The 72,089-nt window shown below is 36.3% G+C and overlaps 4 protein-coding genes across 5 annotated transcripts in view; 3 read left to right on the top strand and 1 right to left on the bottom strand.

Annotated features, from left to right (window-relative positions):
- Positions 1–13,249: 13,249 nt before the first annotated feature.
- On the bottom strand, positions 13,250–16,008 carry LOC149898136 (uncharacterized). The gene is made up of 2 exons (XM_090115420.1): positions 14,946–16,008; positions 13,250–13,995 (listed from the first exon to the last, which is right to left on the bottom strand). Exons 1-2 carry the CDS (start codon positions 15,166–15,168, stop codon positions 13,289–13,291), a joined length of 930 nt encoding a protein of 309 aa, XP_089971546.1. The 5' UTR covers positions 15,169–16,008; the 3' UTR covers positions 13,250–13,288.
- A 3,801-nt stretch (positions 16,009–19,809) lies between these two features.
- On the top strand, positions 19,810–54,748 carry LOC149898135 (uncharacterized). Of its 2 annotated transcripts, XM_090115358.1 has the most exons (10): positions 19,810–20,022; positions 29,696–29,990; positions 34,872–35,074; positions 36,648–36,775; positions 38,181–38,431; positions 46,106–46,267; positions 46,784–46,916; positions 50,160–50,345; positions 51,212–51,350; positions 54,534–54,748. In XM_090115358.1, the coding sequence occupies exons 2-10, from the start codon at positions 29,731–29,733 to the stop codon at positions 54,662–54,664; spliced, it is 1,593 nt and encodes a 530-aa protein (XP_089971484.1). In that variant the 5' UTR covers positions 19,810–20,022; positions 29,696–29,730; the 3' UTR covers positions 54,665–54,748. The 2 variants fall into 2 exon arrangements, with proteins under 2 accessions (XP_089971484.1, XP_089971483.1); XM_090115357.1 differs by lacking the exon at positions 54,534–54,748 and having other exon boundaries at positions 51,212–53,139.
- Positions 54,749–55,509: 761 nt separating this feature from the next.
- On the top strand, positions 55,510–56,526 carry LOC149898134 (pfs47 receptor-like). The gene has a single exon (XM_090115525.1). It carries the CDS (start codon positions 55,664–55,666, stop codon positions 56,417–56,419), a length of 756 nt encoding a protein of 251 aa, XP_089971651.1. The 5' UTR covers positions 55,510–55,663; the 3' UTR covers positions 56,420–56,526.
- A 4,350-nt stretch (positions 56,527–60,876) lies between these two features.
- The window catches only part of LOC149898133 (uncharacterized), a 12,807-nt gene continuing 1,594 nt past the window's right edge, over positions 60,877–72,089 (top strand). Inside the window, exons 1-4 of the mRNA XM_090115429.1 lie at positions 60,877–61,077; positions 61,645–62,427; positions 66,006–66,141; positions 71,670–71,878. Coding sequence (XP_089971555.1) covers positions 60,964–61,077; positions 61,645–62,427; positions 66,006–66,141; positions 71,670–71,878 — 1,242 coding nt within the window. The 5' untranslated portion in view covers positions 60,877–60,963. The remainder of the gene's footprint in view (positions 61,078–61,644; positions 62,428–66,005; positions 66,142–71,669; positions 71,879–72,089) is intronic.

The raw sequence follows: 72,089 nt of genomic DNA, 5'->3' as shown, positions 1-72,089 counted from the left end.
CCCGCCAAATTGCCGCCAAATTGGATTGTAGTCGGAAAGTCTTGGAAGCCTTGCTAAAGCCTTGCCACAGCTTAGTAATAAAATTATACTATGTATTACCACAGAATATTTAAACTGTACTACCTAAGGGCGTATTCAGAAAGAAAGCTTGAAACTTATAAGCGCTTATCGGCGCTTGTCATGTTCATATATTTTCCTGTCAGTGCTGGTAACCCGCGCAGGAAAATATATGAACATGACAAGCGCCGATAAGCGCTTATAAGTTTCAAGCTTTCTTTCTGAATACGCCCTAAGAGTACTCTGTACTACGTACTAGTAACTAGTACGTTTAATAACGAATAAATCAGGACTATGTCAAAAATATTTATTTGATAATTCCTTTGAGAAAAATAGCCATTAAAATATTATGTACAATAACTAGATTTCCGACCGCGGCTTCGCCCGCGTTCTCAAAGAAAAACTCGCATAGTTCCCGTTCCCGAGGTATTTCCGGGATAAAACCTATCCTATGTGCTTATCCAAGTTACCCTCTAAAATGTGTGCTAAATTTCATTGTAATCGGTATAGTAGTATTTGCGTGAAAGAGTAACAAACAAACACACATGACACAACACACATCCTCACAAACTTTCGCATTTATAATATTAGTAGGAAGCACTTTTAGTTAGAAAATCAATAATAATTAACTATTTTTATTTTAACTACCTACCTACACGCTGCCTGTCACCCTGTGCCTCAGGAATTCGTCTTACTCACAGAGTCACAGATAACTTAAAAATGGTTCCATAATTTCGGAACTTATTTCTCATAAAGAAATAGATAAGATTATGTTTTCGAATTACGTTCTCTTTAAATTATGTAAACGCAATACAAACATGAGCTAGCTAGCTAGCTATTGCCTATCATAATATAATATTACGTAAATACATTGCCATTATATGAGTGGTTACACGTAACTTTGGTAAACTTTGCCAGCCGGTTTGGAGACGCAGAAAGTCTTTAATGTGTTTGTCATACGATTTGTATAGTCAAGTTTATTGATTGGGGAGTGGGTTAATGTATACGCGAAAAGCGTTTAATCTATATCTGTATTTAATGTAGGTACCTATTGTCGCTAATGATATTATAATATTGTAGTAAAATCTATTTAAAAAATATCTAGGTAGTTAAGTATCTAAATTATTATCAGTGTAGGTAAGACTAGGTAAAATATATATATCTATCTAAATAGGCTAAAATCGCTCCGGGAGCGGCATATTTAAATGTAATTAGCCACAATGGACATCTTGTCTATTAGTGTGTTTGCGAATGTTGTAGGTATTGTATATTTTATGGAGGATCGCTGTTAGCCCAGCTTCTACAGGCTACAGCTTTACCGGGCTTACGCGAACGTTGTATCGAACCGATTACACTTTTTTACTTATAATAAATCTCATTTCATTCATCACTTACACCAGACACTCGTTTATAACTGAATAGCTTTCACTGATTAGCGCAGACGGCACGCGTAGCAATACTTATCACTTTCGGCGAAGATCCACCAAATTTATTGTGAGAACTTAATTGTTGAACAATTTTATTGAATGAAAAAGAAAGTTTAGATGACGCAGTTGGGCTGAACGCGTGTTTGTAAGTCGTAACTTTTGTAGGTTTTGGCGGGAAACAAATAAACGATGATGAAATGTGGTTTATTGATTTACACGCACGGAATGATTTGATTTTTGTTTCTAATAAAGATACAGTAACAACTATTGAAGTTAAAGTTGTATTTCAAGTAGGTATATCAGTAAACTGATCCTTTATATCGTCGCTGCGCCTGCCAAATTCCATACGTTTTTTTCACTAAACATATTAAGATATTATCCTGATACCTTTTAAGCTTTTACTGTGCTATAGGTATCATTAAGACAGATTCGTTTAAATTTGAAATTATGCGTAATTTATCTTTCAGAATATAATAATGTTAATTTATTGAACAGTCGTTCGTGGTAGTCTACTTATTCATCAATGAACTTTCAATCTTCCAAACTTAGATTAAGGATTGGTCTCCGCGCGCGCGCTACGACTAGATACCGCCCCACCTAAAAACAATAGCTCTGTGAGTGCGGCAACTCTTTTCTGTAGTGTGTGTTAGGCAATTTGTAAAGACGCTAGTGTGTGTGAAGAATTGGGCTGCCAGCTACATAAATTTTACCTCATAAATGGGAAATCTGGCAACTTGGAAAGAAGTTTGAAAAATATTTTTTTTCATCCTGACCTGGCCGGGAATCGAATCCATGAACATGCGACTTAAATCCACTTGAGACGCTACTATACTATAGTCACAAAGGTCGTTTAAAAGTAAAAAAGCGTAAATAAAAAAAACATATTATATAAGTCAGTTAAACATGGTTAAACAGAAATAAATTATTGTTATTATACTTTTTTATACATGTGTTAGTAATAGTATTGAAAAAAAAAAGTTTAAATTATTGCTAAAAGATTCCCTCAACCACGTGTATTTTTTTGGATATGCAGTACGGCAACACTGAATGGCGTCGTATTTTCGTAGAAAAAATTTTCGAAGTAAAGGAGAAATTTCGAATAATACGATACTTAGTGATGGTACGTGATCCCAGTGTCTTTCTTATTTTTTGTTGTATTATTATTAAATAGTTTTATGACACAAATAGGCATTTTACTTCAGATTTTGTTCAAAATCTTTATAAACTATCAGTTCGCCCTCTCCACACAATGCTTGTGACACGACTGGCTTGGGTACGCCGAATTCGGCGTACTATTAGTTGCCGCATTTTTCAAGTACGCCGGCGGTATCTAGTCGTAGCGCGCGCGCGGAGACCAATCCTTAATCTAAGCTTCCAAAATATGTTTATTTGCATCATTGAATTGCATGCATGTCTTAGTTATTTATTTGCAAATTTTGCGATTGGACCGAATTAATATTTGAGTCAAATGTCAATGTTTTGTTTTTTTTTCAAAAAATCGTTTTTTTTTTTACAAAATTCTTTCACGGTTGGATATGTGCGTGATTCCTTAAGGTGATGAATTAATTTTTCTAACATTTACGGCCCTTTTTAAACCTTCGTAATTTTTATATTATTAAAGTTGTCGTGATGAAAATTCTTGACAAGAAAGTTCAATAATAACACAATACGTCTACCGTTTTAGAAACATGATTCCATGATATTTTCTCGATAGAAAAAAAATACAAAGTTCTCATTGTTATTTTTTTATAATCTCTGGCATCTTCAAAATAACAAACGTAAAGTTACGACTTTTTGGATATTAACTATAAAATATACAACCTATACGTCTACCGATTTAGAATTTTGAAATATGCGATGGTTTTGAAATAAACAAGAAATACTTGAAATTAGCGCGCGACCAGCCAATATAGCGAGAGCCGCCCTGTACCTTCCTACCCCGATCGCTGCACGAGTCATTCCCGCTACGGCCGTCACACGGGGAACTTGTGTCGCTCGCGCAATCGTAAAAAAGGGTGACAACACGATAAGACAAAATGAGACAAATGGGGACAATAAAGAAAATAAGAAGAAGAAACATAAAGGTTGGAGGAAAAAGAATGCTTACAATTGGAACAAATTAATGAAGTAAGTTGGTTTTATTTTAAATTTGATGATAATTGTATTATAGACGATGTTTGATATGTACCCCTGTTTTAAGTACATAACGAATGTGTAAGATTTTTTCATTTATAGCATAGATAATCTTTTCAGAAATCCGGAATCCAGAAGGAAAATAAACCCACTGATTGTTCACAATGTGAACCCACTCCTTCGTAAGTACCTTTATTCAGTCAAAAATGTATGTTATCAACGTTCTACTGGTTTTATCGCATGATTCCATTTTTAGCAAAAAGCAACAAAGTGCAAAGAAATAAAAAATCATGGTGAACTTAGTGGAAGTATGGCGGACATAATATGGAACAGGAGCTCATTGGAGTAGTATTATATTTAAAAAAATACGAAATAATTTCAAGAATTACATTTCTTAGAAGGTGGTAGATAAGTATGTTATATAAAGAATTTGATGTTGATATTTATTTCATTTATACTTACTACACCTGTGCGGGAAATTGCTTAGTAATAAAACAGGTTTATATTCATATTTACATAGTAATGTGAGTTTTCATTTCGAAAAACTTTGTGTAAGTATATTAAATTGAGTTCCTGGGTGATCTGGAAACACAATTGGGCCCGGAAGATGGCGCTGCAGTCACTCCTCCTAATGACATGAACCGATTTGGATGAATATTTGTGTGCACATTTCATTTTTGTGGGATGATTGGTTGATTCGCTTTCACATTAGCTAATATTATGTATTTTTGTTGTTAGAAAGTAAACTTAATTTAATGTTTATAATACATTATTATTGGTATAAATAAGCCAGTGTTCGTCTCACATTGCTGTACCTTTTTTTTTTTTTTTTTTTTTTTTTATAGTGGGGAAATCTTCCAAAGATACCCACGGCCCCCGGGGAAGGAGCCGTGGGTTATGTCGGATTCTTACCGACTAAAACCCCACTGTGTTCCGTCGAGCCGCTTTAATGATGGGGCCGCGGGTATTTGTTAGAATTCTTCCGCGACCCCCTCGGCGGCAGCCCATCTCCAGGCCAGGCGCAAGCCAAGAACAGGAAAGGTGGTTTGCCTGCTCTTCCCTCCCGTTGGCGGCATGAGCGGAACACGTCTCAAGTCGCCTCACCGCACCGGACGATGGATTACATTCCCCGTTCCACCGCCCGGCGCCCTTCGTCAAGGAGGCACGTTGCGACCGTGTAAAGCGGCCGCAACACGGCGACGACGCCCAATAAGACGTCTGCGCCGGATCGGGTCCGCGTGAGGATCCCTCTCGCGCACCCGCTCTGCCTCCTCTTTCTGCGAGATCACGCTCTCTGAGAATGCGATCACCGCACGCCAGGATCTGTCGCCATCCACCATTGCACGAACAACGGAGGGTAGAGAGAGATCCGGCCCGATTATCGCGACTAAGCGAGCACGGGGCTCGGCCCACGCGGGGCACACGGCAAGAGTGTGATCTGCCGTGTCCTCCGGGCAGGCACACCAGTGGCAGACCATGCTGGGCTCCCTCCTCGCGACTTTACACAGGTACCGCCCGAAGCAGCCGTGCCCGGACAGTATCTGCGTAAGGCGGAAGGTTATGGCCCCGTGCCGCCTGTCGCACCACTCTTGGAGGACTGGACGTATGGCCGCAACCGTCCTCTCACCCGCGCTGGGCTCCTCGAGCCGGCGTTCCCACTCTCGGAACCGCCGCTCGACAGCCTCGGCCCTCCACTCCTTTACTTCCTCGTAGGAAGGATTCACCCCATGTGACCTAGACGCCGAGACGCGGCGATACACGTCCGCTAGCATCTCGGCGTCCAGATCCCATGGCGGCGTTCCGGCCATTACGCAGGCAGCCTCAAAAGACACCGTGCGGTATGCCCTAACTACCCTGAGCGCCATGACCCGCTGCGGCCTCCGCAAGAGGGGTCTGGTACGGGCGCTCAGGGTGTCTGCCCAGATGGGGGCCCCGTAGAGGGCCATGGAGCGGATTACGCCAGTGTATAGCCGGCGACACCCACCCCCAGCACCTCTAAGGTTTGGCAGCAAACTTCCCAGTGCTCCGGCCGCCCCTACAAGACGGGGGGCGAGGCGACGGAAGTGCTCCGTGAACCTCCATCGGCTATCCAACACGATGCCTAGGTATCTCATGGTGGTGGTGACCCTGATTGCTACCCCATCCACCCGGATCTCTGCGCCTGCGCTATGTAGCCTCCGGCGACCAGGAAAGAAGATGGCTTCGGATTTCTCCAGCGCCACCCGTAGTCCCAACCGCCGGATGCGGCACACCACCTGCTCAACTCCCGTGGTAGCTAATAAAGCTGCGTCCTCGTATGTGGCCCCACGCGCAGTCACCAGAGTATCGTCGGCGTAACAAGTTACGCCAACACCTGGGAGGTTAGTGGCGCGCAGGACCCAGTCGTACCCGATGTTCCACAGAAGAGGCCCGAGGACCGACCCCTGTGGGACACCGCACGACACTTCCCTCTCACTCCATCCATCGCGGGTTGGATAGGCAACAGTCCTATCTGAAAGGTATGACCGCAGCAGTCGCACCATGTAGCCCGGCACGCGATGATAGTGGAGAGCTTGCAGGATACTGCCCCACGGTAGGGTGTTAAACGCGTTGGCGATGTCCAAAGACACCGCCAGGAGGACTTCTCCACTAGCGGCCGCATCTTCTGCGGTGGCTCTCACGCGAGATATTGCGTCGAGTGTGGACCGACCACGGCGAAAGCCGAACTGGTTCCCGCTGAGGTCTGGTCCCACTCCCTCCAAATGGTTGACGAGGCGAGCTGCGAAAACGCGCTCAAAAAGCTTGCTCACCTCGTCAAGCAATACAATGGGCCTGTACGCTGAGGGCGAATCGCGCGGGCGCCCCTCCTTTCTTAACAGGACCAAATTCCCTGTCTTCCACCTACGGGGAAATTGGCCCCGCTCAAGGCAAGCCGAAAACAACCGCTCCACCCGGGGCCCAAGGGCTTCCAACGCTAGCACCCACGCTCGGCCAGGTACCCCGTCAGGTCCAGGAGCAGTGTTTTTCCCTTTAAGCCGCGTAACTGCCGACTCCAACTCCTCATGGGTAACGGCAGGGATTTCTTCTGCGGGCTCCTCCTGTGACGCAGGTGTCGCCGCCATCGGCGGAGGAGAATATCTTCCCCGGTCCGGGAACAGAGATACCACAACCTGTTCTAACAGACGGGGCTCGAGAGACTGAGACAGGGGCGGAGCCCACGGGCGGAGCTTCTGTCTCACCCGTTTATACGGCCGACCCCACGGCACTCGGTTCAGACCCTCGAGCATCTCTTCCCATGCTCTATCCTTGGCGCTGCTGATTGCCTCCTTCAGAGAGGTAACGCACTCCCTGTAGGAGGCATACAGTTGCGCTTCCTCCACTTCGTCCCGTGCACTCCGGCGCCGGTGCCTGGTGTACGCCCGCCTCGCAGCCACGCAGGATGCGCGCAGCTGGGCAATTTCGGCGGACCACCAATACATCGGTCTTCTGCGCGGATTAGAGCGAACTCTACACATGGCCGCATCACACACCTGCGCCATGGCATCAGCCATCCATGCTGCATCGTCCTCTACTGATTCGATCTGCGGTGCAGGGACCCATGCCTGAACTATGGCAGCCTCAATTAGGAGTTCCTTATCGAGACTACGAATCGACCAACGTGGACGTCCACCATTTAGGGAAGGCTCACCGCGAAACGCGGATGGCGCAGAGACGCTGAAGCGGATGTATCTGTGGTCCGATAGCGTTTCCACATCAGTTACAACCCTCCAGTCGCTAATTCGCCTTGCGAGGGGGGGGCTAGCGAAGGTGATGTCGACGATGGAGCCCCCTCTTTGCCGCACGCATGTTAGCTCACTCCCGCGATTTACGACCGAGAGATCAGCTGCGACCGCCCAGTCCTGCAGCACCGCACCCCGCGCATTTCTCACCGATGATCCCCATGCCATTGATTTGGCATTGAAATCTCCGGCTAGAAGCACGGGCTGCGAAGGAGCGAGGTCAATCAGTTCCCCAAGATCTGCCAGGAACCGCTCGAATTCATCCAGGCTACGGTTGGGAGAGAAGTAGACCCCGATCACTGTGTTACCATTGATCGAGGCCGAGACACAACCCTGCCGCCGGACCACCCTTTCCATTACTGTGCCGCCCTGCGTTACTAGCGTCACCAGTCCATCCAAGTCGGCCGCCCAGTTGTCCCGGGACGGCACGAAATAGGGCTCAGCCACCACCGCCACATCTATCCGCCACTCCGCCAGACTCTGGAGCAAAAGATCCTGAGCTCCGGCGCAGTGGTTGATATTGCCTTGGAGGAAATGGAGGAGAGCCATTACTGCGTTTCCATTTCGCTAACCGTCACATTCGCCTCGACGGGCGCGGGACAAGGACCCGGCGCGGTACCTGGACCATCGCGTCCCCGATTTCCTCTTTTCCGCTTGGGAGCCTTGCAAGCCGGGCCCCCGAGCCGATGACCTGCCGGTAGCTTGGCCTCGGAGCATAGAACGCAGCGAGCGGCGGAGGCAGAACATTCCCCGGCCTTGTGGTCTGTTTCTCCACATCGGAAACAGACGTTACTCCTATCTACGGGCGAATTGCACGCAGCTCTTACGTGCCCCACCTCTAGGCATCGGAAGCACCGCTGCGGCTTCACCCTGCCAAGCGTGACACTTGCAGAGATCCACCCTACTTGGATACGGCCCACCTGTGCCACCTTCTTTGCCGCGGCTATCGGGCAGCTCACCCAGGCTGAAGTCAAGCCGCGAGAGCCCACGCGCAGTCCACTACACTTAACGTGTTCTGTAGGGCATTCTCCTGCCTGAGAAATCGCAGCCACGACATCATCTACAGCCGCCGAGTCGTCCAAGCCGATGATGTGCACTTCAGTGCATTTCACCGGCCTGGAAACCTTGACGGTGCCTTCGTCCCAAATCTCCCGCAGCTTTGCAGCGAGAGCATCTGCCTCCTTCGAGCTTGCGGCACCAGGGATTTCTAAAATCCTTGCTCCAGTCGCGGCACGCTTGAACCGCAGCGCACTTACACCGATTTCCGCCAGATTAATCTTTTGGCGTGATCCAGCCATTATAGAGGCATAAGTGACGCCTCGCTCCTCTGCGCTTGGCTGCAGAGCAATTACGACAGCCGAGGACGAAGGATTGCGCAACCTCTGCGCCCTCGTGCGCACTCGCGCCGGCTCCTTTTTCTTTTTCGCCTTGCCCTTCTTTCCGACGACCGTCCATTCCTGCTCCAGCCGTTGCTGCAACTGGGGAGCAGAAGAAGTGGTGGGCACAGTCTTTTCAGCTGGCTTGGTCTTTTCCGGCTGCCGTGCAGCCTTACCCTTGCCCTTCCCCTTGGCTTTTGCAGCTGGATCCGGTTTTGCAGGCTTCGCAGCATGCTGTTCCGGTTTTCTCGCCTTTGCTGGAGCAGCACCTTTCGCTGGCGCCCTATTAGGGGGCTTTGGCGGCGGAAGAGGAGGAAAGTCCTCAGTTGGGGCTTGCCCAACCGCCATTTCCTCAACCCTGCCATCCCCCGCCAATGGAGGCCTTACACGCCTTTTTGGAGGGAGGCGCTCCTCCAACGCTTCAAACCGGGCGTCCACCATTCCCCCAACCTGCCGCATAATCTCCGCGGTCAGATCAGAGTCCACTCGCGTTTGCGTGGGCTGTGCGGTCCCTATTATGGCCTTCAGCTCTCCCACCTCTTTTCGGAGGCCCGCGATTTCCGCCTGTAACTGAGTGTTCGCAGCTTGCAGCTGCCGCGTCTCCTCTGATGCAGTACGCTGAGCAAGAAGCACCGCCGCTTCTTGAATGGTGTCTGAGGCATCCTTGAGGGAACGTTTGAATGCCACCCTTAGGTTGGTCGATTTTGCACGCACCTGCTCGATGGCATCCAGGCTCTCCTCTATACGGCGTTGGAGGGCCGCGGTAGAATCGTCGGCAAGACGTCCGTCCCCAGTTTCTCCAGCGCGGGAGGTACCGGCTCGAGAGGCTCGGGTGACCTGCGTCTCCTCGCTAGCCTCGAGCTCCGATTCCCTCCGTATGCGCGACAAGGCCTTCCTAGCGGCTGTCATGTCCGCTAGGGTCTTTCTTGCAGAGGCTGTACCTGCACAGAGCCCAGCTGCTGCAGCCCCTCGCCCTTTGCCCCTTTTCGAGGCTTTCTTGGCCTGCCGCGTTCGGCCTTCTTCTGTGGAGGAGCCTGAACAGCTCGCTCCAGAGGACCGCTTTCGCTTGGCCCACAGTCTATCCTCCTCATATGACTGGACCGTCATGAGACTATCTACGGACGTTGCCGTGGACAGCCCACTGGGTCCAGTCTTCCTCCTTCTGGTTTCAACGCGCCCCGTTTGGGTGCGCGCCTCCACCCCACGTTCCGTTTCGCTAAGCTTATCGGTCTCCGTTAATCGTTTGCCAGTGGTCAGTTGCTCAGTAGCATTAGGGCCTGATGCATCACCCGTATGGCGGCCAGTGCCCCCTCCAGAATACGATGGGGCTGACGGTTCTGTCCCGTCGGGACAGTCCCGTGAGGGATTCTCCACACTCGAAGTAAGGTGGTACCCTCCTGGAGTAGTTTTCGTTTTATTGACCTCCATTTTTGCTTTTTTATTAACCAGGGGGCGCTCCCCTGAGACATCTCTATCTGCCGGATTCCCACCGACCATTCATCCTCTCGCCGAGTGTCACTGACTTAGGATTGGGGTAATTTTTATAGGGGTTGTCTTCCCCGCAGTCCCGAAAGACTCCCGGCCCTGTCTGCCATCCTGCGAGCAAAAGCTCCGCTGGCCCCTTTGAGCCACAGACACGCACCAAAGCGCCAATCGCCATGCATCTCCTGTTTACTCTTCTAATAAGAGAAGAACAGAGAGCAACCAGCTCGGTCCATATTCGCTTCACTCAAGGTGCTGGCTTGCACCCCAAGCTACTGAGCCCCTCCGCCGCGACAAGGCTTGGACCACGGGGGGACATTGCTGTACCTGCCTACCTACCCTACCAGGGCCGAACTTTGTTCTGGCTATTTTATTTTGATTATTGTAATGAATACTTACAATTATAATAGAGTGCAAAAAATAAATACATGCGTCAATATATTTTGTGTTTTTTTTTAAACAATTTTTTTAAAAAAAAAAATATCATTCCGACCGCGGCTTTGCCCGCGTGGAATTAGGTTATATCGTGAATCCTGTTTTATCCCACAGAAGTGTTCAGTTCGGATAAAAAGTATCCTATGTGTAAATCCAGGCAATTAGCTATATTTTATCAAAATTGGTAATGTAGTCTTGACGTGATTAAGTAACAACTAAAAAAAAATATACAAATTAACATCCAAAGTTTCGCATCAGTTTTACTGTATTAGTGATATCTTCAACTCTTGACTTTGACTGAGAAGAATTAGGGTTTATAACTTCTTTCAGAAATAGTACCTTTCATTTCTGGGCATGATGTAATATCTACGTCAGCATCAAATTCTATCTAAATCAATTCAGTAGTCCGCGTTATTGAGTACCATTTCATTTTTTCAGAGTAACAATATTTTTTGTTATTTTAAAGATTATTTATAACCTGTATTATTTTGTAATAAAGTAAACATTACGAAATAATAATAATTATTAATAATGTCTAAGTAGTTGTTGGAAAGAAGATTATTTGTTTATAAGCAAGAAAATAAAACCAATAAATCAACAATTGAATAAATGTATAACAATATTATAACTGTATGACGACTCCATACATGTTTGTCCCGAGTCGGCCAGCGGCAGAGCGGCGAGTTTGCAATGAATGACTTCGCGCACACCGGCGTTCGCGATAGCGAGCTATTAGACTCCGCCCGCCAAGCAGTGGATTTTTTTTTGTGTATCGTCTTAAATAAAAACGCTGGCTGAACAAAGTAATATTTTAAGTTTTGAGTGTATGCTTTGCTACAACTGGCCAGTAGGTATGGCGTCTCGATAACGCAAAGTTTCTAACAGTATTATATTATCTGTGATTTCTACATTATGTGGAACGTAAGAAAACAAAGCCGTTTGAATTATAACTGTAATAAAACTCATTAAACCATAATTCACGCTATATTGTTATCTTAAGATGACGATTCAATAAGAGGACAATTATTATAGAAAGTGGGTGACAATCATATAGATACCATTCTTCTAACAAAAACATTAAGTATTGACCTACTGGTGGACGCATTAATATCTTTTATGTTACGTTTAATTTATGCTTTATCTTAACTGGTTTCGACGGATGTTCCTGTATAGATTTGAAATGAATTTCTTAAGACTAATTAATGTCTTCAGTTTGACGTTTAGCTGTAGTCCAATTTAATTTAAATATTTCCTAGTGGTCCACGTTATTATCATTTTATACTCAAGACTTCGAAATATTAAATTACGTTCTTCAATTATAGTAGTTACCTAGTTGTGACTTATTCTTCGGTGATTTCTAATACGGTAAATAAAGGTCTTATCTACTAGAACTAAGCAGTCAACTATCTATGGAATCATCATGCCTTGTATGTAGATGAAATTTAACTGGTCTAGTATGAATAGCATAAAATAGCTGGTTCATTTACTAATTGGTGTGGAAGTATGCCATGTCATATTATAATATCGGAAGATGTCATGTATTGTAATTTGATTGTCCTCGTTATTGTATTTCATTTATTAAAGAGAAACTTTTATTACATCGTCTCAAACTTTTTGGTCTGTGTAGCGCATGTCGCGTGTATCGCGGCTGCCGAGTAGGTATACCTACTCGGCAGCCGACCGTCACGCGACATGCGCTACACAAAGCAGTGTTCGGAACCGTTCGAACAGTTTCACTTTTACCGTGGTTTCATAAAACCACACAACATTTATTTCTTGGTATAGTGTTAAGTGGAAAATAAGTAGTAATAAGAAACATACGAATATTCGAAATAAGTTTTGATTTCGAATATTCGTATGTTTATTTATTTGAAAGTTTACACGTTAGTCACTCTTATATCACAACTTACAACTAATTATAATTATAATCTGATGGTTTTCTTATGTTTAGTGCAGTCTCAAAACGATAAAATACATTATTTACTGTTTGCGTTACACTGTACATCTGCCCCATGCTCTATAAAGCATAATTATGCCAACGTTTGTACCTGGACAGTTGACATCACTACATAGTATAAGAGCCCCCGCAGACCACAGACTTTTTATCGGCCGATAGTTTAGTCGGGTTGGCCTGCTAGTACGCACACCGGTTCAACTAAACAGTTCAGTCGGTTATGAGTGCGCAAACTATCCAACAGTCTGCCGACTATTTGCTAGTTTCTAACCAATCGTTGAAAAGAGTGGTCGCACCGCACAATGAAAATTAATAAAACATTGCATAGAATTGTTATTATTGCTCTCATACACCGGAGGAGGAAAATTAAAAAGAGAGCTCGAGAGTATTGGGTGCATCCTATCTTTAGTGATAGATTATTAAATGGAAAATTTTACACTATGCATTCCAAATTACTCGATTACCCGAAAAAATTTTTCGCCTTTTATCGAATGAGCATAACTAGCTTCAACCAACTTGTCAAATTAATTGGACCAGGAATAGCGAAGGAGGATACAAATTTAAGACTATCTATACCTGTGGAGGAGAGATTGAGCGTTACGATAAGGTAAGATAAACCACAAAACATATTTTTAATTATTTATTATAATAATTCAAATGCCAAGTTTACAAGTCGTATATTTGGGAATCTTCTGAAAAATTTGTATAATATGACTCGGCTGACATGTTGGAATCAGCTGGTGATGAAACATTTTGAATGGTTGTTTGTGGTATAGTGGGGGATGGTGTAGAACCGGATGTATAAGCCTGAGATTGTTGTTGTGGCGGCAAGATGTTAGTCCCTCGTTGGTAAACAGGAAAAGAGTTTATGGGTTGTTGCAGTATGGTGTATGTTGGTTGAGAAAGAGGCTGAACACGCCTACCAAGTCTTATCTGTTTAAATACGTTAAGAATACTAATCTTAGCATCGAGTTTTTCATCTGCGGTTAAATTTTTGAGTGATGGGACAAGAGACAATGCAAAGTTTACATCTTCATCAACATTAGTCTCATTTAATGCTTTTAATATTGCTTCATCCAAATCCGTATTCTTCGAAACACGAGTTTTCTTCTGGCGAGGAGGTGCGGAAGGTGCGGAAGCGGATGGAGCAGTTTCTTCATCATCTTCCGCATTTTCTGAAGTATCCTGGGCCAGGTTCAGGTTACCTTCCGTTTGACGATTTTCCATGCATGGAAGTAAAAATAATAATTGTTCAAAGTATACGTATTTACGCCTCTTGACCGAAGCCTGCCCCGACTTTGTGTTCTTTTGTGCATTTAATTCTCGGCGAAAGCAAGTCCGTAAATTGGCCCATTTTTTTTGTATATCGCGGCCTGAAAAATAATAAAATATAATTAATTCATTACAGGTATCTGGCTACTGGAGCAAGTTTCAATTCATTGTCTTTTGATTATCTGATGGGAGCTTCTACAATACGAGATATTACAAAAAGTACATGTGAGCAAATATGGAATATGCTTCAACCGTTATATATGCCAACCAAACTAGAAGATGACTGGATTGAAATAGCAGACGAATTCTACAGTCGCACAAATTTTCCAAACATCATTGGAGCGATCGATGGCAAACATATACGGATGATACAGCCAGAACATTCCGGTTCATCATATTTTAACTACAAAAAGTTCTTCTCCTGCGTTTTGATGGCTTGGACAGATGCCGATTATAAATTTGTGTACATTGATGTTGGTTCTTATGGAACAGCTAGTGATTCGGAAATATTTAAAACATCAGAAATGGGTAAACGGCTTTCCGAGAATCGACTAAATATTCCTTTTGGAAGGCAATTGCCTAATGATGATGTCGGAGATGTTATTCCATTCTCAGTCGTAGGCGATGAAGCGTTTGGACTTGGAAATCATATATTACGCCCTTATGCAAAAAGAAATTTAAACTACACCAAGCGAATTTTCAACTATAGACATACAAGAGCTCGACGCATGGTTGAATGTACTTTCGGGATTCTAGCTAATAAATGGCGTATTTTTCACCGTCCAATTGACGTAAATATTTATTTTTGTGTTAAAATTATTAAAGCTTGCTGTGTCCTACACAATTATGTACGAATCAAAGATGGAATACATTTTAAAGACACTCTCTACAGTTGTACTATGAATAACTTCAATACAAATGGAAATAACCGAGGAAGAAATAATATGAATAATGTTCGGCAATACATGTCGTCATACTTTATATCTCCTGCAGGCTCAATTCCGTGTCAATATAATAAAGTGTAATGTAAATAAATAAAAATGTATCGTACCTTGATTTGTTTTATTTTGAGCACTAAGCTCATTCCAATCAGGAACAACAGCTTCGCAAACTTCCTCCCACAGTTTTTTTTTTACATTTACGTCACAGTACTCTTTTAGATTTTTCTTGTAAAGTGCAGGGCGTTTTTCGACTTCCTCGATCAAAGTAATGATCGAAGATTCCGAAATAAGCGACTGAGAAAGTGACGCCATTTTACACGCGCGGCCGACCATTCGCTGTCAAAGCTCAGAGCGAACTAAGAGCCCCCGCAGACCACAGACTTTTTATCGGCCGATAGTTTAGTCGGGTTGGCCTGCTAGTACGCACACCGAGCCAACTAAACAGTTCAGTCGGTTATGAGTGCGCAAACTATCCAACAGTCTGCCGACTATTTGCTAGTTTCTAACCAACTGTTGAAAAGAGTGGTCACACCGCACAATGAAAATTAATAAAACATTGTATAGAATTGTTATTATTGCTCTCATACACCGGAGGAGGAAAATTAAAAAGAGAGCCCGAGAGTATTGGGTGCATCCTATCTTTAGTGATAGATTAAAATGGAAAATTTTACACTATGCATTCCAAATTACTCCATTACCCGAAAAAATTTTCGCCTTTTATCGAATGAGCATAACTAGCTTCAACCAACTTGTCAAATACAGAGTACCTACTCTTTTAAGTCTTTCTTATAAAGTGGAGGGCGTTTTTCGACTTCCTCGATCAAAGTTACGATCGAAAATTCCGAAATAAGCGACTGAGAATTGAGCGACGCCATTTTACAAAACATGCGCGGCCGACCATTCGCTGTCAAAGCTCGGAGCGAACTGAACTATTGGCCTAGTCGGCCGACTAAAAAATCGTCGTGTTTGCGCGTGTGGTAGGGAGCCAATACTGATTATACAGTCGGCCGATAGTTTGCCGACAGTATAGTTTGAATTGAATCGGGAAGCCCATCAAACTTGTTTATCGGCCGATACCTAATCGTCATAGTGTGCGCATTTGCTTATATCTGCGTACTGATTAAGAGCCCGACCAAACTATCTGCCGATAAAAAGTCTGTGGTCTGCGGGGGCTCTAAAACAAAGTCGCTTTCTCTGTCCCTGTCCCTTTGTATGAGCTTAAATCTTTAAAACTACGCAACGGATTTTGATGCGGTTTTTTTTAATAGATAGAATGATTCAAGAGGAAGGTTTTAGTATATAATTTATTAGGTTTTAGACAAAGTGGGCGAAGCCGCGGGTGGTAAGCTAGTATAACATAAAATCTGATAGATTTTTAGGCCTGAGATAATTGCCTTGTTATACCAAAAGTAAGATGATATACCCTGACGTGACTATGCTTCGCAGGCACAATCTCAGTTACAGGGTGGTCGGAATAATTTCATCTGTTCTCTAAAATTGCTCTTGCTTGCCTACACACATCACAACTTTCACAAGTAAGGAGCCAATTAAGGGTGCAACTCCAAAATTGCCCCTGCTGCAGGTAGGTGAGTAGCCCGCATTAGAATATACGATTATTCTCTATTCAGCCGTCAACGCATCTGCAAACTTTAAATCAATGAGCTTTCATATAACAGCTCCATAAATATCGTATGTCACTCACGAGAGACAAGTTTTGATAACGGGTTACGGACAACAGTGAAAGTGCATGCAATTAATTATAATAATGATCAGAGTTGGGTGAAAGGGAATGCACCCATATTGGGAATTGATGAAAACCATGGTAATTCTTGTTAAGTTTTATGGTGACTCGCGGTTGAAGAATGAATACATTGACCATATGGACGATATATACATAGGGACAGAGAAAGTGACTTTGCTTTATACTATGTAGTGATGATACACCCACCATAGTTATATAATACTAAAAATATTTAGCAAGTGGAAGTCAAGATGTCAATCGCATCAAAGAGATTATAATCATTGGAGCCGGTGTAGCGTGGATATCATGTTAGATGACTGTAGTCTAAGAGTTGGAGATATTTTTGCTTATAATACATATTTTTTTAATTTTGCCAATACATGATTTATATATTTTGGTATGTACTCTTTAAGTAGATAATATGAAGGTGTTAAGTATACGGATGAGGTCTGGCTATTACTCCCCACGATAATGTTTACTATGAAACAGTTTTCGCTGTATAAAATTTCATTAAAAACACATAGGATAGGAAGTAAAACGTACACATTTCTATTCACTTGTAAGTAGGTATTGATACGGATATCTGGAATAATTCAGATAAGTATGTACTTAAATATAAACTTTAAGAAATTACATAAGGTTTCATTACATATTTCGATAGTGAAAATACTGCAAATATTTCATTACAAATAATTCAGCATCTCCTATACTAGCAGGTCATTGACATAATCTCATTAGTAATAATTGCTCAGCAAATGAATATTAAAATCCTTCTTTACGCTTCAATTGTTTCAAAATATTTCTTTATCCGACTCAGATATGTTCTGCGTAATTATAATGACAGATTTACGAGATTTCACTCGTTTTCATGTGGAATATCTTTGTGATAAATATTTTAGAAATAAATTATTCGTGATAATATTATAAAGCTGAAGAGTATGTTTGTTTGTCTGAACGCACTTAGTAAGGAACTACTGGTCCGATTTGATAAATTATTTCGGTGTTAGATAGCCCATTTATCGAGGAAGGCCTATATATCATCTCGCTAAGATCAACAGGAGCGGAGCACTGCAAGTGGAACCGCGGGGCGTAGCTAGTGTTATTATAATCTGACCTGAAATAACCTTATTCTGTTTGAGCTTTGATTTTGTTGTAAAATTAGAAAGCTACGCTGATTATGGATTTAATTAATTATTATTTAAATTACTTATGTAGAATTCGTCCAACTGAAATGATTTATTGTTAGTATATTTTGTTCTTAAATTTTAAGAGTTAGATGTAAATTAGTTTCTGTGAATTATCTAATTTATGTATAACTATGCGAATGGTGGTTATAGTATTATAAATAAATGAATAAAAATAAGCGAGCTGCATAAATTAGGATAAATTAAAGTTTAAACTACTATGGGAATTGGGATATATCGACGTTTATCTTATAGGTAACTTCGAGATGTAGCTGTTCAATCATCTAATTACTTTTGACACCTTCAGAACACACCAATTTTGTAGTTAATTCTGACAAGGAGTACCTGTAATCAAAAAGTTTCTATTAAACGCTATTTAATTAAATACACCGAGCTATTATTTATAAAGAACTGTCCGTATGTTACATAAGTAACTAGGTGATGATATGGTTTAGATATTAAAATTAACAGACATACAGAAGCATTCTTAAGAAGAATAAGATACCACTTCCATAGATTATAGATACCATTCGATTAAAAATTTCCGTAGTTTTTATTTAATCTAATATCTGTATTAACAAAGTATAAACAAATAGTAAAAAACGACCTCAAATTACAAACGGATGGAGGAATCATACGAAATGTTTAAAAGCAATTTAATTTATCAGATCGCTTTTATTAACCTTCATGTGAGGACGCGTTTTTATTTGTTTAGTAACAAAGAGTTATTAATGACCTCAATTTTATTGTAGTTTTACAAGGAAATGGAATATTATAATAAGAACAAACAGTACCTACCTAATGACGTACCTACTAGTGGACACTACGCATTATTTTATATCCTGAACTAGCTTTGCTGTGCTCCGCTCCTGTTGGTCTTAGCGCGATGATATAGCCTTCCTCGATAAATGGGCTATCTAACACCGAAAGAATTTTTCAAATCGGACCAGTAGTTCCTGAGCGTGTTCAAACAAACAAACAAACTCTTCAGCTTTATAATATTAGTAGTAGGTAGTAGATTTTGCATTAAGATTGGTCTTGGTCTGTTAGGAAAAAAGTATTAGAAAACCTTTTGAAACAAAGAAAAAATGCTTTATTATGTTTATTTCATAGTTTATACAATATTTTGACGCGTCTTCTAATATTCAAACTTTTAAAAACACACACTTAAATAATTTTAAGTATCTAATACACGTCAAAGAAACTTTAAAATAGCAATTTAAGAATCAAATCATCCAATCAAGAAATTTAATAACAAACGTTTAGGAATGGCCGAAATGAAGTCCGATTGGTATGTCGTGGATTAGCACCTGTTGCATGATGACAGCTTTATGCAAACGTGTGACAATACATTCAATTTTTTTTTTAATAAAATTATATTTTTTAAAAACGTATATGAAAGTTGAACTTACTATCGATAATCAACTCACAAAATATAGCTCATTGTTACCATAAAATGAAAGAAAGTATAGGGTATTCTAATAATCACATTATGTATTGATTTCTCTGCTAGTTAAATATAGTCAATACATTAAATATTTAAAAACTAGCAATTACTTTTTCTGAGAAACGAAAAATTCTATTCAAGTTCATCCACACAATAGGTACATTTATGTTCTTAGTACTTAATACAGTTTTTGTAAATTGGTTTTAGTAGAAGTGATTTAAGCGAATCAAATAACATTCTATATGAGAATTTACTTTAGCCTAAATGTATTTCATTCTAGGTAATGTGAATGTATCTTAGCTAGTAAGTTATGATGGCAAAGTATATAAAAGATTTCATTTTATTAATGTTATAAAATCCAAAATATATAATAATTATTTATTTGGATAAGAATAATTGAAATTACATATATTTATGGAAAACTGTTTACCTACTTCATATACTTGTAATGCAATAAAATACTATTTAATACATGCTCTTATAAAGTACCTACCTACATATGAAGCAGTTTTTATATCTCGCAAAAAAACCTGTTTCATACTGCATAACATCATCCGGAAGCTTTCACGCGCGTTTTACGCTCCAAGCAAAAGCCTCTACACTCATCAATAAGTTAACGCGCGCGTTACTCGTGTATACCACGACCACAAATAAAAAAAAAACTTCATACTCTATTGACTTTGACCTTAGCCAGTAAGAAAAAAAAGAAACAAAAAAGTAAAAGAGAATTCAAATTTCAAATTTCGAACTCGCTGGAATAGTGTTTTGTTTCATTGGTGATTGGTGCTTTAATTTCGGATTACACACTATTTTTGGTAAGTTTTTACATTTATTTCGTTAAAAATTAAATTTAGAGTACATGTAAGTACATAATATTATAACGTTAAATTAAATAAATATAATTAAAACATTAGAATTTAAGATTCCATCTAAACTAAAGAGGGAATTTTTGTGTCTATGTATGTATGATGATTGTATTATTTTCACATAAAAACTGCTGGACCAATTGCAAAAACTCTTTCACCAGCAGAGAACTACACTTTCCCTGAGCCAAAGAGGCTATATTTATTTTGATTTTATCCCCGGCCGAACGGAGCCGGGACAAGTGGCTAGTCTTTACAGCGGTTTCATCATTTTCAAGATATCACTTAAATTCAATGTTCGATAGAATTCAATTAAAAACATACATATATTAAACTATAATTAACCTCTCATAAAGCTTTAAATCAAGCCTGACCTGACTAGAAAGTAATAAGACCGGTTGGAACCTTTTACGGAAGTCATTCACTCCCATGCGTAAAAATATACTAGTATATAAGGTATCACTTTCATTCATATATAAAATTGTTATAGAAATATATAATTAGATTCGTTTTATTTTAAAGAGTAGGGACACCTAAAACTTTGTTACTGAAGTAAACAAACAACTTTTACATTTTTTCGATCTAAGTAGTAAGTACGTTTCGGAATGTCGCTTTCTGTTAAAACTCAGTCCTCCTCTTGGTTACGTTTTTCTTAGACAAAATGCTCACATTAGCGAAGCGGTATATGCCGGCTGCACCAAGCTAGAGACGAAAACATGGATTTTCAGGAAAAATTTAGCAAAAAAATTTTGACGTAATTTTTTTTGTTTAAGTATTTTTTACGTGATCAGTGCATGCAAAACTACAAGTTCCTATCGCGCTTAGTATACCAATAGTGGGACACCCTGTATAATAATATTTACATTGATGTTAACTTTTACAATGTGAACTTACAGGTAAATTGAAAATTACTTTTTTATTTACTACACTAAGCGTATGCGCAGAGTACACGTTAAATTGCTGTTTAATCGCAAATGATTATCATTTCGTTCTAGAATATCGGAATAACACAATATTATGTTTACCTACATAACAAATTTAATAAACATTGTCCTATTAGTAATGTTATTTGATGGTTATTTGCCTAAAAAGTTAATCGCAGGGTTATAGAACTTTGAAATGACCGGATTTATGCATGAAAAGCGATGCCAAGTTCATTGCCTTGTACTACACTGTTTCAATAAAGTACATACTCAGTGATAATGAATAATTTTAAAATACCTTGGTATATTGAGATATCTACACTAATATTAATTATTATTATTGTATTATACATCTTAGATATGTACTATGTTCAATGATTATTCTTGTAATGTTCTATATTATGTATGATGTCAGATGTGGTGTTACTCTAATAAATAAATAAATAAATAAATAAATACTACGTACTTCATAGTAACTCAATGGATCCCTGTGCTTATAGCAGCAGTGTTTTGGCTGTACATGTACCACGAGCGCAGCCGGGGCGCATCGATAGTAATTAATAATTAAAAAATAGGTACCTTTAAGTATATGCAGAGATGTTTCATTACAGTTACTTTAGATAAACCTCTTAGACGTATTAAAGTTAAGCACCTTCCGGCGCCCTGGCTTACTCCAGAATTAAAAATTCTAATGAATAAAAAAAATCGTGCTAAAGCCAAACTCAAATCTGCTAAAACCGATTTTGCGCGGGAGAAGTATAAAAATATCCGGAATCGTTGCAATACATTGTGTAGAGATGCACAAAGACGCCATATCCATAGCTCCGTCGAGAACGGCGACACGGGTAAAATATGGAAATTTTTAAAAACATTAGGAGTTGGTAAATGCGCCTCAAATGTATTTCCCACCAATATTGATATTGACTCATTAAATAAACATTTTGCATCATCATCTTCTATTTGTCCAAATCAAAAAAGGTCTACCCTTAATAATCTTTCATCAACCCCAATTCCTACTTATCCACCGTTCTTTTTTAATCGATTTACTGCTAGTGACGTTAAAAAGAATATTTTGTCCATTTCGTCCAATGCCATCGGTTGTGACTTGGTTAGTCGTAATATGATTGTCCCTATCCTAGATATAATTGCCCCCGTCATAACCCATATTTTTAACGTCTCCATTGCCTCCAGTAAATTTCCTGATGTCTGGAAAGACGCTAAAATTATTCCACTTCCCAAAAAAACTAATCCTAGTATTTATTCAGATTTTCGCCCTATCTCCATTCTGCCTTTCCTTTCCAAAGTCCTTGAACGCCTCATTCATCAACAGTTTTGTTCCTTCCTTTACACCAATAATATCCTCAGTCCCATGCAATCCGGTTTCCGTCCAGGTCATAGTACGACTACCGCACTCGTTAAAGTCACGGATGATATACGGAACGGAATGGACAAGAAGCAGTTGACTGTTCTTACTCTCCTAGATTTCAGTAACGCCTTCAACACCGTCGATTTTGACATACTACTACAACTGCTTCATTCTCTTAACGTATCTCCTACAGTAGTTGATTGGTTTCAAAGTTACTTGCATGGACGCCGGCAACATATTTTACTGGAGGAGAAGAAATCTTCCTGGTGTGCCGTTACTTCCGGTGTCCCGCAAGGTGGCGTTTTGTCCCCCCTTCTTTTTTCTGTATTCATTAATTCTATAACAAAAAATTTGTCTTCTCTCTATCACATGTATGCCGACGATCTCCAGATATATACCCAGTCATCCCTTGAGAATTTACCTGATGCTATCAAAACTACTAATACCGATTTGCAAAAAATTTCGGATTGGAGCCATAGTTTTGGCCTAAATATCAATCCTGCTAAAAGTTAGGTAATAATTATTGGTAGCTCTTATTTTATATCGCGCATTGACTGGGAATACCTCCCTAAAGTATATATTGGCGGCACAATAATTGAATATAGAGATAACGTTAAGAACCTGGGGATACTTCTTGACTCAAATTTGTCTTGGTCATATCACCTGAAAGAAACTAGCCGAAAACTTTACGCTGCTTTTAGTTCTTTGCGTCGTTTACGTTATTTCTTACCGATTTCCACCAAAATTATGCTAGCTAAGTCCCTTCTTCTCCCACTCCTTGATTATGCTGACGCTTGTACCACTGATCTAAATGAAGACCAATTAGATACACTTGAGCGTCTCCAAAATTTCTGCGTACGTTTTGTTTACGGTCTTCGTAAATACGACCACGTTTCCCAATTTCGAAAAAAACTCAAGTGGCTTCCTATAAGACTTCGCCGGAATGCAAATACGTTGAAGCTTCTTTTTTCTATCCTTTTCGATCCCAAATATCCTTCCTATTTAAAATCCCAGTTCAAATTCCTTGATTCTGATAGTTACTCCCTTCGCTCTGTTGATAACCTAATCCTTAGTTTTCCTTCCCACCAAACTAATTACTTCGGAAATTCCTTTGCTGTAACCGCTGTCAGACTTTGGAATTCGTTGCCATTAGCTGTAAGACGGGCTTCCTCTCTTAAGTCCTTTAAAAATCTTTTACACCAGCATTTTTTAAATATAGCATTTCCTGGATATTAACTGTAACTATTTATTTTATTTATTTATATTAAGTAAATAAAGTATATAACTTTATTTATTTATTATATATTTTATTAAATATTTTATTTATTTATATTATAGTTACTTTATTGTATTCTATTATGATTAAGTAATACAGGTTTCTCTATAACATAATAATAATATGTAATATATTATATTACTTCCTATTTTATTTTTATCTCATAATAATATATATATATATATATATATATATATATATATATATATATATTTTTCTTTTCTCTTTTACTTTTTCAGCCACCCGCGTTCCATTAATTATATGTATTATATATCTATCCTCTACCTTAGGTGGCCTGGAAGAAATCGCTTTTAAGCGATAAGGTCACCTTTTGTACTTCGCATCCAAACAGACATATTATACTGTACATTGTCATATTAAATGGTGTGGTACAATAAATGATTAAATAAATAAAATAAAATAAAATAAAACTAGCGGTCCGCCCCGGCTTCGCCGGTGGTACATATTTCGCAATAAAAAGTAGCCTATGTCCTTTCTCGGGCATCAAAATATCTCCATACCAAATTTCATGCAAATTGGTTCAGTAGTTTAGGCGTGATTGAGTAACAGACAGACAGACAGAGTTACTTTTGCATTTATAATATTATATTATAGATTATAGATTAAACCTTTAGTTTCTGTGATCTGTGGATTAAACGATATTCTCGTTTCGCTTAGCATTAAGCTAGACTATGTGAAAGGTCTGGGAATAATGTATTTCTTTAAAGATGAAACTTATGATAGATTACGTATCAATCAGATAAATTCTCATTTAATCTCTCATTTGATACATCGAGTTTTAGAGAGCTTTTAGATATACCTGCTATGTTGGTTCGATACATTTTTTGTATTAAAAGTTAGTACTGTGTCCCTACTTTATTTATTATATTAGATAAGTAATTTAATTTTAATTAAGTATTGTATTCTGTGTCAATTGTGTTTGTTATTATTGTGGAGTCAAATAAATGATCTTTCTTTCTTTCTTTCAGATAATTTCACTTAATAAAGACATTTACAACGAAAAGTAGGTATTCTTCGGTTTAAGAGATTCTCAAAGTTTTATTGACTTACTTAGCTTTTACAGCGGGTCAATAAACAACCCTTTGTAAGCTTGAAACTCTTTAGGTTATCCGCAATTCTATGATGTCTAAAGATTCAATCTTGATTCAATCTATAAAATCAAAAACAACTAATTCCTGAAGTAACGACCGTACGAAAAAAATAAAAGAACATAATTTCGGAAATTTTATGTAGAATATTTCCTATAGGTATGTAACTTTAACTTTAACTGTGCAGGTTTTAGACTTATTAGCAAAATCAATAAAACCGGCCAAGTGCGAGTCGGGCTCGCGCACAAAGGGTTCCGTAGCAGCAAATATAATAAATTACAGTTAAATCAACCTATCTCAAAAACTATAAGAGATACTTTGATCAAACCAAAAATCGTTGAAAGAGTTAATTAGCATGCATCACCTCTATTTTTTTTAGAATTTTATACCCCGTAGTTATAAAAATAGAGGGGGGGGGACATACTTTTTACGACTTTGAGAGCTGATATCTCAAAAACCGTTCACTTTAAGAAAAATGTTTTTTAGAAAACTTTATATCATTTTAAAAGACCTTTCCATTGATACCCCACACGGGTATGTACATCGAAAAAAAAAATTTCATCCCTCAGTTACATGTATGGGGGGCCCCACCCCCAATTCTTTTTTTTACTATTTAGTGTCATATTTTTGTAGCGGTTCATACAACACATATTCCCATCAAATTTCATCACTGTAGTACTTATAGTTTCCGAGTAAATCGGCTGTGACAGACGGACAGACGGACAGACGGACAGACGGACATGACGAAACTATAAGGGTTCCGTTTTTGCCATTTTGGCTACGGAACCCTAAAAAAGGGTCCTTTGAACTCCCCCTACACCCTTAGCTCACTCGAAACGCTATAGGACTTTCGATATGATCATATGGAAACATCAAGGAATAATCAGCGATTTTCAAACTACACGAATTATTTCCGCTGATGGCACATTTTCGGCTATAACTTATAGTCGAAAATGGGCCATGGTGGGCCAAAATGGGCGAAAGGTTTATAGCCTATAAGTACGTATCATAATATCAGTATTAAGTTATTTCAAAAGTACTCTACTCTGTCGTTCTGATTGACTTAGGGCCGATTTGTCAATGCTTGGATAAAACTTATCCGTCCAATAAAGTATTACACGATAATATTAAAATGTCACGTAAACTGTCAAATACGGGCAATTAGAATACGTTTTTAAAATGGTACTTTTTGACATTATTCGACGAATAAGTTTTATCCAAGCATTGAAAAATCAGCCCTTAATAAGCACAAAAGTGAATACAATAACTTAGTTAATTATTATTTATTACTCATTAAAAAAACTGTTCCTATTTCACACACTTAAACATTATCTTTGTAGTCCATGGAAAATATATTATTAGCGCCGTTGATTATTCTACTAGTTTTGGGTTAATTATATTGTTTTAAGCACAGTTTTAAGCCATATGCATTTTAATCAGCCGGACCGCCGGAGGTTTTTGTCTAAAGAAGAAATATTTTCTTATCCATACATACCCACAATCCACATAGTTACTGCTTTAGTTGCACTGTTCGACATCTTCGTAAATAGTAACCATATATCTTCTATAATATGAAACAACGCTTAGTAAATAGGATTCAAATAAACTTATTGCAGGAATAACTAGCGCTTTTAACAGAAATGTGAGAGCCAAGTACCTTATAGAACGTAGAACATAACACTCGGGAATTGCCGCGGTAAAGCTATTGCATGCTATGCCTTCAAGCCACACCTCCGCACCCGTCGGAATGGCGAGCGTGAGGTTTTTCCGTTACGGAATTTCTGGATTCGGTCCCCATGCTCAAGGCCCGCGATAGAAGCTATGCAATAGCTTAATAATTCACAGATGTAATGATTTGATGCAGAATAAGGTCAATCTAAAAATCTAACAGTACAAGTATAATATTCAGATGATCTCAAATTTCTATACTTCCAGATATACCGAGAGAGAAGTGAAATTTGCACGAGCAAACTCGTCGGTCAAGTCGAGTTTCTTAGCTATCATATATTTAGTCATATGAGTCTAGTTAATAGCTTATATATATATATATAGCTTTATCTGAGTAGTTATGATGAAAATAATGTTCTGAATTTGATAAGACACAAACTTGTATGATCAAGACGGTATAGTTCTTTACAACTTTATTCGTAAAATGTCCAAAAAATGCTTCGGTATCGGAAAAATTATTCGCATCACTACATAGTATGTATAAAACAAAGTCGCTTTCTCTGTCCCTATGTCCCTATGTATGCTTAAATCTTTAAAACTACGCAACGGATTTTGATGCGAGTGATTCAAGAGGAAGGTTTTAGTATATAATTTATTATGTTTTAGACAAAGCGGGCGAAGCCGCGGGCGGAAAGCTAGTTCTTACATAAATCTGTTTTACGGTTTATTTTTCTTTCAAAAGCCAAGCTGTGTTCTTTGTCGAACGCTAAACTGTTATTATACAACACACAACAAAGTCGTTATTATAATAGAAAGAAATTACCGTTATGAAAATTATGTTTCAATTGGAATGCGTCAAATTAAAAATGCATTAAATAAGACGAACCAACGTTAATGCCACAGTAGGTATATATTTTTAATCTGAGATGTTGTTTTTAAATGGGCAGTGCATGGTTTATAAAATATGAAAATCTTTAAAATTAAAATTATTTATCTGTGGATCCTCGGAAAATGGCGGGAAATTTATAGAAGAAGAAAAAGTCTATGGTAATAGTTACAAAGTTAAAACAAGTAAAAACGTTACTAAGTAGCCTTTAATTCTAGTTTTGATGTGATTTCTGATATGATATTTGTTTTATTAATTTGTAAATGATCGCGTGGATATCTAAATATTTTATGCAATTTATGATAAAAACTCTTATTATTATATTAATATGTTTAATAAATGCTGTGAACTGTGTGTGATATTATACTTTTAAGGGTTTGTATTCCAATTAAGAACCAACCTAATTAAATTTTATCACTAGTTTTGAAAAATAATGTTATAGATTGGACAATAGAAAGTAAAGTGTATCAAATGTGATAATTAAAAATGATAAAAAGTGTATTACACGAACATGGACGTATAAAAAAAGACGGACGGTATATCGCCTAAACATTGAGTGAAGCCTAGTAATGGCGGCGAAACATCCATGTGTGTGTGCCATGTTGCCATGGCAACAGCTGTGTTGATGACAATGGCGGCTGTATTTTTTTCTATAAATTTTGCCGTAATAATTTTGTCATTAAAACATAAAAGAAATAACTTGCTTCCCTGTGGAATGTAATCCCTTGTGTTTTGTTATTTAAAATTGTACTGTTGCGACACCATTTAACCACGCAAGACGGCATTTTAAATATTTTTTGTGAAACAGTGACGCAGTTAATCAGTCGGTAGTTCTCGACGTAATGGCGGCCGACTAGCTTACTATGGTGAGAGTGTGTGCGTGTTTATTGTCTTTACACGATCGCTAGCTTACTATGGTGGCTTCACGTTGTTTGTTCGTAATACGGCGTCCGTCTTTTTTTATACGTCCATGTACACGAAGTACAAATTTTAATTTTACAACACGCTAGCTTTCTCCCAGTTCCGACCATAAATTTCATAACTGACTTCTAGGGTACTATGTCTCCAAAAGTAGATACATAATTATTTATAAGCAAAATAAAATTACCTAGCCATATATTATGTTTATTAAATATTTATACTTAACATTTAAATAAATTAAATTATTTTTATATCACTTACCATATCTATGGTCTTCGATCACTTACAAGTTTGAACATCTACCCTCAACTTTTCATTGCTAACAATTATATTATCATTAACAAAATCAGTATTCGTTTATGTTTATTAATAATTAGTACTTAAGAATTTCATAAATAATATAAAAATTATGCAAGCATTAGCAAACGGTATAAACCGCCATACAAGTATTTTTAAAACCAAACCTCTTAAAATGTCCGAGTTTACTTAGCGGTTATTACAATTGGGCTAAGCAAAATTTTTATGAGTTTTATGATCTCAATACGATTGTTGAAAATGAGCTGGTTTAATTGATATAACGTTGTTAATGTTCATTTTTTAAATTAACTGTTTACTTCAGATGTAGAAGTTTATATTGATACTTTTGAACAAATTAGATTATTATTAGACAATTTAGATTATTAAAATAACATTGATATAAATATAAATTAATAATAGACACAGATCATGATTTTTACAATACATCATCAACACGAAGGCGATAAAAGTATTTTAATTTAATAAATATTTGCTAATCTGTAACCAAAAATTGGTTGTTGAGCTTGTTAGGTCATAATTATAGTGCAGCATCTTATCACCAACTCTCACGCCTTTTTGAGACTTTATAAAATTACAATTGAAAAAACCAATGTTAAAACTTATCATGATGACTCGAATTATAAGAATCCGCTATCCATAAGTGTGGCATGGGAGCCTAACGGTGGTAACTGTTCAGTTTTTGTCAAGATCATTGTGCTGCAAAGTATTCACTTGAGATTCAACGTATATGGCTGATTAGTTTTAATTAGTTTAATAGAAAAATTGACTTTTAATAAGTAAAATGGTGTAGATAGGTTATTACTATTAGTGCTTTCAAAGTAGGGCATTGAAATGTGTTTAGCTGTGTTTAGTCACAATTTACTTCAATCTCTTCTTTGTCACTTTTCATTCACGACAGTTGAATGTGTATTATATTATTATCTGTGGTTGAATCTGGCAATCTTACTTTGACGGCTGATCGTGTGTGCGTTAGTGTGCTCTTTTTGAAGATCGACTGTTATGAATTATGATGGTAACCTATTTCCATTTTGTACATAGATGTATGAAGGTTACGTTTAAAAATTCATCAACATAATACATATTATATGGAAAAAAAATCTTACCTTATAACAGTAATTTACACATCTCGATGTTTCAACTCCTCCTCGTTTTTTGCAGGTACCCGCAACTAATTTCAAATAATGGGCTAGAACATGAACTCGATCAGCATGAACGAAAGTCGCGAGAGAATTCGACGGGAGAGGGAAAGAGAGAAGAACACATACACCTCTCCCCGTCTAGCGCTCCGTCGAGTGCTGCTATTGGCTGAAGGCCGGCAGTTCCGGGAAGCGGCTGCCATCTTGTCGAGACTCGGCCCGGGAGTATTGCAAAGTGTAGCTTCTGAATTACCGATTGATTTGTTAATAGAAGCTTTGCCACATTCAGCGCATCTTATTGAAACTCTTCTAAATAGGTGAGTGTTATAATTTGCTTAATAGATTTAAAAAAGAAAAACATTTTCTAACCATACTGCGTCGCATCTTTGGTCATAAATTCTATTATTTCCAAATATAACTAACTAAGTTTTATATTTTTACAAAACATGTATATTGTAAGAATAGATCTCCTTATAACTTTCGTGGCTCTATCGTAGATTTGCTCACTTCATAAAATGCTCGAGTTCATGAAATGTTCGCATTTCATGATGTGGGCAACTCAATTTGGCCAGATAATAATCGTCTACATTTTACGACTTTGTCATCTACGTCTCACGTCTGTTATGTAATACCTACTATAACAACTTTGTAAAGGTAGCCTCTGGGAGATGGGATAAACCCGTACGAATTATAAATTTTGTTTCAATATTTATAGAATATTATACATTTAAGGTTAATTTTCATAAACAGCGCAAAAATTTTACTTTACACTACCTGACACCAATATTCACAATTGATAATATCGTTAATAAATATAACATTATAATATTGACTCGAGTAAAATCTGACTCATTTGAATCGCGTATAAACACACGGACAGTATGTTAAATAGATGTAAATTATGCACAAGCCTTAGCCTAGTAAAATATTTATGAGGAACCTATGTATCCTACCTATATACCTAGTATCGGTCGGAAGTGAAGCGTATGGTAGCCAATACAATATGTTTTGCTTTTGCTTGTCAAAATTTATAAAAAAAAAAATACGTGTGGCACTCGAGGACTGCCGTGGTAGAGCTATTGCATAACATCGCATCGCTGTGCCGGTTGGGACATCCCCCCGCGCCGGTGTTAGGTTTTTTCGTTACGGTACGGAATTTTTACATACGGTCGCGCCCTCAAGGCCCGCGATAGAAGCTATGCAATAGCTTAACACAATGCAAATATGCAAATATGATATTACAATTGCATAATTATATTTTTTTATGTTTGATTTGGCTCTAGTATTATTAAAAGATTTCTAAAACGGAGTTGATTTAACTCAATTTAACATTTTAACAAGTTTGAATAAAATTAACAGCGTTATTATTTAAAGTCTGTTGGCGGTTTAAATTTATTATGATTAGGTTATTTTTCTAGTATTTATTATTACGTATATTTATAATACTTACTAAGTTTATCGTAGAATTTTCTAGATTTTGGGCAAAAAAAATAATTATTTTTTACTATACTAATATTTGAAATTTTATTTGATATTATAAACTTAAAATTAAATTAATTTGAGGTCGAAAGTAAATCATTGTTATGCATCGTTAAGTTCGTGAAGGTTAGACGTTTTTTTGGAGATTACAAGTATAATTGTAATCTCCAATAAATAATCTCCAAGTGAAATATCATTAGTACTTACTAATGATATTTCACTTAAAATTTGTTTGGATTTGAAGATTTAATTGCTCTTTTCTACTAAAACTACTTGACTTGGCAGTAATGTGCCTGCTAGTAGATAAGAATCGGAGTCTTTCTTAAAAAATCTTTTTTATCTCGGCAATACACGAGTGAAGCCGCCGCATTAACACATACGTACCTAGTTAACTAATATGCTTTTATCTATAGAATAATAATAGTATTATAAAACGTTCATAAAATACGAAAAATGTATTGTACGTTGGTACCATCAATACCTAGCTGTAAAGAAAAAGCAGCCTCGACAAAAATTGACAAAAGAAACACTTAAAGGCTTTTTTACATTTTATAGAGGCAAATAATGTTTCTTGTTGGTAATAAAAATTGTGTTTTTAGGAAGTATTCCATTTAATATTGTCAGGTACTACAACTGTTCTTGCGCCTTGTGAATTTACACATTTCTAAGAGCTCTATTTACCGTCTTTCCAAAAATAGGTGTAGAAAAAACTGTTTTTTGTGCTTCTCTATATAAAAGAGTCATTCCCAGTTGTCGGTTTGTCCTTGCGTATGGTGATTAGATCTTTAGAAATAGGAACGGATTTTGTTGCGCAATTTTAATAGAAACAGTTCTTGAAAGTTTGGTAGGTAAGTAAATAAAGTTAAGACAATGAAAGTTTTAGACTGAAAACTAGTTTAAAATATTTTTTAATTATTAATTTATATTTATACTAGAGGTCCGCCCCGGCTTCGCCCGTGGTACATATTTCGCAATAAAAGGTAGCCTATGTCCTTTCTCGGGTATCAAAATATCTCCATACCAAATTTCATGCAAATTGGTTCAGTAGTTTAGGCGTGATTGAGTAACAGACAGACAGACAGACAGAGTTACTTTCGCATTTATAATATTATAGTATGGATGTAGATTTCACGCTTCAATCTAGTTTGTTTTTAATTAGAATTAAACTTGTAAAACCAGGTATTAAAATACATTTCACATTTAGTAGGTCACTCATGTAATCGCTATCAAATAAATTCTCTTTTTAATCATTTTATGCCTTAAAAAACAAGACTTAATAAGACGGTATTTTATAGTCTCTTTGAAAATCAATCATTTATTTATTTGATCGGCAAAATTAGATATTTCGTTTCAATAAAGAAAAAAATACAATAACCTTTTTCCTGAATTAACAAGAGTAGACCCGGATCTAAAGGCTAGTTCATAGTTTTTTTAATAGGTATGTATATGGGAAACAGCATTATTGAAATTAAAATTAAGTATGAAAGTTAACTATCATTAGTGTAGTATAATATTATCTGTACTATCACGAACGACATAAATTAGTTTATAATCACAAAATAACTATAATTTTATACCGTACGCACTAAATTAAAAATGTTCCCGCATTTCTGAGTGTAACAATAGGAAAGTTGTATAATTTCGTCGGAAGCAACTTATCTAATTCAAATGCATAGTTATGTAAGAAAGTATTGTTAGGGGCAAAGTTCAAAGTTTATGAATAATAATATATATGATTTTTTGTCACTGAAGTATAAAGAAGAACTTTCTTATAACAAGTTTTGATTCTATTTTTATAGTATGTATTGATATTGACGGTGTTTATTCTTGTACTAGTTCGTCTTTTTGAACTTCTGACTGGCCGTATCATTTATGTATAGCTGTGCCGAATTTAGTTATTGTTTACGTTGTTGTTGTCAAAGTTTAGCTAGAGAAAGTTCCCTATATCGTTCCGATAGTTAAGGGAATTAGTTGGAACAAACAGATAGAAATTAAAAAATAATTTGGAAAATCCAAAAGTGCACGCCTCATAATTTTTTTTTAAATAAATATTTATTAATTATTATTTTTGTTTATTTAATAACAATTAAACCACATCGAATCAGACCCTGAAAAATGAAAGGGTTCTATTCCTGAGCATACTCAAGCGTAAGAGAAAAAAAAAGACTCGATTAGTAAAGTATTTCGGTCGCTATCGTGTTAACAAGAAAAAGGATCCGCACATACAGACACACGGACGTCCAAGACAGAACTTTTTTAAACTGTTTTTTAACTAGTTTAAATAACAAAAATGACATCAAAAATATCATGAACGTTAAAAATAGTGTTTTTTCTTAATATGTGTGTGTATGTATTATCTTACAAGTGCAATGTATGATACATAAAGACATTTTAAGTTTGAAAAATCAGATGTTTTGCGCGAAGTGACAGTAGTACCCACCTCAACGCTTCGCTTATGAGGCGTGCAATATGAACATGCCCACGTATTTAAATGTTTACACGTGACTTTCAAATCGGTAAAAGTTTAAATTTGATATTTTGACATTTAAATTGACATGTTATGTTTGTATAGTTGTATAGACTGTTAGGTAATATATTTTATTATTGACAATTACGACATACGGTAGGCAAAATGAAATAGAAGACGAACTTTCTCGATTGCATTATGACATGTCAATAAAAAAGTTTTACTTTTACGACAACTATCAGTGGGTTGGGCCACTTGACTCAAAACTTCGCCCGGTTTGTCCAAAACCTGTTTTTGTATACGTAATACTTTTACCACGTAAATCATTATTTGGTGAATGTTTTGGCAATAAAATGCAATGTATCATGTTTGTTAAATTATAGCCTATACTTTAACTTGTATCTTCCGGCATCTTTAATTTCTTTGATGTTTTATTCGTGACAAGTACTGTGTTATATAATCTGCAATATTCTTAATAACATATCAGACATTTTTAATATTGATGAATCATTTAGCTTCAATTTTTAAGTGATGATAAAAATAACGTACGTCGTACATAGCTTGGCAACCCGTTAGAAGATCTTAGGGTTGCCTCAATGGTAATTCAACAACATGTAAACATAAATCAAGTATTTGTATTTTGTAATAACATAAGTAAAGATTAAAAAGATAAAAAGCAACCGATGTTCGCACACCATGAACATCATGTATCATTTGAATACCACAACGGTATCTAATAAAAAATCTGCGCATCTAAAACAAAGGTAACGCGACAATTGTATCGGAGTTCACACATTTTCCAAGAGCGATAATGAAACTAAAACGCTAAATTATGAAACTTTTTATATCCTATTGTGAGCATGGGAGCAAATGAACTTGTGATGAATAGTTGCATTATGTAACTTTTAATTTTAGCGACCAAGCCCTCGCTTTGGTTCCCTTGAGAAGTTCATTCGGAAGTCCATAGAAATGTCGTGTATATTATGGTGCTGTTGTAAAAATGCTACATTTTTGTATACACCATATTACAGTCGGTTTAGGTATTCCAGAGATTTTAGCAATTTATCTAGTTAGTTAGTAAAAAAGACAACAGGGAAAAATCAAAGTGTTTTAGTACAACGATAAAAAGGTTTTGAGAAACACATTTATATTGATATCATAGACAGAAAATTGCATTTAATTAATATAACGTCCTTATCCCCTATTAACTTACACCTCCAACATGTTTCTCAACACCTATTTCTCGTTCCAGGCTCATATCCCTAGAAATATCACCACGACCAGAGCTACAGTGCGACTCAGTGGCCTGGAGGCTAGTTGGTCTGCTCGGAGGGGAGCAAGGCACTGGCCTCCGAGGCAGAACCAGTCGACTGGCGTCAGCACTGGTACAGTACTCGCCTGAGGCGAGAGACACTGTGGATAGTAGACGGCGACAGTTGGATGCTGCTGTGCAAGGTAAGGAAAGGAATGGTGTATTTGATAGTATGTTTATTTCTGTAAAATATAAGGTTGATGAAAATTTTGATAATTGTGAAAAATAAGATATACCTAGTCAATTATTACTTTTAGCTTATTAGGTACTAGCTGCGCTTCGCGGTATCATCCGCGTGGCTCCACTCCTGTTGGTCTTAGCATGATGATATATAGGCTATAGCCTTCCTCGATAAATGAGCTATCTAACACCGAATGAATATTTCAAATCGGACCAGTAGTTCCTGAGATTAGCGCGTTCAAACAAACAAACAAACTCTTCAGCTTTATAATATTACTATAGATTTGATTAAATTGAGAGAAGATTATGAAAATTAAAGTAATAGTATTTCAAAACAAAAGTTGTTACTTAATATAAACAATCGCAGTAATGTTTTGGAAAACAATTAAAAACACGAAACAGTAAAATCAACAAAACCAACAACTGTGAAGTAATGTCTTCACCTTGAATTACCAAATGATAAAATAATTAGTTCACATATGCAATTGTAATCTTAAGTCAAAGAATTTTTTGTTATGAAACCGAAGTTTTTCGTACAATTGTGCATTTTGATGTGAATTTAATAGATAATCGTTTATTGTTTAATGTCATTGAAGATTTGACCAGATATTTCTACATAGTGAATATTGGTAAAGATTCAATCTTATTTAACAATCAAGAGAAACAAATAGTAATAAATGAACTGCACTTTAAACGAAGGCTAAATACGTTCATATTTCGTAAAAACTGAAAAAGAGAAAGATAAAGAAGCGCGGGTACTAACAGTATTCGTATAGTCATAAGAGAGTATGACGTCATTATTACATATAGAATTAGTTCCTTTTACGCACGACAGGGGCGCTTTTAAATTTCCCATACAAATTGACGATAGTTTTAGTGCTCACTGCTCAGTAGAAGGTAGAAGTATTCACAATGTCATAGAATTGATAACAGTAGCAGATGTTAGATAACAATTATATGGTGAATGTGGAAGTGTATTTAATTTGCAATTTCCTCAACAACAGGATGCGAATGAGCAAGGATGTAATAAGCATGATTTCCTTTAGATAATCTCTTCGCATTCTAATGAGAGGGAAATGTTTGGCAGGAAATTTGGTTATAATCTAAACGTTTATCAAATTTTATTAGTTCTGGTTTTGACGGAACCACAGAGATGGATCAGTATTATTATATTGTATAATTTGGATATTTCTGCAAAAACATAAGGGATAAGCAATAATGATTTGACGAATTTAACGACTGCACTTAAATCTCGAAGAATTAAAAGGAAAACAATAAAAAATAATATTTTCAATTCTTTTTGTATTTTGTAATACCTACATAATAGTTGTCAATATTTCCAAGATTAATATATCGACATCTAATCGTAAACCCACCGTAAATGAAAAGAAAGTAATAATAATAAGAATAGGTACAATAGGAACATATTTTGTTAGATCAAATATTGAAATTAAATTGAATTAATCAAATTTTCAGTCAACTCATCTTTATGTTTCTTTTGATTGAAATAAACATTTATATTTCTATACTATGTAGGGTTAGGCACACACGGCTTGACTGCGGACTCATCAGGCACCCTGATTTCTCTGCACGTGGCCATGAAGAACGAACTACAGCGGCATGTCGACGTGTACAAACAGGCGCTGCATAAACTGGAGGAGCTGGTAAGAATGATAACACAAATCATTACGACACGACATGTCACGACACGACATTATGACACGACACGACATAACACACAGCATAACTCATAGCAAACATACTGCTCAGCATAACAATGAATATAGCACTCAGCACAACTGAACACAGCCCAGCAGAGCACAGTTCACGTTACAAAGTACAATTAGATACGACTCGATACATAACATTGTATAGCACATAGCTCACAATACAGCATACCACAGTATTACCATATTTCCTACAGTATGGCGACGAATGTACTTGTGCAGAGAAACGGAGGGGAACTGGCGGGGGGTCGGGCGACGCGGGCCGCTTAATGCAATCACGCTGAGTTTGCATTAACTATCGCGAAAGGACGACGCAGTCGTATTTTTTGTGTAATAATTTTATTATACATAGGTACTTACATATTCTATTATGGCGCGCAAAAACTGTTCCGTTTACGGATGTAAATCTACATTGAAATCCCAGAAGGAAACAATATTTCAGAAAGATTGTATTAATTGTATCTGTTGAATTAAAATCAAAGCTATGTATATGTTGTCCTCATTATTTTCTAATCAGATTGTACATCCCAATGCGAATGCATTACTTAGTTAAATGGTATAATATACAATTAAGAACATACAAAAATAAAGTGTCCACGTAAATAATATTTAGCAGTGCAATATCTGTAATTATATATTTATGAACAAATAATTACATCAGATTCAATAATCGCAATTATTTTGAATGTAAGTACATATGAATAAATGATTTCATCATAATATTATTAATCACAATTGTTTTATTTCCCATTTGTTGCAACCCTAGCGTATTTTCGTGTGGCAGCGTAAGTACCTACGCTGGCGGCGGCATCGCGCGACATCAAAGGCGATTCTTTACTGTAGGAAATAATATTGTAATACTGTGAGCATACCATTTAGAACACGATACATAGCACAACAAAGCACAGCACACATCACAACATAGCACGGTATGTCACGTTTATATAATACGACTAGCGGTCCGCACCGACTTCGCCCGTGGTACCTACATGTTTACGTTTTTTTTATAAGAACCATCCTCGTACTTCAAGGAATAGATTCCACAGCGCACGCTATGACCGAATTTTTATTAAGGAATTTTTTATACCTTGGGTTACATTATTGCATTTTTGGTAAGGATCTCTAATTGTTTTGAAAATGCAATATAGCCTATGTTGCTCAGTGAAGATGTAGCTTTCTAATGGTGAAAGAATTTTTGAAATCGGTCCTGTAGTTTATGCGTGAAAACCAAACATACATACATACATAATTACAAACCTTTCCTCTTTATAATATTAGTATATACAGATAGGATATAGATAGGACACGACACGATAAGCTTAAACACCTCAATACCTTCCAGTCACCAATAACCATCAACCAAGAGCCTGCATCCTCGTCCCACCAGCGGCTGCTCGCGCTCTCGCACGCGGACGTCGAGCGGCGCCTTATCGACAACAAGTCGCTCCTCACTATTGTCGATAAGCCCGCGCTTCGACAGTTACCGACCCTCGTCGCATCACTAGCGGCGAGGGTGGAGAGCGATAAGGCGGTGCTGGCCTGTGTGGGACAGATTAAGAGGAGCGACCCCACCTTGGATTTGAGTGATACGAGGTAAGTGATACAATTAATTATGCTTATTACCTAAATGTTATTGATTTTTTGTGTTATTTTTCTTATCTTACGTATTTATCATACTTTTGGACCGCTACTCATGATAACACCTGAGACAATTGGATAATATTTTATGCATTGTACACTTTAGAATATTTTTATTTAGTTTATTCTATATAAATAGAAACAATAAAAAAAAAATGGATGATGATTCTTACATTTTATCAAAGTACTTACATCATAATAAGAAGATTGTATGTACAAATAATCTTAGAAAGTAAACCACGATTTACCAAACAACCTACTTCTATTAATTACACCAAATTTATATAACATTAGCATTACAAGGAAGTCAAAACAAAAACTCCAACATTAAAAACCTTTTAACTACAATCAAATAAAGCAAATACTATGCAGTGTTAGGTAGGGCGTGAAAATTCATATCTACAGTCTCGCGATCTCGTTTCCTAGATCGCGGGATGTAAATGATACCATCTATTGAGGAACGGGAAATTTTCACGCGTTTGCTTTAAAGCCGCTTATATCGTACGGATACGATACGATATTACTTATCGTGTGAGTAAAAACAAACGTAGTGTTTGTTGGAAGATATATTATGAATGAATGAATTAATACTATTTATTGGACATACACAGAAATACAGTTTGTTACATGGTTGAGAATTGAGATAACTTATGAATAAATTAACTTATGATATAAAAACATATACATATACAACGTAATATTATAAATAATAATAAATAATAAATAAATATTATAGGACATTATTACACAAATCGACCTAGTCCCACAGTAAGCTCAATTAAGGCTTTTGTTGTGGGTACTAGGCGACGATAAATATAATATTTAATAAATACATATATAGATAATAACACCCAGACCCAAGAACAAATAATTGAGTTCATCACACAAATATTTACCCTGACCGGGGATCGAACCCGGGACCGTCGGCTCAGTAGGCAGTTACTTTACCACTGCGCCAACCGCGTCGTCAAATGATTATGAATTGTCATTGTCGAATATGTAAAAGAAATATAGGTACATCAATAAACAAAATCAATAATTTGGTGTGCGATTTGAGCCACTATTAATATATTATATTAATTAATCAATATACAAAATAACCATATCGCGGCTTGAATGCTCTTAATTATTACAAAGACCATTATAGTAGGGGAGCCCAGGATGCTAAATGTGGATTTACTCGAGCGTCACGGGAACCTATTAGAATTGGTAGATTAGACCATAGCGATAAAAAAAGGTCCTATAATGTTTTCACTTTTAGCGGTGGGGAAGGGTTTTTTGATTTTTTTTTAATTTAAAAAAGAAAAAAATTGGCTTGGAAATACTCAAGCGCGTTAGATATTGATATTTTGCATGCTCCAGGACGTCACTGAAAAAAAGTATACGTTAATCTGACGATTTAAGTGGCAATTTAATCGCTATGAAGAAAGGGTAAAAAATTAAAGTAATATACTTCGAGCGCGTCAGATTAATATATGGGGGGGTTAATTATAATATAAGAAGTCCCCATTTCGCTAATCTGACGATTCGAGCTCAACCTTAGGGAATTATGGATTATTCAAATTTTCCAGCGGGGCCCCTGAGCGCACCCACCAACCATAACTGCTCATATTGACTAGAGGTACTAATGAATAGCTAAGGTACCGTCCCTTATAGTAATCTGACGCGCTCGAGTAAATCCCAAAATCCCCTCTTGGGCTCCCCTACTATTACTTACCACATTATAAAGATCACTGCTCTGACTTCAAGTTTCGCATCAAAAATATTCTTTGCCAAGTTTTTAACTATCTATAAATCAAAATCTATACATATCCGTTCACCACGCGAAAAACGTAACAAGCAGCAGACATAATTACTTTCACAATTATGATTAATGTATATCGAGTATCAATTATGAAGCAAAAAACACGATGAAAAGTCAATATTAATTTTAAAAAAGAAATGGGAAGCAATGGATCGTATCGTAGTCGTTACGCATGTACTAAATACAGTACGCAAGTATTATTTTACACTTATACGAGAAATTGTTATTTATATCACGCAATGCAGTCCGTACTTTAATATGGATTAACTTGTTCGTTGAATTAAATTTTACACTACATTGATGTATCGGTAATACCTACCTAATGTTTTTTTTTATGAAATTCTTCAAACACACTTTCTTTAATTAAAACGGAAGATAAAACATGGCCTACGGATTTTATTTAATTAATAATTAATCTTACCTTCATCATAGGCTATAAAAGTTTTACCAAAACGATTCTGTTTGTTACTATGAAATAGACCGTACTATATCTTGCACTCGGAATATTTTATAAAAATACCTATGGTCATATTGTGAATACATTCTACGTTTGTTATACTGATCGACTTTTACTTACCATAGTCACATGAGTAGATTTCTACTCATGTGCCATAGTTAGTTATTACTTGTAACACCATTATGGTCAACTTATTAATTATTTTCTACTACGTATTATATAACCAATATTACTAGCACTGTGTCTTCTACCAGGCAAATATTCTCAAAGATCGGTGGGATCTTTCTCACATCCTTTTAGTCCAAAAAACCTAAATTATTCCACAAAACAGTTCATTCATGCGGTGAACTCACCTTATTTCGAATATTACATAACATAAGCAGGTTTCATATATATAAAAGTACTTTCGCGGTTTTGTAATTTAGAAAACATTAGCAATTCATAGGTTATTTGGGACGACACTTGATTTATAGCGTTTCTTATTTATTGGCCATTTCTTTACTGACAAACACTTAATTTCGCTCTAAAATCAGAAAACAAGATATTTATTTTAGAGTTTTAAAGCTTTGTGTGTTAATTATATTTTCAAATTTAAACATTTACAGAAACATTCAATGTCTGTTTATATTCATAAATAATTAATAATAAATATAAATGTAGATTTTATATAACGCTTTCAAATCTCTTACTTAGCAGTTTGTGCTTTTTAAACTTATCAAGATTCCCATACATATATTTTTATGTAAATAAGAGTTTGTAGATAAAAAAAAAGACGGGTTGCACTCCGGGAGTGCCGGCAGAAGTGAAAACTTGATTAATATCGTTCAGCATGTTTGATATTTTGGAATGGTATCCGTCTTACGCATGGAATATAAGGACTAAAAAAAAAAAACATCCGTCTTACGCTTTTTCGATCAGGCCACGTGTCCTGAGTCCTGACGCGAGTTTAAGATTTTATATCCAACGCCGCTAAAGAAGTTTTCACTTCAAAAACTCAAAAAATTACACATAAGAAAAACAAGTTGAATCCAAGGTTCTTCAAAGAAAATCGTAACAGTTTTAATAATATCTATGTATAGGATACACCTGTGAATAACCTGTGAATAAATTCACTAAAGTACTTCATTTAAAAGCTCATATGCTCATACTAACTTGCTTTGACGTAACCCTCAATTCGCAACAATGGTTAATACAGTTAGCATTCAAATGTTTCCTATTCACAAGCTCGTAAAGTGTTTATTGTTATTGTATTAAATAACGGAATTTCTCTAGAGAAAATGCTTACTAATTGAGCGTTTTCCATACAGCATGTTATAGCCTATTTAGTATTAAAATAAGGATATGTTTCATGTACTGGAAAAGGGCTAAATTAGGCGCGTCTTTCCAAACTATACAAGGCCAGTACGCAACGGTGTGAAACTAATCACGTATAGTTTGGAAATAACTTTTTCACAAAGTTCTTCCAATCTATACAACAGCAGTACGCAAGTACTCGCGTATACTTTGTAGTGAAGTAAGTAAGAATAGCGCTCCAAAATATACAGCGCCAGTACGCATGCGGACTAAATCGTGTATGTTCGGCGTCTTTCCATTGCTCGCGCTTATATTATTGTATTGCTGTTTTGAAATCTATTATTAAAATGCATGTGTATTGTGTATGTAATGTTGCGTACTGATCGTATTTTTTTTGGTATCGAGGATGCTTGTGTCTTCGTTCCCGACTATACTGCACGACTTACAATTGACAATAGTGCTAAAATGTAAGAATCTAATAAGTCCAGAAGAAGACGGTTGCGAGGCGACGGCTATTTTTGTGTAGTTAAAAAAAACACGAACCTAACCTAACCCATAGGTAACCCTTATATCTGTTACCTATTTATTTTTCTAAGCTCACCTAATAATATTTTTATTCCATATTTTACTGAATCAATCAAGAAGAATAAAAGTAGATAGATATAGCTTTACAAGTCTTTGATTGCCTACGCCTATTTATTATTTCGCTCAAGCGTAAGTGGTGTAGTAGGTATATTTAGTTATATTTTGCGTACTGATCGTGTATAGTTTGGAACGAAGAAGCAAGCATCCGTGTTACAAAGTATACACGATCAGTACGCAAACTTCGTGTATATTTTGTAATAACAAACTTAAAAACAGCATTACAAAGTATACACGAGCAGTTTCCTATGGTTGCGTTCTGGCTATGTATAGTTTGTAAATACGCAAATTAGGCAGGAGTGAAAAAATTTATATGACTTTTATATAAGTACATATATCAGTAAAATTCTAATATATGATTAAAAATAAGCAAATATAACTTGAAAAATACGTGACAATACGTAAAATTAATGTAAAAAGTTAAGTTAAAAATTTCCAATCAATTTATTTTATTGGGTGTTCACGTAATCTGGAACCATCTGGAACCATCTGGAACATTTCAGAAAGCGCCATCTATATAGTTTCAAAGTAAACGTTTGTGCTATATAAATAAGACAATTGTAATAAAATTATATTTTTCTTATTTAAGACATGTATGAATTATCAGACGGACCGGACAGTAGAAATAGGACTATACTGTCTGATATATACCTACCTACTGATGGTTTTATGAAGAAATTACTTTATACCCACTTTCATATAAAAAACCGGCCAAGTGCGAGTCGGACTCACGCACCGAGGGTTCCGTACAAACCTGCAAGCTTGAAGGTATTATAGACCTGAGTATTTGGTATGAATTTCAATTTAATACCTCTACGCGTTTATGAGGAAATGGGTAGTAAGTTTAAAATTATTAAAAAAAATATATTATGTGATGTAACTAAAAACTTATGGTTTTCGTAATTTTTCCTTTATCTATGCTATAAGACGTTGCTTCGTACCAAATTTCAAGATTCTGAGTTCACGGGAAGCACCCTGTAGGTTTTGATTCCCTTGCAAGTGTCGAAAATTTGCGGCATAAACGGCTGTATCTTTTGATTGCGTTGGCTTAGAAGTTTGATTTTTTCACAGCTTCAAGGGACAGAAGACCTGAGTAATTGATATAAATTTCAGCTTCATACCTCCACGCGTTCCTGAGAAAAAGGGTCTTGACAGACGGACGGACGGACGGACGGACAGACGGACAACAAAGTGATCCTATAAGGGTTCCGTTTTTTCCACAGATTTTTTCCTTTTAGAGGTACGGAACCCTAAAAATGTTATAACATCTAAGAAATATACACTTTACTTAGAACGAAAAATATCGTGAGAAAGTGCTGTCAACGCACTAAGTGTGTATTTATTTAGCTGTCATGTAATCATAGAAATGAGTGACAATACATTTGTTCACGCAACAGATATATCTTAGGCAATAGGAAAAAGGTAATTACTTCGAGAGCCTTCCGCGTATGTTTGTTTTGTGAACATGATTTCTATCCGGACTTCGAGGAGGCTTTAAGTATATATATATAAAGTTTTTTCAAGTGAAACTTTAGGCGCGTTGAGAGTAAAATTTCAAAGTCGCGTCATGGCAATTCCGTCACGTCATGGAGTAAGACGACGAATTTGGTATCTTTGATGAAAGAAATTTGACTTCTGTCATGACTTTTGCTGTAGCTCTTGATTTTTTCGTATTCCTTCCTTCCTTGCCTAATTTTATTATTATGAATGCTTATAATAATAAAATTATTTTCGAATAATAATGTCGATAGTGCTTTAATAGAAAAAGCTATAAATTAGATACTAGCAGGTTTACGATTTATTATGAATGAAATATTAAAATTTATTTTGCATAACGATAAAGATAAAATAATTGGCAATTACGTAATATATTTTGTATCAATCATCTAGTCACATAAAATATTTCAACAAGTGTGAAACAGCCATAAAGTTTAAAACAATGGGTATCTAATAAATTCGACTATAATTTGTATAATTGATGTTATCTTTCTTTTCCCATTTACCAAATTCTGAATGAAAGTGATTATGTCATATTTGATGAGAATTTTATACGATTGTGCCTCTTCGTTACGTTATTTAATTACTGTAGTGTTCTAACTTTTTAAATCGAGTAAAATACAGATAAGATTAGAAACACTAATTGACTAATTGCTTCGGATTAGAAGAGCTAGTGTGTTAGTCTTTATTTATCTTTCTATTTTAGGAATCTCGTGTGATTATTATTTATATATATTTTTGCAGTTTCATAATATTGTTACAGCAATAAAGTCTAGATAAATTAAATTTACTATTCGTAATTATAAGATTTTCCTAAACTCACTGTTTTTGTGCCAAATATATAGGTATTAAAGTTACGTAAAAGTGAATCTGTCTCATATAATATTATGTATAATCGAGGTCTTATTGCATATTTATAATTTATTACAATATTAGACGGCATTACAGTAAAAGTTCTTTATTCGCGGGCAATAGGTTCCGTAAATGTGCCGCGAATAGAGAAACCCTAGGTATATGGAATGGTAATTTGTATGGGGTTATAGGGGATACGTTCCTAGGTGACGAAATAAGGAAGCAAATACATAAAGAGATCAGTTTTATTGAAGTTTTTGACCATACATATTTATTAATTACCATTTAATTAGGTATTATCTTCAGGCTTAGGCAATGGCTTAGCACTTTTTACTCGTTTTTTAGTCGAAATTATAAATTCGTAGTTGTAGTTCAGGCGTTTTTTAAGGATAACAATTGATTTTTATTTAGGTAAATACAATATATATGTATGTACCGATGTACCGATTCGATCCGCGAATAAAGAATTTTGGGCCGCGAATATAGAAATTAGGTCGCATTTTTTCCACCCGCGAATAGTGAAACCGCGAATGAAGGAAGCGCGAATAAGGAACTTTGACTGTATTTAGATAGTAGCAGGTGTTATCATGAGTCTAAGAAGTCAATATATTATCCAGGTCCAATAGTATTTGCCTGATGAATCATAAAATCTTTTTATATTTTAGTATACGTCATTAGGCGGATCTACACAGCAAGCAGCCTCGCGAAGTAACTGCTGTCTGAAGCAGCTCGGTCTATGTTGTCTAGGACGGAAAGCGCACGTGTGCGACGCTTCATTCGTCCACACAGAGCTACCCCGCGTCGATTTCGCCAGGCTGCTTGCTCTGTGTAGACCCGGCTAATAACAAAAAAAATTGGTTGTCTGTAAAGTCGGTTTACTGACGATAGTAGAACGTGACAACGTCCGATTGTGCTTCTTTGCCGCTCGTTCCGCGCTCTCGCTTGCACTTCAAGCCTTACATGGAACGCCTCAGAGCGAGGTAACGCCGCATGAGTCATGTTTTTTCGTGCGTGCAGCCGGCTCTATCGAATTATAAGACGTTGTCACGTCAAAAAATGTATTTTTTCTCATACAACCTTACAGACCAGTAGCCGGGGTACTAATGAGCTACTCCCGGGGGTGCGCGGCGGTGCTCTCACAGATGAGCGCCCCGCCGCCGCCCCCGGACGCGCCGCGATCGCCCACCGACTCGGCCAGTGATGGGTATCACTCTGATAGCGATGATACTAGCCATCATCCTGATAGGTAAGTTCTTTACAGGGGAAGTGGGGAGTTCCAATGGGAACTATACAGTTGACACACCACACCACACTTACAGACCAGTTATAGTCGGGGTGCTCTTTTAACACAGGTAGTTTTTTTTAGAGAAAAGATAGAATTGGGTCAAATCGATGAGAACAGATTATCAAATCAAAGTTAAGAATCTAATATTCAATAAGTGAGTCTCCACAGAACGAGCTTCTTCGCGCAGCAATTGAATCGCGAGGCTGCTCGTTTTGTGGTAACCCGTTTATTTGTCATTTCACATTCACAGTTACGAACCCAAGTCCTTCGTAATGCACATGATAGTAGCAGTAAATTCAAATTTTTATATTCAAATAGATAGTAGTACTTATTTTGATTTTAAAAGTAGTTATTTAAACATCAAAATGCTAATTAACCTTGGAAAATGTTTACAGTATAAAAATATTAAAATAAATGTAAATTGAATCATTTAAAAAAAGCTTACTTATTTAAAATTAAAACATTACCAATTTATAGAAACAAGCTAGTATCCCAATACGCGGCGGTTTGGTCGTTCGCGATGGAAGAGACTCTACCAGCGCTGTCTGCTTTGGAGGAATTGAAACAGACTCCACAATTGAAATACAAGATTGTCTTCTCTGTTGTTGTGGTGAGTAAATATTAATAATGGGTATTTTTCCTAAATATGTCATAAAGATGTTTTTTTAAGGATGGTTTTCTTATTGTTGCATTGGTATGAAATTAAAAATGTTTTAATTGCAAACCAATCCAACAATAAGAAATGAAATTTCATATGAATGTCACTTTAGTTAATGTTGTAACATGGTTGTAACCTTATCACAATATTAAATTTACGATTGATGTATGTGACTTTTCAGTAAATTTATACATACATAGAGGAAACTAGGGATGTAACGATACCGATACCGATACCGATATATCGGCCGATATATCGGCAAGCCGATATATCGGTATCGCCGATAATAAATCAACCGATACCGATATTTTTTTATTAAATTCTTTCTTTTCTTTTATGTTTTTGCATTGTATTCATTCATATTGTTTTATTTCTGTTTCTGTAATAGTGTTAAGGAAGAGCGGAACCTCCTGACACAAGCATTTTATTTGCTTACTAGGAGTGTTCCAATCACAAATTTGTTTATGTAAAGGAAAGAAATAAATAATTTTGAATTTTTTTAATTTTTAACGTGATAACGTTTTTAAAATCGTTTTAGTCGGGTGACATGTTCATAAACTTGTGTCACACCAAATCCTCACGAGCGCGATCGCAGGTATAACGAGAGAGAGACGGACCGATCTCCCGTTTCATCTCGAGCGCTGCCACTGCATTATGTTATCACGTAAACATCTCGATCGTAAACCTACTTTACAAACAACCAATTTTTTTGATATCAAATAATTCAAAAATCCGCGCCCAATGAACGAAGCGGGAGGCCGCCCGCGCGTGCGCACTTTGTTTTCTGAAAAAACTCTACCAATTATAGTAAACTTTTATTAGGTACTGATTGTATGTGTATTACTTAAAGTTTAACTGACTTCGTAAAATAATAATACTAAAATAAATGGTTTTGTTGTTTTTTGATTTGGCATTTTTATTTAAAAGAATACGATTAACAGTTGTCTCTGTTAAATGTTGGTAACTTTTTATGCATAATTCACTATTTATTTTTCTACCAAGCCATCGATATCGGTATCGGTATCGGTATCGCCGATACATTACTACAAATATCGGTATCGGTATCGTATCGGCAAAATCATGTATCGTTACATCCCTAGAGGAAACCTTATAACAAATTATAAAAAGAAGGAATATGTTTGGCCCATATTTGATTTTGGCCATATCACTCATGATTTTAGAGTTTTCTGATGACATAATCATAAAAACTTTATATTTTAACAAACTTTTTGTGTAACAAATAAATACAAGTCAATAACTGCGTTAAAAACAACCGACTTCAAACTTGCACTTGCAACATTTACAAATACAGACAAAAATGCTCATAAAATAAAAACTACTGGGCCTATCCGAATAAAATTTTTATGGGACCAATTCGACACCATCCCGCGTCGAACAAAAAAAGAATCACGTAAATCGGTTCAGAAACCACGGAGTAATCGGTGTATATACATAAAAAAAAAAAACATACCGGCCGAATTGATAACCTCCTCCTTTTTTTTTTGAAGTCGGTTAAAAAATGAGCCTACAGGATATATTCTGCATAAGCTAGTAAAGATGGATAACATTGATAGATTCCGACTTTTATTACTCCCTTTGAAGGAAATATTTTATACCTATTCCTTTCAAGTTTAAGCAAGATACAATGGACTGAAGGTTTTATGGCCAATTTTATCAAATAGGTTATAAAACCTCATCATGAAAAACGTTAAGACGTAATATTTCAGCGAATTAGGAGTTTATTAAAGTTGATAGATTTATTACGATAATTGAAATATTAAGACATTTTAGAATTTTGTTAAGTTGGTATCGTCACAGATAATATTATACTTTACTACTAAGTATGGTTCAATTTTAAATGTTAATATACTATGTAATATAATTTACCTTCTATGTAAGTCAGTTATCTGTAGAATGGGAAATTTCGGGTGTTGTATAAGATAATGTCTTTTCAATAATATTCACAACAATATAAAGGAAAAAAGTTTGTGACATTGAAAAATTTTTTATCGGGAAGTTGCAGGCGTCGCTATAATTTTAAATGTGTTATAACATTGTGATATAACGTAAATGTTTATTATTTTTATATAATATGTGTTTGTCAGAATCTAAGTAACATGAAGAATAAAAATACGAGACATAATGCAGGTATTAATTACTACAAAAATCAAAATATTGGTAAATAAATAGATTAAGTACTTAATAGGTACATATTTTTTTAGCCACATAAAAAAATACAATTTTGGAATATAATTATTAATTACAAATATAAATCAAAAAGCTCAATTTATGATAATTAAGCTGCATTATTGGTAAAGCACTTTAACCATAGCTTTTAAAAGGAATTAAGAAATATTCCATAGGGACTCGATAAACCTTGACCCACTTATTATGTTACATTTTTCATTATCTTTGCTCAATTTTGGTGCCAGTTAATTAGCAAACTTAAAACCTTCTGTTATAATTAAATTGTGTTTCATTTTACATTCCTTACGTTTTATTAACGAAGAATAGCCGGGTTTTATTAAAGTAACGGTTGAGAAATATTTAAATTTTCAACAAAAAGTTAGGTTGCCAAATACGATTATAAGATGCGATCGTAAGTTTTTATTGTTTTATTGACATCAAAATTTAGAGAATCGTATGACGATATTATAAGGTAAATAATATTATCATTTTTTCCCGCTATCTTCTGTAACGCCATTCCTTCATTTGTCCCCTTGTAGAACGCGCCCTCATAATTGAATGACATTATATTTTCCCGTCAACTTCTGGGACGTTGTTACTTCATTATCATGCTGTCCTAGTAGAACGTGAAGCCCTCTTAATGTTAATATGAAAATATTCATTTCGTCATAGCATGTACTAGGTCAGCAGAAACAGCAGCAGCTACTTGCAGGTGGAAACGCGAAATTAGACTTGCAAGCTACTGTCAGACAGAATGTTGGACATTTCTTGCGCAAGTTTTCTTGCAGATGGAAAGGCGGCCAGACGTTTGATTCTGTAAAATAGTACGTCACTAATACCTCTGCGCATTTCTGCTGACCTAGTACATGCTATGACGAAATGAATATTTTCATATAAACATTAAGAGGGCTTCACGTTCTACCAGGACAGCATGATAATGAAGTAACAAGATGGAAAGGCGGCCTTAGGCTCTATTAGCTATAGTACTATAAACCAACTCTCTTCCAGCTCTCTTTCCGCGCAGCTATAAGTCTCCGCGACCGTCGTATAGCGGAAGTGAAATCTCTCCTCGGCTGTGAGAGTGAGAGTGAGAGTGAGTCCGTATCTAATTTCGTGACAGCTGCCATGAGATTGTTGCGGTCCACGGCACACAGCTTCCCGTTGGGAGACGCTGAGAGAACTGTTGTTAATCAGGTTAGTGCTTTTTTTTATTTTACAAAGGATAGCCAACAATTGTTAACACTAATTTATAGACATACAAGGAAAATACAATTAAACATTTCTAGTGCAACAATTAATTATAGGCTAACACCGATAGCTACACAAAATAACGTTTTACAATTATCAATAAAATATCTATTTAAAAATAATGTAATAATTACATAATTTAATATGAATTATTCATATTAAAATAAAATCGGCATACAAAATTACAATTTTAAAATATTAAAATACATAAAAACCAATATTGTTGGTAATGTTTTAGGTTAAATGAAGTGCCATTAAAATAAATTAATTTTTTTTTGTTTGTATTTTAATTATGTACTGATTTGGTTTATTAAAAATGTAAAGTGGGTGTGTTTCAATAAATTTTATAATTTCAATGTGAATTGTAGACATAATTTTAAACCCCGATGCAAAAAGCTACATATATAGCTCTCAAACGGATGGACTGATTTTGATGCGTTTATTATATTCGAAAACCAGTTTTCTGGTTTTTAGATATGTTTTATGAAAATCGATCAAAGACAGCGGCTGCAACAAAATGTCGGATTACACAATTTGCACAATTCTTTTGATATGGTATCAAATGAAAGGGTTTGACTAGTCAGGTAGATTTATATTCAAATCTATTTATATTCAAATCTCAAAAACTACAGGTCCGATTTGAAAAATTCTTTCGGTGTTATTTATCGAGGAAGGCTATAGGGTTAATAGTATAGGGCATAGGCTATATAATATCATCACGCTAAGACCAACACTAGCAATGTGGGTGACCGCGGAGCAGCTAGTTCAATATAGTACAAAATTATTTTTTTATTATTATTTTATATAAACAGGTGGTAAAAACCCTCAGCGAGTACCGCAGTCTAAGTTCATGCGGCGCGCTACACGCGCTGGTCGCGCGCGCGGCGCGGGCCGCCTGGACACTCTCCCTGCACGCACCGCCGCTGCGGATCGATACCGACTTCACACCCGGTGAGTGTACACACACACACACAGTTCATGCGGCGCGCTACACGCGCTGGTCGCGCGCGCGGCGCGGGCCGCCTGGACACTCTCCCTGCACGCACCGCCGCTGCGGATCGATACCGACTTCACACCCGGTGAGTGTACACACACACACACAGTTCATGCGGCGCGCTACACGCGCTGGTCGCGCGCGCGGCGCGGGCCGCCTGGACACTCTCCCTGCACGCACCGCCGCTGCGGATCGATACCGACTTCACACCCGGTGAGTGTACACACACACACACAGTTCATGCGGCGCGCTACACGCGCTGGTCGCGCGCGCGGCGCGGGCCGCCTGGACACTCTCCCTGCACGCACCGCCGCTGCGGATCGATACCGACTTCACACCCGGTGAGTGTACACACACACACACAGTTCATGCGGCGCGCTACACGCGCTGGTCGCGCGCGCGGCGCGGGCCGCCTGGACACTCTCCCTGCACGCACCGCCGCTGCGGATCGATACCGACTTCACACCCGGTGAGTGTACACACACACACACAGTTCATGCGGCGCGCTACACGCGCTGGTCGCGCGCGCGGCGCGGGCCGCCTGGACACTCTCCCTGCACGCACCGCCGCTGCGGATCGATACCGACTTCACACCCGGTGAGTGTACACACACACACACAGTTCATGCGGCGCGCTACACGCGCTGGTCGCGCGCGCGGCGCGGGCCGCCTGGACACTCTCCCTGCACGCACCGCCGCTGCGGATCGATACCGACTTCACACCCGGTGAGTGTACACACACACACACAGTTCATGCGGCGCGCTACACGCGCTGGTCGCGCGCGCGGCGCGGGCCGCCTGGACACTCTCCCTGCACGCACCGCCGCTGCGGATCGATACCGACTTCACACCCGGTGAGTGTACACACACACACACAGTTCATGCGGCGCGCTACACGCGCTGGTCGCGCGCGCGGCGCGGGCCGCCTGGACACTCTCCCTGCACGCACCGCCGCTGCGGATCGATACCGACTTCACACCCGGTGAGTGTACACACACACACACAGTTCATGCGGCGCGCTACACGCGCTGGTCGCGCGCGCGGCGCGGGCCGCCTGGACACTCTCCCTGCACGCACCGCCGCTGCGGATCGATACCGACTTCACACCCGGTGAGTGTACACACACACACACAGTTCATGCGGCGCGCTACACGCGCTGGTCGCGCGCGCGGCGCGGGCCGCCTGGACACTCTCCCTGCACGCACCGCCGCTGCGGATCGATACCGACTTCACACCCGGTGAGTGTACACACACACACACAGTTCATGCGGCGCGCTACACGCGCTGGTCGCGCGCGCGGCGCGGGCCGCCTGGACACTCTCCCTGCACGCACCGCCGCTGCGGATCGATACCGACTTCACACCCGGTGAGTGTACACACACACACACAGTTCATGCGGCGCGCTACACGCGCTGGTCGCGCGCGCGGCGCGGGCCGCCTGGACACTCTCCCTGCACGCACCGCCGCTGCGGATCGATACCGACTTCACACCCGGTGAGTGTACACACACACACACAGTTCATGCGGCGCGCTACACGCGCTGGTCGCGCGCGCGGCGCGGGCCGCCTGGACACTCTCCCTGCACGCACCGCCGCTGCGGATCGATACCGACTTCACACCCGGTGAGTGTACACACACACACACAGTTCATGCGGCGCGCTACACGCGCTGGTCGCGCGCGCGGCGCGGGCCGCCTGGACACTCTCCCTGCACGCACCGCCGCTGCGGATCGATACCGACTTCACACCCGGTGAGTGTACACACAGTCATACATACATACATATAGAGTCATATTTACTTACAAAAACACACACACACACACATTAATAGCCACACTTATGGGGCTCTTTCAATTTATGCGTTTCGTATCGGACCGCTACAGTGACGGCACTGTCGCGGTCGCACGACAAACGCACCGCTACGGAGCGGTGCGTTTGTCGTACGGCGCACGGCCGGTCGTTTTTTTTCATACAAAATGCACGGTGCGGCAACAGCGCGGCGTCCGTACCGCGAACGCTCGACAGCAGGACGGCAACGTCGCTTGACGGGACTTGTCTCATAGGGACGTCGGAAATGCAATAAAGTATCGATATATTATATCGTATCGATGTTTTTTGAAAAAATCAATATCGATATTGATATTTTTATTAAAAAATATCGATATATTGATATATCGGTATGATTTGACATAGAATATTCGTGCTCTAAAAATTAATTTTTTGGTCTAATCTAATTCAATCATCTTACATTTCTACGGGTACTCAAGTACAGAAATACGCGCGTTTTGAGGTTATAATATATAAGTCAGTCGTGGTAATAATACGGACGGGCAGTTGAAGGGCATTAACAGTAATGTTTCTTTGTCAGAGTCCATGGCTTAACTGGTGTCAAATAAATTTAAAACAGCACTAGCATACAAACGCACGGCAGTCAGATACGCTTTCTATTTAAGCGTTTGGTAACGGACTGCTACCGTACTGCAACGGCACGGCAGCGGGTTATAACTAGCGGTACGGAAAACGTGCGGCAGCGGTCCGATACGAAACGCATAAATTGAAAGAGCCCGTACACTGATGGATAGGGAAGCTGACAGACAGATACACAGACAAATGAGATACCGATAGTGAGGTTACAAGCACCGCTGTCCATATAACAATAATTAAACACACACGTGCACACCTTGACAGGACGATTATATATTATAGACATACAGGGGCATAGACACCTCAAATACATGCACACGAGCGGATGGGGAGACAAATTCAAACACATAGAGAAATAAAAGCATTTTGTGTTTAAATATTTATTGAAATTGAATAGATGAGAAGTATCTGCCATTTATTATAACACATTTATAAATAAATATCTAAATAAATATATCAGGACAATTTTTACACACGGCACGATCTGATCCCATACTAAGCTTTCGCTTGTGTTATGGAAACCAGATGGCTGATAAACGTACATATATGTATAATTTTGAATAAATACTTATATAGATAATTAACCAGACACAGAGCAAACATCTATGTTCATCACACAAATATTTGCGGGTGGGAATCGAACCCACGACCTCTGGCTTTGAACGCACTACCAACCAAGCCAACCTGTCAGTCAATAACACTTTATTCTCCATTTCAGTGGTAATGAACCCAGAGAAGCACGTGCGCTACAGCGGAGCGGATCGTCGCTCCGATCTCATCAAGTCATTCGTGTGGCCCGCACTGCTCGATACCAAGCAGTGTGTGTTTAGAGCTGTGGTGCTTACTTAATACAAGTGGATACAGATGAATAATAACCGTAAAAAAAAACTTGATACAATAACGATGAAAAACTTACATTGGGACAGGAAGAAGTAACAGAAATGGAAGAAGATGATGAAAATAACAAAACACTTCCTAATAAAAAAACTCGTGTAACTAACCATTCTAGTGGTAAAGAATCTCGGGAAGCACGTATTGCGATAAAAGTAACGATAAAAAAGTTGATGTGAACCAAAATGGTTGAACTTATACGAGAAAATATAACGTACTTATACATACAATAAACAATAGAAAAGATAAAATAAGTGAATAGTAATTGGATATGAAATTGTAAAAATTGTAATATTTGGATCAATGTTCAGTTGAAAAATAATATAAGTATGTATATGTACTTAATAAAATGTTAATAGTAATCCAGTAATACTAGTGGAAAATGACAATGTTAACAAAATAAATATTAATTTATAGAATATCCGTTAGAATTACATATTTATCTCTTATAACATTTTATAATTTAAAATATATGTATGTATAATTTTATTTAATTATTTATCCAGTAGTATTGTACAAAGCTAGATTTTGCTATGATCCTTAGTTAAGTTAAATTTAAGTTAGTTTTAATCATTATTTATACATATTCAATACAATAAATTATGCAAAATATTGATTTTGTTTTTTTTACATCCTGATTCTTAACTATTCTCAAAACAACATGATTAACACAAGTTTGAATCATTTTCAATACATGATTCACTTTCTATAACCGATATTATGTTATCACTACGATTAGATAACTCACATCAATATATACCTAACCCCGTTTCTATTCCGTAGTATTCAAAAAGAGAGCTAAGTCAAAGAGTATTAATATTAAAAATAAAACTAGTGTCTTCCCAGTGTTTACTATCTCCAATTGCATCAGACATTCAAAAGTCCTTAATAGAAATAGAAATAGAAAAATCTTTATTGAAAAAGTTTCAAAATTATACAGTTAAATCTTTATCTAAAATGAGTTATCCACCACACGGCCCACCTTCCTACGGTCCACCAGGTTGGGGACCACCACCCCCTGGAGCCCCTTGGCCATACCCACCCCCAGACCATGGCCACCAACCTCCACCATACCAAGGCCATCAACCAGGCTACCCATACTACGTGCCAGGAACAGTAATGGTCCCTGTGCCAATGATGCCTGGACCACCGCCTACAGAATCCGGCCAACCCACATATATAACCAACTATATTTATCACGGAGAATCCTCGAACCAACAAAATATTCAAACAGATAAAGTACAGGTAGCAGAATTAAGTGGAGATTTTAATTGGATACCTACAACTGCTACTACAGCCGGCCATTTATCAGGAAAAGCGGTACTAGGAGGTCATGAAGGTTGGGATGGAAGTGCTCTATGGGTAATTAGAGCTCGGCATAACGGGGATTTGTTGCCAGGAAAACTTTCTGTCCGACACCAGGCAGCGTCTGTGATGTATAATGGGAAAGAAGTACCAGTGCAGAATATTGAAGTTTTGTGTGCTAAACCTGATAGTTTAAGATGGGTCCCAGCGTCTAATGGTAGTGTTCCACCAGGAGCGATTCCTGGAGGCAAAACAAACACAGGAGAAGTGCTTTATGTTGGTAGAGCAAGACATCAACTATCAGTTACTCCTGGCAAAGTACATCCAAGTCACAATTGCTGTTATATTGGATTTGCTGGTGCCGAAGTGTCGCATAAAATGTATGACGTATTGTGCAGAATAAGCTGAAATTGTGATATTTAGATCTATTTGTTCTAGAAAATATTGAGAAATATTTTTATTATCTTGTATTGATAACGATTAACGATAAGTGAACAATTGAAACTGATAAGCTCAAATATTATACTCAAAAATATAAACAGTTTTTATTTGTGTAAGAAAATAAAATAAATATATACACTTATCAGAGTTTATTTTCCTTTTATCTTAAGAAAGTCCAATTTAAATCGGTAAACTCTGTGCCCCTAATATTGATGTAATACTTACATTTACAGCGGAAAAATGAGTAGAACTTTGTATCAGGCGCAAACTTAGTTAATGTGAATATTATAAAACATTGTCTCAATATCAATGTTATTATTTAAATATGTTTATAAGGCTTTTTAATAGTTAAAATTGAATTACTATTTAAAAGTAAAAGCCCATCATATTAGTATCATACTAGCTATTCTGATTTTCATACAGGAAATAATTATCATTAAATTTGTCAAGTCATATCGAAGCTACATGATAATAGGTAGATTATTATTAGATTGCTTTTTGTATAAAAACATTTTACTATTTACCCATCCAAATAATTCAGTAAAACTTATCACACTTACCTTACGTTAGCATATACATAAACATAACAAAGTTTTTATCGGCAATCAGATTACACATAAAAATGAGAAAGAATCATAATCTGAAAGAATTTTATTGTACCTATATCAATTATCAACCCTATATACCTACATTTATTTATTTTTATAGCACCTATACTAGAGAGAAAATAAAATACAAACACTTAACTAACAGATAGCTTAAACTAAGAACACTCGGTGGTCTTATAGCTTTAGAGCGAAATCTTCCAGACAACCTTTGGTACAATAGAGGAATAATATATATATACATGTAACTTAATAACTCGCGATTCTTTGAATTAGTCAACACTACGACAAATTAACGTCTTGGTTTCAATGAATGACATCACTTTCAATTGAGTCACTTACAAGCGAGCTTCAAAAGAGATATTTGCGGTTATTATATAAGATATTGGGTACTAAATACGATTTTCCTGTATTAATTCATGGAACACTTAGTTGATTTTCATTTCAATTTGTATTAATAAATATAAGCTGAATCGATCTTTTAACAGAATTTAAAGACCTTTTAGTAGATAAATTTTTCATTTCTTAATGTATAATACTCGTGCAAAATGTAAATAAGGAGAACTTTAAGGCTTATACATGCGCTAATAACCTTGACCATACTTGACGGATCTCAAACCTCTCCCGCTGCACCTTCTTTTTTCCTCGCATTTTGTATATTTTAAAAAGATACCAATCAGTGAAACAAAAAATCCTCGTCAGGGATTGTTGTGTAACTGATAATTTATTAAACATAAAATTTTCAGAGCTCTAAGTCAGCAGGTTACGAAGTTTATAGAGTATTTGCGGAAAAATCGATGACCACGGCACATTTTTTTTCTAGAAATCTATTAACTTTGGAAAAAAGTCCTCGCGAGCAATTAAAGATCAAAGACCATCCTATTTTATATATTTTTTTCGGTATTGTGCTTTATGTTGTACGGGTACCAGACTTTATAGAGGTTGAACATAGTCGAAATTGCCGGGTAACGCCTTAATCATTAACTTCGACGTTATTCTTCTTTAGCCAAAAAGTTTATTCTCCCTCGCGTATTGAACTGAGATTAAAAACAAAATTAAACAAGTTAATATGTATTTGTAAACCAACGAACTTAGCGATGTCGTGAAAATTACGCATTTACAAATTTCTTTGCTGTATTACATAAAACAGAAGTACCTAATGCTCCGTAGTAGGTATGTCGTTTACGATGTTCTATTATCATTATAAACACTATCACATACAAAACGAAATCGAAATTCCGATCAAACATAATTACCAAATTGCAGCCAATTACGTTGAGTCAATACAGATTTATCACAGATTCTCATCTCCACTGAAAACAACCCAAATTCATGCAAATGAATTTCCATCGTTCATTTAAATATAATTGGCGGGAAAGTTGCGAGCTAAATACTGAACTCGTCTCGATTATGTTTGGATTATGAAATAGCTACGAATTGGCGGACAATAATTCTATTCATATAACAGACTAGCTGTTCCCCGCGGTTTCACCCGCATTGCTCCGCTCCTGTTGACCTTAGCGTGATGATATTAAAGCCTTTATCCTTCCTCGATAAATGGGTTATCTAACTCCGAAAGAATTTTTCAAATCGGATCAGTAGTTCCCGAGATTAGCGCGTTCAAACAAACAAACTCTTCAGCTTTATAATATTAGTATAGATGTAAGTAACTATTTCCAATTACATTAATTGTTTTATTGCAGCCTTTTAATAAATGTATATGAAATAAACATCTATTTATACTACTGTACTAGGCTCATAATGATTTACAGTTTAAAGATAAACGTCACTGAAAAGTAGCTCGAATACTGAAGGTTGAAGGTTTTAACTTTTTCTTATATCCAAACTAATCGGTTTTATTTCAAAATTAAAGGAGAAACATTGTACCAAACAGAGTAAGTGCATTTCATTACGAAATATTGCAATAATAATTGTATGGATACTGAATGAAACCGTTTAGTCTAACCACATGTTGTCTTAGCGTGATGATTAGCCTATAGCCTTCCTCGATGAATGGGCTATCCAACACCGAAAGAATTTTTCAAATCAGACCAGTAGTTCCTGAGATTAGCGCGTTCAAACAAACAAACACACTCCTCAGCTTTATAATATTAAGTATAGATACATACGTCGTTGTTTTTAATCTACATATATTTTAAAAACCAATTGCCATTCTATATTAAATTAAATATAGGTACCGTTCTTTTGATCTTATAAAATCTATATTTATGAATTTATTATCAGTCTAAAAATAATTATGAAAGAGCACAAAGCAATCAAGTTAATTAATCGAGCGTCTTTTGGTTGTTTGTCTTTGAAAAGCATTCGACTCGGTTCCTATTAATTCATTTGGAATATGAATTGGTATTTATTTCACTGAAAATTAATAATATTATGTTATTGGATGTTGCAATATAACTGATAGTTTTTTTTTGAGTTTAATTAATAATTAAAGTGTGGTTGGTACCTAGTTCAAACATCTATAGGCTAATTTTTAAATGAGCTTCGATATCGACAAAAACGTTCAACGTGATGAGGAAAACATAATATTATATTTTATACATTATTCTGCAATTGTTCACATTATAGGTCACGTCGGAAAATTCGGTGCCTTTTTATGGTAAAAGAGTTTTTTTTTTATTTTGATATTACAAGTTAAATTTATATGCAATACATATTTATTATTGTATAAATAACGTGTTCATAATGTTTGTCCAACAATTCTCAATAATCAAATACAAATATTTAGTTGAAAATCACACTCGTAATTTAATAAACATAATTTAATAAACACCTTTGACGTCACCAACCGTACCTAATAGATTTGCTAATTCATTTGGGAATACCTCAAATTGTAAATCGATTTATTTTCAACTTTTGAGAATATTAGATGATATCGTTGAACCTTTTGTACCTTTAGTGTTTTCCCTTCTTTACACAAAATACCAAAAATCGTTTTATATCTATAATCATCAATCATTATGAACATGATGTTTTTTAGCTTTATATCGCCTTAATAGTCTAATAAACGAAATACCTTTTTTTTGCAACTCAATTTGTTTATAACTTTTGCAATTTTTTGTGTGCTAATACACATTTCCGATACATTTTTCTAGACGTCATTCCGAATCAAATGAGCTATCGCACGTATTTTTAAGAGACTTATCTCTATTTTTCGCCATTTTCAACTTAAGTATCACTTAGACTATAAAGGGATGGTTTTAAATTTACGATCTTAAAAAGCGGAGAGTTTGTATTATCACCTAATAATGCTAAGCGATTCACGCCGCACATAAAAAGTGAGGTTTTATAACATTGACAATTGTTTTTATATAGGGTTCATAAGCGTGAATCTGAAGACGAAAATTTGCATTCAGTTAAATATTTGAACTGTATTTCTAATAGTTTTTATAAGAATAATAAAATAATATAAGAAATATAAATACTAAACTACATATTATGTACAGAAGAATAGGTTCTCTAAAAGCAACTATAGGTACATAATATTTTTTATCATTGCACATTAAAAGTTAAAACTATACTTAAGTATCTTATTAGTTTTAACGATTTCTCATAATCTTTTTAAACGGCAACCTATCTAAATTCATCTATTCCTATACATTTTTCAATACCAACCTAATGAAGAACTTTATTTTTATGTGCAATTTTCATACAACAATAACACTTAAGGCATAATATTTAAAGGTCTAAAGAACCATAGTACGAGTCACCAGACATTCTGAAAATTAACTAACAAGGCACGTATAGTTATAGTATGTTTGTATTAGTCACAAAGTGGTCGTTTGCTTGCATCCTCCATACTATTATTACAAAATAAAACAAATGCAGTTTCTACAATATATTTGAAATATTTTAATCAATAATTTGGTTTAAAAAGTCGTTTAAATGATCGTGGAAAAGTTAAGTGTGAATGATGTGGTCAAAATATTGCAGAATTGGGATAAAAATGAATTCGTTGATTTTGTCAAGGAAAAAAATGTGGATGGAAGAAAATTGATGGTGAGTATTGGTATACAAGGAAAAAGTGTGGTTATTTAAAATATATAAAATGCTTGGAAACATAGATTCCGATTTTATACACAAAACTACTTTCAATATTTAGAAATATAATGTAATTTTCTCAATTTACTCAAAATGATCAAACACAGAGCTTCTTAGGTAATACATATTTTGTTAACAATTATTTATTTGTTTATTTTTATTAGATACTTACTGCGTGTTGTAAGTGTGATAATTCACTTAAAAAAAATGTTATTTAATATTTCAAATTAAAACTTTAGGTAATTAGGAGTTTCTTAGACCTAATAGATGATGGTAGAGATACTATTTTTATCAGCTCTACATTTACTTTGTATACTTACCTATAATAATAAAATAAAGCTATTAATGTGACAGAAATTACTATATTTACTAATTAGTATTCCTATAATTTATAAGTAAATCCATTAGGCTTATCAGATATACGTAATTAAGGTTAATTTTATGTCTTCCACAACTATAAATTTTGTCGCAAACTTAATATCGTCTGAAGTTTGACAGTTATGGTCGTAATTTTATCCGTTTCAGGAAATCACGGAAGGGATGGTGAAGCTATGGCGTCCAAAAGCCAATGCCAAAGATTTTATATCATTCATTGATAATATGAAAAAAGATCCTAATAAATATTTAAAATGTCTAACTGACGATATAATAATTAAAGAGACAAATTTACGAACCGACAGCCAGTACCAAACAGTTAGTGTTAGAAAGATAAGTCAACAAGAAACTAATAATTTCACTAGTGTTGAGGATATTCTAAAAAGGATTGTAGCACCAAAGAGTTTCTTGTACAGAAACAAAAGGGATAAAACGACCTCCTATGTACCGATGGACGGCACGAAGAAGACAAAGAAATTCTTCAGACTCAGTTCATACGATTATCCGATATTCGATCTTAAATCACGGTTCACGAAGGTCGAGAATTGCGACCGAGGTTACTATTCGGTTAAAACGGATAACTCCGGACAGAAAAATAAAAAGCTAGATTCGAGATCCAAGTACAAGTCGTTGCCTACACCAGAAGAAATGAACGAAAAATTTTCAGACGATCATTTATACGAAGATTTATGTTACAATGAGGTGGAGCCAGAAAAAACAAGATCATCTCAAACTGTAAAACCTTGTATGGTAAAGATTCAAGAATTATTTCAATCGTTCAAATTTCCCTTTTTTAAAAAGGCTGATGAAGTTGAAAATGTTGAAAAAGATAAAAATATCGAAAACGATTGTAACATTTATGAGAATAATGATAGTATGAACGACATGTATGATTCTGTTCATGTACAAAAGGAAGCTTCTACCAAAAATCAGGTATGTTTATTTCCTTGATCGCATTATTTAAAAAGAATACTTGTATAGTGTATACGATTAGGCTATTCGTATCTATTTATTATTCGTATAGCAGAGGAAAACGATTTACGATAACCTTAAAAAGTAATTATTTAAGGATAATTCAACAAAGGCCACAGTATATACAATATCTGAAGGTACGTGTTACAAAGTAATTAATTATTAACAGATAGAATTAAAAAAAAAAGACATTTTTTTAATACTAATCCTGAGTATTAAACTGAAACTTTATAAAGAATTTCTATTTAATAGAATTACTGAATATTATAATGCAAAAACTTTCGTATGTGACTTAGGTACTATGCAACTAGCAATGTTTTATCAAAAGTAATACAGGCATTTGAATATATAATATAAAGTGGTTGCACAAATAATCTTCTTCGATGCATGACATATGAGCTTGTTTACATTATGATGTTTATAGTACGGGAGCCAGGAACAGATTTTATGACCAAGTTCCTCTCAAGCGGTAATTAGTAAAATGCATCAAAGTATAGTATTATGAAGCCTCGTGAACGTCAGCTGGAGCTCGGTTGGGGGGAAGAGCGGTTGTAGCCTCCCGTATCAGCTGACGGTTTTTCCACCAAGATACAGCCAGCTGACCTATATATTTATCCACAGTTACATATAAGCTATCATCAGGTAAATTTTTGTTTGTGAGGAAATCACGGAAAATAATTTTTTCTTTAAATTTAACTTTCATGTTCGAGACACCAGCTGACGTATAATACACCATGTTGTAACCAGCTGATTATTTTTTTCCGTTAAGATATTGGGTTAGCTACAATTTGACAAATTTTTAGCTGAGAGGAAATGAATGAATGAATGTATTTTTTTTCCTACGTGCGTGGGAGGCTACAACCGCTCACCCCCCCAACCGAGCGCCAGCTGACGTTCACGAGGCTTTATAATACTATACTCTGATGCTTCTGACGAATTATCTCTTGAGAGGAAATAATGAACCCAATTTGCACCTGGCTCCCTAACCATTACATATCATAATATTTCCCTATGGTCTTCCTATGGTATACATTTATCAAGACATGACTTTTTTCGGTTAGGTAGTTGATAAGCCTTTATGTCAAATCCAAGAATTCAAATTGACGAATCTATTAGACTAAATTCTGATTTAAAACAAATACGTCTATTAAAAGCTAACGATTATAAATTATAAAACACAAATTAGCAAGAGCCACCGCTATTTTAAATTATTACTTACCAAAACGTTGTAAGTTTAGCCAGATTTAGAAATTCCCCAAAATTCGGGTAAACGATCCACGAGGTTATCAACACTTCTTGGAAATCAAAAGAAGCACGTTTATCCAAAATTAATAACAAGATGTAACCTCTCAGTGTTGCCAATTAAACTTATTAATTCCCCTTAACCTGGCTGAGGCCTGTGACTCGCTTTGATCTCCCTAATTACACGTTTAATTAATTTCGTCTTTTGCATTGCTCATGTATGATTATCTGGTGTCATGTTTTGATGTAGTGAGGCATCAAACATTTTTATACGGAATGTTCTTGAATTGGAAGTTTTGTTTTATATGAAACTAGCGGTCTACCCCGGCTTCGCCCGTCGCACATGTTTATGTTTGCTCTACATAAGAACCATCCTCGTACTTCAAGGAATATTTTAAAAAAATATATCAAATCAGTTCAGAGATTTGCGTTTAGCGTATGCGATTTCAAATTTCTTAGTTGTGTACTCATATTATAAAGACGAAATCTTTAACAATATTTTCCTGTAGGTATAAATAGTCCTCATAATTTTTAGATTGTGTTTTTTGGAGGTTCAAGATATAATATTTGGACTTATTAGAATACGGCAATATTTTAAACATTACATAGGTACTTTAGACTATTTTTCGTAAACATTTATTCACCTCAATATTAACTCTTGAGTTTTATGATAAATGGCGTTATTATTCAGCCGTTTTACTTAAAAACTTTCTGAAGATGAAGTCAGTGCATTATACATCTAGTTAATTAGTTATGATAATATGTACGATAATGTTAAAGATATTGCTTTAATAAATATAGAACATCTTCTATATTTTTACTTGCAGTAATAAAATTAAAGATACCTATATAGCAGAACTTTATACATGCTTTAAACTGTGCTTAAAGCGCGTGACACACGGTGAAGATACTATAATATTTTATCTTAAGATACTGTTATATTTTATACTAGCGGTCCGCCCCGGCTTCGCCCGTGGTACATATTTACGTTTTCTCTACATAAGAACCATCCTCGTACTTCAAGGAATATAATAGAAAAGAATTATCGAAATCGGTTCAGCCGTTCACACGTGATGCCGTGACAACGCGAAACGGGTGCAGACCCGCCGCTCCCGCCGCGAAGCGCGTCGAACGCGGCAACTGACACACAAAAATAATCCTTATGGCATGATTCTGTATTCACGCGCGATGACTTATAGCGTATTTCATGTATAACTTTGGTGTTTCTACACCGATTTACATGATTCTTTTACTATAACCTGCCCAGGAGTATGAAGAATAATTGTGCCAAATTTGGCTAAAATCCGTCGTTTTAGTTTTTGTTTCTATAACGAATATACAGACAGACAGACAGACATACAGACAGACAGACAGACAGACAAAAATTTTACTGATTGCATTTTTGGCATCAGTAGCGATCCCTTATCACCCCTTCATAGTTTTTTTTTTAATATATTTCATGTACAGAATTGGCCTCTCTACAGATTTATTATAAGTATAGATTACAGTATCTTAAGGTATCCGGTATCAGCGTTCTGACCATCATTTTCTTTTTGTCATTGCGTACTAAGACGGAAGACCCCTGTAGAACCGCCATCCTGTTACAAAAGACCCACAAAATTTCAAGTCATTTGTAACAGGATGGCGGTTCTACAGGAGTCTTAGTACGCAATGACAAAAAGAAAAATGATGGTCCGAACGCTGATACCGGATACCTTAAGATTCTGTAATATAAAATATTACAGTATCTTAAGATAAAATATTATAGTATCTTCACCGTGTGTAACGCGCATTAAACTCATGAAATATTTGTATTGTCACCGATCCCTCAAAAAATCTATCCGTTTATAATGGGTTAAAATCTAGTTGAAATCGAATCTAAAGGAGTCGGTTACAAACATACATGCGAAGCTAATAAAAGCGTGTTATAAACATTGAGATAATATTACTACGTATAGAGGAGACACCACGAACAAAATCTGTGCGCCATTTTTTTGCTCTAACTAAGTTTTAAAAATTATTATCTAGTTAGGTACTTACCGATGAAAGTTATTCCTTTGCACTTTTCGTATTATTTGTATTATTTATGCATTATCGTAACACACACGAAGGCATATTTGATGCGTTTCACTTTAAAACCATTAAAAAAAAACCGCTCAACATACGCCATATGTTGAGCGGAACATAAGTAATGTAGGCGGTGTCGTTTCCATATTAATATTATCTCAATGGTTATAAAGTATTTCATTCAATTAGTTAATAGGATGAAGTAATTAAATATGGTTTTTTGCTTCCAGTCAACTGTTGCAGTTGAAGATTATTTAGTACCAGTTAGCGTAGAAAAAGATTATTGTGATGTTTGCTTGAAGCAGAGAGAAGAATCTCTATTGGGCTTCATTATGAACTATTTGGAGACAAGGTTTGGTAGACGAGGTGTGTATATTTTTTATATTTGTATGGAAATGGCGATGACGAATGGTTTTTCATGTAGATATAGAGCAAGAGGTAACATGCTTTGAAAACGGTTTCGTAGGTAACATAAATGTATTTCAAAACTATATATGTACTAAAATATGGTATATTGAACAGCCTAAAACAATGGGTTCGTAGAAATAATTCAAAGGTTCCTGTTACTAATAATTTCATAAAAGATATCTTGTGTATGATTTCATTACATAAAATACTACTATAAGCTAAAATAAATATCAACAGAATATAATTAAGAATCATTAAGCCCTCAAATCTAAAACAGAAGCTTCTAACCTAAAACACAAACTCTATCATATCCAGAACACAATAAAACATTCAACTATTTCGGAACCGAATTGCCAACGTGTTTAAATTACAGTCGAAATTGAAGCTATAACCAATAAGCTAATTATCATACAACAGATAAAGAACGAACATCGATAATATCGGGTAATCCGATTCAGCGAGATTTTGGACGCGGATTTACCGCCCTATACACCGTTGAGTAAAATAATTGATATCCTCCAGTAGACTAGACTATTAGAAATTATTGGCAGACTGTTAGATTCTAGTTTAAAAACATCTGGTGGAAAAAATACTTTAATTTTATTCAATATTTTCTCTATAATCTATGTCTTCAGAGTTCACTTACCGTCACATATTTTAAGCACGGTTTTGAATTTCACATTTTGTTTGTAATATATTATACAAGCAATAGACAGCTTGCAATAGCAGCACGTTTTATTAAAAAAATCTAGCGGCCTGAAATTTAAATCTCAGTATACTTCGGTGTGAGATACATCCAATGCTCAACGAAATTAGCAAACCCAATAAGTTTCAAGGCAAATTGGGATTGACATACACGCGGTAATTACTTTACATTGTTTTATACTTCGGAATTACTTTTCAGTAATTAATAGGGATGTAACGATACATGATTTTGCCGATACGATACCGATACCGATATTTGTAGTAATGTATCGGCGATACCGATACCGATACCGATATCGATGGCTTGGTAGAAAAATAAATAGTGAATTATGCATAAAAAGTTACCAACATTTAACAGAGACAACTGTTAATCGTATTCTTTTAAATAAAAATGCCAAATCAAAAAACAACAAAACCATTTATTTTAGTACTAGCGGTCCGCTCCGGCTTCGCCCGTGGTACATATTTACGTTTTCTTTACATAAGAACCATCCTCGTACTTCAAGGAATATAATAGAAAAGAATTATCGAAATCGGTTCAGCCGTTCACACGTGATGCCGTGACAACGCGAAACGGGTGCAGACCCGCCGCCTTTTTATAGCTCCCGCCGCGAAGCGCGTCGAACGCGGCAACTGATACACAAAAATAATCCTTATGGCATGATTCTGTATTCACGCGCGATGGCTTATAGCGTATTTCATGTATAACTTTGGTGTTTCTTCACCGATTTACATGATTCTTTTACTATAACCTGCCCAGGAGTATGAAGAATAATTGTGCCAAATTTGGTTAAAATCCGTCGTGTAGTTTTTGTTTCTATAACGAATATATAGACAGACAGACAGACAGACAAAAATTTTACTGATTGCATTTTTGGCATCAGTAGCGATCCCTTATCACCCCTTCATAGTTTTTTTTAAATATATTTCATGTACAGAATTGGCCTCTCTACAGATTTATTATAAGTATAGATTATTATTTTACGAAGTCAGTTAAACTTTAAGTAATACACATACAATCAGTACCTAATAAAAGTTTACTATTGGTAGAGTTTTTTCAGAAAACAAAGTGCGCACGCGCGGGCGGCCTCCCGCATCGTTCATTGGGCGCGGGTTTTTGAATTATTTGATATCAAAAAAATTGGTTGTTTGTAAAGTAGGTTTACGATCGAGATGTTTACGTGATAACATAATGCAGTGGCAGCGCTCGAGATGAGACGGGAGATCAGTCCGTCTCTCTCTCGTTATACCTGCGATCGCGCTCGTGAGGTTTTGGTGTGACACAACTAAAACGATTTTAAAAACGTTATCACGTTAAAAATTAAAAATATTCAAAATTATTTATATCTTTCCTTTACATAAACAAATTTGTGATTGGAGCACTCCTAGTAAGCAAATAAAATGCTTGTGTCAGTAGGTTCCGCTCTTCCTTAACACTATTACAGAAACAGAAATAAAACAATATGAATGAATACAATGCAAAAACATAAAAGAAAAGAAAGAATTTAATAAAAAAATATCGGTATCGGCTGATTTATTATCGGCGATACCGATATATCGGCTTGCCGATATATCGGCCGATATATCGGTATCGGTATCGGTATCGTTACATCCCTAGTAATTAATATTGAATTATTAACGACTTTATTCTATTCTAATGTAAAAGGAAATCTCTAGTTAAAATGTAGATGTAGATATGTAAAAGCACTGATTTTATATTGAATTTTATATTTTTTACATGTTAATTATTATACCTACACTGAAGTAAGTAAGATAACGATTGAATATTATATAGGTAATTTATATATTATGTACTTATGATCACTTCAATAGTAGGTACTGCAATCACAGATCATTTACCTACAGAAATTTAACTAAAAATACGTAATAATAAATAATTAATTTCTATATTATAAATAAAAAAAACTCATTCGGAAGGAAATGTTGAACAAATAAAATAGAGGAACCATTTCAAACCAATAATAAAAAAGTGATAGATTGGTTACATGCAGTTATAACTTTCTCAGGATTCTTTGTTTTTTTGCCCAACGTGTGTCACATGGGCAACATGTGTATAGGGATGCCAGAATACGGCTATCGATATCGATAGATTTAGAAATTATTAAGTTTGGTTATAATATAAAATTTAATAATAATATTAAATGAAACACTGAAATAACATTAAAAAATTTAATTGCAAAATGCACACCAAAATAACAATTTACGAAAAACAATACATTATAACGATTGTTCGTAAGATAGATTAAGATTAATTACTTATATATTTAGATAAGTTTTATTTATTTTAAATGTAAAGCGATTCGTGTATGCTTAAATGAAATAATTAAATAAAATGTCGGTCAAATATCTAGAATTTCTTAAATAGTTAATAGGTACATCCCCAAAATGAAAAGGCACAAGTAGAATTTTGTGTAACAATTTCAAACTTACGTAATTCCATATGGATAGTTTACTTCATATAAAATGTCGATAAAATGAGGACATCCCTGTTTATAATATCAATGTTTTATTTTTATTGTATTAAAAAATAATAGTGGGAAGCTGTAACATGATAACTTTCAGTCTTTATATTATACACGTGAGGAAAACAATGTTTTTCTTACACTAGTTTTGTGAATAATAAACATTTTTTTAACTATATACAAATATTCTTGAAAAAGTACAAATACAGTGCATTTTATGTGAAAGTGAACTTGTTCTGGAATACAAATAGTACTATTAGTGAAAAGTTGTGAAATTATTTTTTGCTGTAATATAGAGCTAGTTTTATAAAATACTATGTTCGCCCCGTGTTTACACATAGTGCATACGGAGTAAAGTTAAAACAAATTCGGTTGCGAATCTATAAATCTATCACTTACACTTATGACTATAATATATAAAAAATACCAAAATCTTTATCGTTACTAAAACATATTAAAATTCGACGATTCCCTTCCCATTCAGACTCCCTGTGTTGTGGAATTGAGTGTCCAAAAGCTATAAATTATTTCAGAAATGCGAGTTATTTAAAAACTCTGAAATATCACGTACAACGAGGCATTATTGTAGCGTGTCGAATGTAACTAAATTAATATTAATTATTCTATGCGTCATTGTGAGTCAGTCCTGACTTTTTGCTAATTGATGGGCCCTGATAGTTCACACCTATAAAGAATAACTAGCTTATTCCCGCGGTTTCTCTCACTATGATGAAGAAAGTTTAATATATTCAATAATCAGCTTGATACTGCACTAGCCTAATAGTCGAAAAAAAGTAAAATTTGTAAAATAATCCTATCGAAAAGTTGCGTGGTAGAGATCGCTTATAAGCGAGACATATAAGCATTTATAACATGGTCAATGTTTCTTTCTCTTTGTGTGTTCAATAAAGTGTTGTACATATTGTATTGTATAGCTGGGGCCTTAGACAAAGAAACAATTAAAAAACGATAACGAAGTTAGAAAAGGCAAAAATGTATGGGATTGACATACGCCGCGTTAGATCACGTGGTCTATCTAATGTCAATCCCATACATTTTTCCTTTTCTATCCTCTATTCCTGGGTCGAATTTCATACCAATACGATGACTTCTGAGTTCAAGAGTATATCCAGGAAGGATGCACTAACTTTCAAGTTTACAAATACTAGTATAGGACATTAATAGTGAATTATGTTACATATTTAAATTTACTGTTTATAATGTAGAACAAGGATACTATGGACCACATAATAAGACATTATTTATGTGTATAAAAACTCTCTCAGTGAAAAATTACAAAAAAAAAATGTAGTGTTCAAAACAAAAATGTGTTGGTGGCTAAAATTAAGTGTTCCACTAGTGTACAATCTTGCCGCACGAGGTGGTAATGCAGTTTTGGATGTATTTTATAAAGCTCTACACTGTACTACTGATGTAATTGCAGGTAAGAATCCATACTAATATTATAAAGCTGAAGAGTTTGTTTGTTTGTTTGAATGCGCTAATCTAAGGAAGTACTGGCACAGCTACTGGTCCGATTTGAAAAATTCTTTCGGTGTTAGATAACCCATTTATCAAGGAAGGCATAGGCTTTATAAATCATCAGTTTGTAAACTGACAACATCGAATGCAGATACATTTTGACTGCGACATATATTATAGGTACATAATATTAGCCAATACATAATTAAGTCATTTCGAATGTATTGGCCTTAATTATAGTTCAATTGAATGATCATTGAACCGGGAAACTGTAATGACTAAGAGGTTTAGATATCAATGATATTATTGAATTGATAAAAGCGTTAAGATTTCATTAATTCAGCATATACTTAACAAGTCGAAAATATATTTGAGTTTGAGTTTCTATTTATTTAAAAAATTGCGGTCCACCCCGGCTTCGCCCGTGGTACATAATTCGCAATAAAAGGTAGCCTATGTTCTTTCTCAGGGTCTAAATATTGTCTGTGCCAAATTTCATCAAATACGGTACAGTAGTTTATGCGTGAAAACCATACATACATAATTACAAACCTTTCCTCTTTATAATATTAGTATAGTACATAGTAAAAAAATACAATAATTCATGACTTTTACCGATTCTTGATTAGTTTACAAGCTTAAATATGCCCGTTTATAGTGGCTCAAAATGAAGTCTTAAGGAGGCGGCTACATAAAAAAGCGTGTTAAAAATTGGTTTAATTATAGTAACAATAAAATGCAACTCACTTCAAAACTTACGAAAATTTTAACAAATTATTAACTTTCACACCTTCATTAACATACATTTAATTCCAGAGACAAGTGACATCGCGCAGTCAGACGAGTCGGAAGTGGAGCCATCTTGTGACGACTCGAAATGGGAGCGAAAACCCAACATGGCCGCGCGGCCGCTTCCGGTGCCTGTGGAAAACGAGCCGTTTTACATGAATATTGATAGACAGGAGGCTGAGAATTTATTGCTGGGCCAACCGGATGGGACGTTTATTTTACGGCCGTCTAGTCAGGTGAGTGTGATAGGGGTAATGTATGTAGCTAATGTATTGGAGTGTTCATAGATTTGGCCGTCTTGATAAATGTTAAGAGATTGTCTTCTGTTTGTGTTTTTATACTATACTTTTATAATATGTGTTTACATATCTTTAAAAGTCGCGTAAAAATGTTATGTGTCCATTTTTATTCCTGTCTGAATCTATTTGGTTCCACAGATTGGTACAT

This window comes from Colias eurytheme, chromosome 23, assembly GCF_061535395.1.
Source record: "Colias eurytheme isolate Ceu_HAF_F1 chromosome 23, ilColEury1 Martin Lab GWU primary, whole genome shotgun sequence".
Lineage (NCBI taxonomy): Eukaryota > Metazoa > Arthropoda > Insecta > Lepidoptera > Pieridae > Colias > Colias eurytheme.
This window is presented reverse-complemented; position numbering and strand designations above follow the sequence as displayed.

Excerpts from the sequence above, each read along its gene's own strand:
- LOC149898136 (XM_090115420.1), bottom strand. The coding sequence starts at position 15,168 with ATGGTCGGCCGCGCGTGTAAAATGGCGTCACTTTCTCAGTCGCTTATT. Across the intron at positions 13,996-14,945 it reads TCAAAATAAAACAAATCAAG|GCCGCGATATACAAAAAAAA; the intron begins GTACGATACATT and ends ATTATTTTTCAG.
- LOC149898135 (XM_090115357.1), top strand. The coding sequence starts at position 29,731 with ATGAACTCGATCAGCATGAACGAAAGTCGCGAGAGAATTCGACGGGAG. Across the intron at positions 46,268-46,783 it reads ACTAGCCATCATCCTGATAG|AAACAAGCTAGTATCCCAAT; the intron begins GTAAGTTCTTTA and ends ACCAATTTATAG. Across the intron at positions 50,346-51,211 it reads AGAGAACTGTTGTTAATCAG|GTGGTAAAAACCCTCAGCGA; the intron begins GTTAGTGCTTTT and ends TTATATAAACAG.
- LOC149898134 (XM_090115525.1), top strand. The coding sequence starts at position 55,664 with ATGAGTTATCCACCACACGGCCCACCTTCCTACGGTCCACCAGGTTGG.